At 46.0% G+C, this 72,089-nt stretch overlaps 1 protein-coding gene across 1 annotated transcript; it reads right to left on the bottom strand.

The window, feature by feature from the left end:
* Nucleotides 1–17,580: 17,580 nt before the first annotated feature.
* IFNGR1 (interferon gamma receptor 1) lies at nt 17,581–44,474 on the bottom strand. Its single transcript, XM_030556405.1, is given in 8 exon segments — nt 17,581–18,824; nt 21,751–21,871; nt 22,762–22,801; nt 22,804–22,933; nt 25,230–25,362; nt 27,784–27,957; nt 28,202–28,316; nt 44,332–44,474. Coding segments are annotated over 8 exon segments (1,326 nt in total). The 5' UTR covers nt 44,426–44,474; the 3' UTR covers nt 17,581–18,305.
* Between the last annotated feature and the right edge of the window lie 27,615 nt (nt 44,475–72,089).

The raw sequence follows: 72,089 nt of genomic DNA on the forward strand, positions 1-72,089 counted from the left end.
CTCCTTCTGGTGGCTCTCCCTGAGACACCGCAAACAGGAAGAGTGTGGGTCACTCTTAGGCATAAACTTTCCACAGTCCTCACAGAGCTTGAACCCTGGGGAGCGGGACATACCCCAGTACCAGGAGATCGTTGGTTGGAGGGGGAACCCCCAAAAGGAAACTTATGAACTACAGCTACTAACTAACTCACTCTACTAACTATGACAAACTATAAACATGAAGAGTGGACACTGCCCAAACTGCTCGCAAAGCAAGAGCAACAGTTCATTCCAGCTAGCCAGCGGTAAGAATGGACTGAAGGGGTGGCAGGTTGGCAGGGCCCTATGTTGGGCAGCATGAAGGGTGCACCCAGTTTGACCCTACGGATGCTGCTAAGGGAAAAATCTTGCAGCTGTAGTGAATGCGGCACGGGCACACCTGATTGGAATGGATATGAACAACGCAGCTCAAAGAACAACAGTTACGAGAAGGTAACTGTTCTTTTGGGCCTTACATAAAAATAACTTTTGATCTAACCAAGTTAATATCTTCATTGTTCTGAATTAAACAAGGCTACTTGTTCTTGACTTGGCAGCTGCGTCACTTCTAGGCTTGGAATAAAGCTTTATAATAAGCAGGCCTGGATTTTTGGGCACCGTGCACTATGAAAATTGCTCCCCCCCCACCTCAACTAGACAAAGTGACCCTGCCTCATACCAACCTCAGCATGCCCCTCCCACCTCACATATACCCCAACACAACTCTCCACTAGCCTCCATTTATCCTGATGTCCCCCCATACTGCAGTAGCTCTGAAATCCATGCCGCTATCTGCAGCCCAACACCTCAGCATCACAAGCCATTAGCCCTCAATGCTCCCCATTCACCCCACAGCCCACCAATAACTCATCCCCAGCCTCTCATACACTGCCCCCAGGACCTTCCTGGCCACTTAGCAGTGCCTCCCAGGCCAGTAATCCTGTCCCAGGCTAGGGCAGATCCCTGCCGCCCAGCTTCACTCAATCCATATTCTCACATCCCCACACTACTCAGGTTTGGCACAGCTGTCCTTCTGTCACAATGGAGGGTGGCCAAGCCCAACTTCAGTGAGTGGTGTAGGGACCCAACACCCCAGGGCGCAATGCTGCTCAAGTTTGGCCTGGCTGCTCCTCCATCCTAACTAGGCTAAAATTAAAAAAAAAAAAAAAACACAACAAAAAACAAAACCTGGGTGCCTAAAGTAAGCATCTTAAGACCACATGTAGGCACCTAAATAAAATGAGCTGATGGTCAGAAGTGCTGAGTACCTACAATGTTTTATATCTATTCTGAGGCCACCAAAAATGCCACATGTGTCTGTTTTGGGCTATCACTTGCTCTGCTGTGAAGAGGCTTTTGCTTCTTATTCTGCTTCACTGTTCACCCATCCAAAGTCAAAGAATATGATAAAACTGCTCTTCACAATGTACAACACTGCTATTTAAAGGTAATCTGGCTTGAAAACCTTGGTTTTGGGTCCAGAATGCTTTGAATTTCCAGGTCTATTTAACACATTCATTTTTGGAATGTAATTCTGGAGAGATGTGAGTGAAAATACAATTGCTTTATGTCTTTAAATAGCAGAAAAGTGCTAAGCACCCTAAACTCTCACTAACTTCTATACAAACTGCAGCTGTATGAACCTTTAGGAGAAAAAAAAAAGCAGTTAAGTCATAATGGCTTGATTTTTTTAAGTGCCATGCTGTACAGCAGCCTCGGAGTTCAGTCTCCAATATGCTTTACTGTGCTATCCAACCGTTTGTTGTACCAACTGCTGTGTTTATGAACTTATTTAAATGCACTTAATACATTGTTGTCCCCTCTTCTGACACCCCTGTGCCATTCAAACACCAGCATCACTCTGTGGCGAGGTAGCAGATATTGCGGCTTTGCAGTGGACTTCCCAGTGAAGGAGGAATCAGTGATATGGAATCTGGGTATATTCTAAGTGTAACATTTTATTTACTGATCTACCTCAGTCCTGAAATGAGATGCATGCAGCCAGTCCTTTCTTCCCAAAATATTAGCCCAACCCCAGTGTCCTGGTCCTAAAGCCAAAGCCTGCCTCAGGAACAGACTCTAATCAGAGACCAAGCTCTCCAGCTTCTTGCACAAATCCCTGTCTCTCCTGAAGCTGCCTATACACAGAATTAAAGACAATAGAGCATGTCTTTCCACAAGGCCCCCTTTGCTCACTCTTACCTCCCTCTCCCCGCCAAGACTAGTTACCAGCGTCACCTGGTGACGCCTCTCAAAAAGATATAACTAATGCACACCCACTACATACGTGCAGAAACATTAGCTTGGATGCAGTCTGTCCTGCAAGGACAAAGTCCTGGTCCAACTGAAATCAACAGCAAAATACTCACGAACTTCAAAGAGCACAGGGTCTGGCTGCAAATAATGGTTTTAATGAAAAATGAAAGAAAGAGTGGCCTATGTGAAGTTGTGACCATACTTTAATACACTAGTAACCTGTAAAAAAAGCCAGTGGCAGCTGCTTCCACATATGGGGCCCAATTCAGCTCCAGTGTACGTGGGGACATGTTCTACTTCCTTAGCGAAGTTGTACCAACGTACATCAGGGCTGAATTTGCATCGAAGATTGTTAAAAATTGAGATTTCTTTCTCTGACCTTCTTGTCAACTGTTTGAAGTGGGTCACTCTCATTGCCACTACAAAAGTGATTTTGCCACCTTTGGCATCCTACTGTTAATTAAATTGTCTCGTTAGAATGACCTCCTACTTGGTAAAGCAACTCCCATCTTTTCATGTGCTGTGTATTTATACCTGCTACTATATTTTCCATTCCATGCATCCGATGAAGTGGTCTCTAGCCCATGAAAGCGTATGCCTTTTGTACCAAGTCTTTTGTACCAAGGTACAGGTTCTCCTTTCTTCTGCAGAATAAAGCATTTTTCCTTATCCCTGTCAGGCTGTTATTGGCTCTCAGCTAGGCAGACCCGATATTTCGGTAACACAAATAAATTTGTTAGTCTCTAAGTTGTCACAAGGACACCTCATTGTTTTTGCTGATACAGACTAACACGGCTACCCCTCTGAAATCTGATTAATTAGTCAATCAGCCCATTTGGTGGGCCAGGAATTATAGGAATATGAGGATTGAAATCCAAAAAGAAAAGAAAAATCAGCAAGGGCAGAACATGATCCCAAACAGTACATGTGCCACTGACTGGGAAATTTTTCTTATCTCTTGATTTCCCCGACACACCTCTCAAACAACGATGACCTTTAAGCAGTTCCCCTCCCTAGAAATAACTGATTTCATAATATTTTATGAGCTCAAATTCAGGAATAAGGAACTTTTACACAGTCCAGTAACAAGACTGATGTAATCACTGAACTTTACAGCCATGCTCTCTTCAACACAGGCTGTGCTTGTAGACTTTGATCTGTACCAACACAACTTGATGATGATGTCTGCTTAGCTGTGGGGTGAGGTGTTTTAAAACCCTGTGGCTTTTCAATTATCACTTATTATTCTTCAGTTCCTCCCCCCAGTATAAAATATTTCAAAACCAGAATTTCAGAGAGGGTGAAATCCTGCTTCTATCGAAATTAATGGCAGAACTTCCATCGACTGCACCAGGGCCAGGATTTCACTCAAATGGCCTACGAAAGCCTTTTGTTCATATTCTAGTTCTATTAGAGAGAAGTTCCTATCCGAATGCACGAGTCACGGTGTTCTGATTAGTGCTATGGTTCAGGACAAGTTCTAGTTCACACTGAACTTTATTTGTAAAATGATCAGCAGCTATTATGTTGACCTGTTTAACTATTTCTGTTTATTGAAAAATCATATTAAAATGTGCATATTAAATTCCAGTACCACCCGAAGATCCCACTTTCCAGGGCTGGTGCCTGACTGTACTCACTGCTCTACAATGAGATATGTTCCCAAAAGATCACCATCTACCTCTAACCTGTATGAAATGTGTGTACATTTCATGCAACATCTAGGTCTTACGTTTGTCAAAAAAGTAACATGACAGTATTTAAGGAGTATGGCAATACTGTATATTTTAAATGAACATTTATAAATAGGAGAACCAACCTTTTAAGAAAATTGTGAAGTGTCACTGAAAACTAGAAATACTAATGTTTCCTGCAGGCTTTTACAGAAAGTGTTTTAAATATACTCATGTTAATTTAAAAGGAAGCATTAGTTGGATTTAAGATTTTGCTCCTCCCATTTTATTTCAAAGCACTTGACAAACAATGATTAAACAGCAGTATTGTGACAAATGTGCAGATACAGTAAAAAGACACCCTTATTTACTTAGTATGAGTGCACACATGGATTACTGGTCCTTAGAAGTACTTTTATTTGAGGCTAAATATAGACGTCAATGCTGGCATTACAGCATAACCCCTTTGTGAGACTTGGATAGAAACAAGGTTGCACACACGTAAGCAGCTGATTGGAGTTCCCCTTATGCATTAAGCCTTTGACACTACCAAAACAGACTTGCTGTAGAATAAAATGCATTTCCCAGCTGTAAGAGGAATTATTCACTATGGGTGAAATTCACCCCGGCAAGGATCTGTACCCACACTCTGCATTATTTAATTCCCCATTAAAGTCCTACTTTGAAACTTATGACACACAAGTCTGGAATTAACCCATTGCACATGGTTCAATTTAACTTTTGCTATGCACACACATTTGAAGGAAGTGGTGGAAGGGCAGAGCTGGAAATCAGATAATCTAGTTTACAATGAACATTTCTCGCAACTAGCACAGATTCCCTGCAAAGGCCACACAAGTATGAGACCCAGCTCCTTATCAAAAAAATACAAAGATAAGCAGTTTGATAGTATGTGGGTTATACGCCTTGGTACAGAACCTATGGAGTGCTGTTGAAAGAAGCAGTGGTGTGATCGATTGTTCTGTTCAATACAGAGGAGAATGTTTAACAGTTAGTATGTGAATGAATCTACTCTCTTTTCTTATTTTTCAAGCAACAGGGACTTTTTGCTTCTACCATTCTTTTGCCACGCCCCAGGGAGTAAGATGGGAGAGTACACTAGCTGTTTGGGGAAGAGGTATTGCACAACAAGATTTATTGCAGGCAAGTTTCCAGGAAAGCAAGTACTGAGCTACTTTGTAGAGCGAGCAAATCCACAGCTTCCCAGTCAGGGATGTGGGCCTTAACCTTCAAAACAAAAAAGACTGGGATCAAGCTTGTAAATTACAGCTCTAAATCTCAAATGCCAAAGGCAATAGACTATAGAGTGTGGGTTCTTGAAAAAGGTAAGGAGGTTGGAGCTGTGAAGGATGATATGTTAGAGGTTTATTATATATTAAATAAGTTACTTATTTTCATTTAAAATATTTATTTAGCATCATGTGAAACCTTAAATTATGCCAAAATACTAGAAAGCAACAAAAAAATCTGCATTATTTCATGTGAGATACCAAATTTGTTTCAGGGCGGAATTAAACTTCCTTTCGCTTTTTAAGGAGTGCCAGAGTGATTGTGGTGGAGAAGAGAGACCTCTATTTAGGCCTGGATAGGTACAACACAAGCAGTGGCCACACAAGCTTCCTATTACTGCTGCACCAAGTTATCTCAAATGTAAGGGGAAGGAGACTCCATGCCCATTCTGTCCTTCACAGACAGACTGCAACGAAGAATGGCAGACCTGAATGGTGGTGGATGGATCATTGTCACGGAGTCACCGGGCGATGCTCTGGAACTGCACCCCACCAAGCCAGTCAGGACTTTGGGGAACCTCCTCTCCCTTGGAGCAGACTTGTTCAGGGAAAGAAGCTCACACAGCTTCACCTCCTGGGTCTCTCCTTGGAGCATTCAGCATCCTCTGCCCCTCCGTGCGCTTCCCACAGCGAGTCCACCCCAGCGGGGTCCTGGGGAAGCCACCGGGTTCTGCACCCCCACTTTGCAGTCAGACGTGACTCTCAGCCAGCCAGTAAAACAGAGGTTTATTCGATGACAGGAACAGGGTCTAAAACAGAGCTTGTAGATACAGCGAACCGGACCCCTCGGCTGGGTCCATTCTGGGGGGCAGTGAGCCAGACCCCCATGTCTGCCCTCCACCCTTGACCCCAGCCGGCTCCAGACTAACAACCGCTCCCTCAGCCCCTCCTCTCTGCTCAGCCCCTTTCCCGGGCCAGGAGGTCACCTGATCCCTTTGTCTCCAACACCTTCAGCTGGCACCTTTGCAGGGGAGGGGCCCAGGCCATCAGTTGCTAGGAGACAGAGTGTCAGGCATTTAGGTGCACTGGCCATTGCTCTGCCAGATACTTAAGAACTGCCATGGGGACACTGAGGCACCAACACAGTCTTCAGAGAAAACATTAAGAACATTCCCAGTTCCTCACATCTCTCCCCCCTTCGAGACCGAACTGAGCGAGGTCACTCCAGCCAGTGACCTAGGGAAGTTTGAACCCACCAACTTTCCCATGGATGCCCCAGCATCTCTCCCATTCCTCGGTGTGAGTTACACCAGGACAGTCCAGTCTCACGCCCTCCCTTAGATCGGGCGTGCTTGATGGCACTTGCAGGCTGCATATGGGAAGGTTTATGCAGCCCACATCCTTTGCCACCCCAATACCCCTGGGGTTCAAGCTGGGATTGGGCTTTTTCCCAGCCCTCTGGTCTGTGATTTGGGCTCTCTTGGTTAAGAGCCCCCATCTTGGCCTTGGCCAGCTCTGGGCTTAGGCAGCTGCTTCCCACTTTGTGGCCCAGACACAACACCTCTGCCGTCCCCCCCTTGCACTTTCCAGCTTTTACCATCAGTCCCACCTCCTTGAGGCAGCCCAGCCCCCTCTTCACCTGGGACATCTGTTTCTCCCAGGTCTGGCTAAAGATGCACGTTATCAGTGTCTGCCAGGGCCAAGTTCTCCATCCCTCTCAGCTTGTCTAGAATCTCCCCAGGCCTAGGCATGGGGTCGGCCTCGGACACTGTGATGGCTTTAAGCTTCTGATAGCCCCCATAAAACCAGATCATCCTGTCTCGTTTGGGAATCAGCCCCACGGGTGAGGCCCATGGGCTGTAAAATGGCTGGATCCCATCTAAAGCCAGCATGTCCCTGACCTCTCTCTCCAGATTCTGGGCTGCTTTCCCAGTGACTCTGAATGGGGAACACCTGATGGGGAGATTTCCCTGAGGTGGGAGACAGAGATCCCCCCGGGGGTCTTCCCCCTTCTCCATCCAATCCTCCCCCTTCAGGTCCAGGGGTCCCCTCACTCTCCTCCCATCCAGCAGCTCAAATGGGAAGAACCTTGTGGATTCCTGGGGCACCACCAGCTGCCTCCCGATTCCCCCCAGTTCTACTTCCCCTTGGGGAGCCCATTCTCGGTACAGAAATCCCTTCTCCGGCAGGACTCTGTCCCTGCAGCCTTCCCCAAGGGGGTTTGCAGCGCTGTGGCCAGCAAGTTCTCTCAGCTTCTCCAAGGAGGGATCCTTCTGCAGCTCAGTCTGGGATTCAGCAGCTGGGGCAGGGTGTGGGACCTGCTCCCTCTCGCTGGCTGGGCCTGGGGTCACAGCCCCCCTGAGCCCTGTCCCTGGCAGCTCCCTCCCTGCTGTGTAATCACTTCCCAGCAGCACGTCTAGACCAGGCAAACCTGTTTGGCAGCTGACCTGCCCTGCCTGGGTGTCCCTGCACTCAGCTGGGGTCTCAGCTCCCCCCGTGCTCAGCGCTGCCCTTGCTGTCCCAGTGGGGGCAGGCAGCGAGCTCTCTGCTCTGGTCACAGCATCAGAGCCAGCGTGAGCCCTCTCTCCGGTGTGCAGGGGGGCGGGGAGCATCTCTCCCTCCCTCTCAGCCCCAGGGGGCTGGTTACAGGTAGGCAGGTATCCTGAGCCCAGCAGCCCCTCCCCCCTGCCAGCCAGGTTATTTGCATTTTCACTGACCATTTCCATCCTAGCCAATTGGTTCCCTGGATTTGAATTCAAACCCTCGGCCGTTACAGGAGCAGGGTCTGGATCCTGTCCCAGGGGGAGACAGTCACCCCCCAACAGGGCCTCCCAGCCGATATCCTGGAGAACCCCAACTACCAGCCAGCCCAACCCCTTCTGGGTCTGCTCAGGGATCTGGGCCATATGCAGGCCGAGGGGCCTCACCCCAGGGAACTTCACCCAGGTCCCACAGTCCCTCAGCATCTGGGGCTGCACCACCACAGTTCTCTCTGTCCCAGGGTCTCGCCCTCGCAGGCGTGTTTCCCCACTGACCCCTGGGCAGCCCCCTATGTCTCTCTGCTCCACCATCACCAGTCCACGCTGCTGCTGCTTCTTCTGCAGCTTTTCCTCGGGCTCTTCCTTTCTCTCATGGTCCTCTCGCTCTCTCGGGCTCTGCTCCCATCCCATCCGTCTCCAATCTCCTGATGGGGAACCCAATCGTGAAGACCCTCGTCTGATTGGGGACCAGACTCCCGGGGATGCCTGGCTGATGCTCCAGCTGCTCTCAGATCCTCTTGTAGCCCCATCTGGGCCAGGAATCTGCTCCTCAGAGCGGTGCTTCTCCTTCAACTGCATGATTAACTGTGCCTTGGTGAATTTCCTCATGCGTAACCCTCTCCTTGTGCACAGGATCACAATGTCCTTCTCAAGGAGATGGTGATAGGCCATCACTTCACCGTTCCCAAGTGGCTCTGGACTCACAGGCCTGTGTGCTCTTGGCTCCCCCATGGTTTCCAGGAAGAACCTCTGGTGTGCCAGCCCTTCTCGTGATCACCACCTCTTTGCCAGGGTCGAGCTGCAGACTCCTCCGCCCCGGGACTGCTCCTGCAATCCCCCGGGGAACCCTGCTACTGCAAAGATCCTTCTCTCTCCCAGGGTCGAGCGGCAAGCTCCTCCGCCCCGAGACTGCTCGCTGCAGTCCTCAGGGGGACCCTGTTACTCCCAACAGTCCTTCTCGCTGGTCACACACTCCCAGAGGTTAACTGCCCCCTGAAACCGTCCCTCTCTGAGCCTTCAGCACGCCTGGTCCTCATTATCCCTCCTTTGTTTTACTGCTCCCCAGTCACTTACTGCAAGCAGCGTCATTCACGGGGTGCAGTACATTCCGCCACTGCCACCAGTTGTCACGGAGTCACCGGGCGATGCTCTGGAACTGCTCCCCACCAAGCCAGTCAGGACTTTGGGGAACCTCCTCTCCCTTGGAGCAGACTTGTTCAGGGCAAGAAGCTCACACAGCTTCACCTCCTGGGTCTCTCCTTGGAGCATTCAGCATCCTCTGCCCCTCCGTGCGCTTCCCACAGCGAGTCCACCCCAGCGGGGTCCTGGGGAAGCCACCGGGTTCTGCACCCCCACTTTGCAGTCAGACGTGACTCTCAGCCAGCCAGTAAAACAGAGGTTTATTCGATGACAGGAACAGGGTCTAAAACAGAGCTTGTAGATACAGCGAACCGGACCCCTCGGCTGGGTCCATTCTGGGGGGCAGTGAGCCAGACCCCCATGTCTGCCCTCCACCCTTGACCCCAGCCGGCTCCAGACTAACAACCGCTCCCTCAGCCCCTCCTCTCTGCTCAGCCCCTTTCCCGGGCCAGGAGGTCACCTGATCCCTTTGTCTCCAACACCTTCAGCTGGCACCTTTGCAGGGGAGGGGCCCAGGCCATCAGTTGCTAGGAGACAGAGTGTCAGGCATTTAGGTGCACTGGCCATTGCTCTGCCAGATACTTAAGAACTGCCATGGGGACACTGAGGCACCAACACAGTCTTCAGAGAAAACATTAAGAACATTCCCAGTTCCTCACAATCATATTTCACCATCACTACAAACATGGCAGACCACCCATTGGGCATTTAACATCAGCCACTTGCACAACCATATGACAGTGACGATTCTTGATCAACTGAGCCATATTCAACAAGAGTTCTATAGCCCTTAGCCACTAACAAGTTGTGAATTTGCTAAATCACCCCTCCTCAATAAAATGGCCCCTTTGTCTCACTGTGCATCCTGAAAGTCAGAAGTTTATTAACTTACAGTATTGTCAAACTGAGTAATTGTTTAACTGCCCAAAATCTATGAATCATTTGGTTCAAACTAGGATGGGTTTGTAGAAGGAAGAATACTATACCGCTGCCTGATGGACGCAGAGACTTATTTGAAGGCCAGACTCTCCCTAGGTCAGGTATGAGGGCAGTACATTTTTCTTCTCCGTGACCTGTTTTATCTCCAAAGTTTGTGGGGACATGAACAAGGAACTGGATTCATCAATGAACTCCATTCCCTTCCTTCTCAAAAGCCCCCAGCAGCACATTCACAGCTCCTATGTAGTGTTTGGTCTGCCCCCGCTGGTCTTGTCCTCTTTGCTGCCACCCCCTCCCTTTTAAGTTATTCTCACAGCAGCACCTTCCTCTCCTCCCTTTGGAAAGAGGCCTTCAGAAGCCCTTGGTCTCCTCCCATGTGTCCAAGCCTGGGTAGAGGGCTCTTCCTCGCTGTTCTTCCTGTGAGCACAGCTGACAGAAAGGAAGCTGGACGGATTCTTCGATTTGGCTCGCCCTGCGGTCCACATCTGGCATTGTGTTTGCTTTTCTGCTGCTGAGCGGCTCTTTTGTGCCTTTCATCAACTGTTAAAAGCCCGCCGTATGGGAGTGCTGAGTCTGCTACACACAGCACTTTTGGGGTTGGGACTGGATCCTTATACTGCAGAATTGTACCAGGTTGTATCAGACCGGTTGCAAACAAAATATTGCACAGAGCCTTGCAGCAAAACTTCCACTCAGTAATGAGAGAGCAGACAAACATATACTTGAAGATGAAGCATGCATGAAGCAAGCATGCAAGCTAAGTAAATGCAGCTCTACTTAGACTGTAAGCTCCCAAGGACAGAGACCATCTTTTTGTTCTGCATTTGTACAATGACTAGCACAATGGGGTCCATGTCCATCACTGGGCTTCTAGGTGCTTAATACAAATTAAGTCAACCACCATTTGCAAACCTGCAAATTAAATCACAGTACGAGGTCCTTACAATTGTCCAGGGGAAAGGGGCAGGGATTGTGACTTGGCTTAAAAGTTCCTGTAGGCTGAAACTTGGGCTCAGCTGGAGTTTGTGTTCGTACACTCCTCCCCCAACATGCACAAACTGCATGCCTAGATCCTGGAACAACTCAGTATTACATAGTATGTGACTTGATTTTAATCTTCATTTAAGCAGAATACTGTGCTAATCTGAACAGTATGAGCCTGCAAAAACATTTCCTCAGTCATCTTAAACTGTTTCTAGGATAACTAGTTAATCAATTTGCTTTACATTTTAATACAGCTGTAAAATTGGTTAGTTTTGAGTTGGAGAATGGAAAGGATAAATATTTAACTGCAAACAGCTGCGAGAAAGATCTGTGCTTGGACATAACTGTTTTCTGAATTTAAGTTGCCCAACCTCTGAAACTTGCATAAGCACCGCTCTCCTGTAAGAATTCAAAACCTTAAGGCAATTGTATTACTCATCATACTGGAAGTGTGTCCACATATAGCTCATTCCATATTACCAGAAGTGGCAGCTTTGAAAGCAGAAGTTTTAAACTAGAGGTGTTAATCATGAGTAGACTATATCTTCATGGGAGGTGCAATGTAAGAGCTTTACATTACAGGTTTTGTTTTACACTAGATGTTGGATGGCCCCTCATTATCAAAATTCTATTACCATGTTCCAAGTTCTTCTGCGTAATAACCATCTAAACTGTGGAGAAGCAAAAAAAGAGCTTTGTGTAGGGTCAAAAGCTTGTCTCTTTCACCATCAGAAGTTGGTCTAATAAAAGATATTACCTCACCCACCTTGTCTCATTAAAACGACAGTAGAACTTCCAAGTTACGAACACCAGAGTTATGAACTGACCAGTCAACCGCACCCTTTTTGGAACTGGAAGTACACAATCAGGGAGCAGCAGAGACTAAAGCAAAAACACCCCGAATATAATACAGTACTGTGTTAAACGTAAACTAATAAAAAAAAAGGGAAAGCATTTTTCTTCTACGGAGTTAAGTTTCAAAGCTGTATTAAGTCAGTGTTCAGATGTAAACTTTTGAAAGAACAGCCATAATGTTTTGTTGAGTTAGGAACATTTCAGAGTTACGAACAACCTCTATTCCTGAGGTTTCATAACTCTGAGGTTCTACTGTACAGTAATTCTGCAAGCCAATGCAAGTTCCATGTTGTAATATACATGTCCCTAAGAAAAAGCATCAATGCTTTAAACTGGTAGTTTATTATTTATGTAATTTCAATCTTCACTCAACTTTACTGGCAACTTAAACCACTTTGTTTAAAGCTCATCCATAACAGGTAACTGGAAAGGTTGGCAGTTTCAAAGCAGCCCAGCATTCTTCGTATGCTGCAACAACTAATCCATTCACTGCAATGGGGCTACATAAGCGTCTTGATAATTTTCAAGAGAGAGCAGTGGCAAGGCACAGATTGTGGGTGTCCTTGGGCAAGTCACTTACTCTTTCTGTACTTCAATACTCCCACCATAACATGGTGATAATAGCACTCCCTTACCTCAAAGAAGTATTGTGATAAATACATTAAAGATTGTAAGGCCCTCAGATACTGTGCTGCTGGTGGCCATATTAGTACCCAAGACAGAACATAGCAGCTGTTTTCTCGAAGCTGGACTACAGCATACACTACACACATTGACCTGCACTGTAGCAGCTTGCTTCCACAGAGATGGGCCAAAACCAGGATCTCAGACCTGATCCCCTTTCCTTATTATTTTTTTTTTGAAAGTGGGGGTGGGGAAGGATGGCTGGACCTATAAAGGTTGCATTTAAAATTTGAATCTGCCTTTAATCTTCACCTGTTTATTTAACCTAAAGGTTTGTTTCTGGAAGAAATCTTATGAGAAGCTTTAAAATCCATCAGTAAAAAAAAGGTAGCATTGTTACATAGTATCACCTGAAAAGGTTAAAGAAAATCCAATAATCCTTAAACATATGAATTCTGCTTTTTAACTCAAACATTGTTTATTTATGATGGAGCTTTTACAAGAGACGCTTTATCCTCATGACAAGGAAACAAGCCTTTCAACTGAAACATTAGTTTACTACTACTTTTTTAAAGTATTAAAACATATGGCACAGAAAGTACACTCAAAGTTTGCGGACGATACCAAGCTGGGAAGGGTTGCAAGCGCTTTGGAGGATAGGATTAAAATTCAAAACGGTCTGGACAAACTGGAGAAATGGTCTGAAGTAAAAAGGATGAAATTCATAAGGACAAATACAAAGTATTCCACTTAGGAAGGAACAGTTGGTTGCACACATACAAAATGGGAAATGACTGCCTAGGAAGGAGTACTGCGGAAAGGGAGTGGTTGATCTGACCCAGCTCTGGACAGGGGAGGGAGAACTTAGTCTCCGTCCTACTGCTCCTCCTTCTGCCCACCCCCCTCAACTGGGACAAAATGTCCCTGGGCAGCCAGGGCATCCCCAGATCCCCACCCCCCCACGGTGACTTACACTCCCTGGCAGGCACTGGGAGCAGTCAGGTGTGAGGTGAGTGAGCACTGGTGAAGTTTCTCTTTGCTTCCCCACAGAAAAATGATTTCTGTGGGGTAGCAAAGAGAATCTATGAGGATACATGTTTCTGTGCATGCACAGTGGGGCACAATTCCCCCCAAGCATAGTATTTGCAGGGCCTGACTGCTATGAACAGAAATGGCTATGCGACCCATATTCATTTCATTTGAGACAAAGACTTTGTTTTGTAACAAGCTTAACATTTAAAAACAGGTTTATTATCCATCCAATTGATAAGAAGCCAGGCCCATGCAAAAGGAAAGTGCTAAGTAGTTTAGGAGAAAGTTAAAGTACAGCCATTGGTTGTGAGTTCAATCCTTGAGGGGGCCATTTAGGAATCTGGGGCAAAAATCTGTCTGGGGATTGGTCCTGCTTTGAGCAGAGGGTTGGACTAGATGACCTCCTGAGGTCCCTTCCAACCCTGATATTCTATGATTAAATGTAATGAATGGTTTAGAATGCAATTGGCATGGTATTTCTTATAAAGAATGAACAATCTTTGGACTCTTATTTCTAAGATATCTTTGGGGTCAGAGTGAGAGGAATATGAAGCAGCCATTAACTACCTTATAGAGAGAGTAAGAATTTCCTGAAGCAAAACTGAACGTGGAAACTTCAATCCAAATGGCACACAGAAGCTAATATCTTGCAAGCCTGTAGAAGGTATTTATATTAGAGTCAGAGTTTAAGGACAGAAGGGATCCCTAGATCTAGTCTGACCTTGTGTATATCACAAGCCAACACCACTACCCAGCACTCACACACTAAACTTAACTGAAATGAGCCCTAAGTGTTGCAGCCTACAAGAGGCTAGACTAAAATATAGACTAGACACTCAAATATAGAAGTGTTCTTACTCTGCTGATGGTAAAGGGAAAACACCAATATGAAGATTTTAAGGCTAGATTTTAAAACTTTAAGACTATTATTGATACCATAGTGAAGGGTGGCACAGAAGAACCTATAGATACCTAACCAAACTGCTTTCTTACAAGAAAAAAATTTAAGGCATAAATTTAAATGTTAAAAAAAATTCACCAATGAGATTCTAAATGTAACTGAATGTTTCCAAAGTACATGGCAGTTGATGGTACTACAGAACTGTAACAACAATACTACAGTTAGAAATTGAATCTAAACTAAATTTTACTTTTAGTTAAAACTCAACATTTACTGTCCAGACTAAAATTTTTCATACTGAGTGCAGCCCAAAATGGGGGGAGGAAAATGCAGTCTTAGACAGTTTCTAATAGTTCATAGTCTCTACTACAACTGCCAAAGAGGCAATGAAATATCATTTCTCTGGCAAAGAGGTGACAGAGTCCAAACCAAGAGAGCTTTTCAGAACGTAAGTCACTTAGGGTATGTCACATTTCAGTAAGAGATCTGTAGCCCAGCCATGGCTGACCCGGGTCAGCTGACTTGGGCTCGCTAGGCTACACAACTGCAGTGTAATGTTGAGGTTTACTAAGGTATGGCTACACTGCGATCAAAAACTTGCAGCACCAATTCTCAGAGCCCAGGTTCCAGCCTGAGCCAGAACGTCTTACACTGCAATTTTTAGCCCTGCAGCCTGAGCCCCATGAGCTTGAGTCTGCTGACCTGAGCTCTGAGACTTAGTGCCACAAGTTTTTTTTAACTGAAGTGTAGACATACTGTTTGTAAACCCACATTACTTCCACACAACCCCAGAAGGCAGCAAGTCTTGTTGCCAAGGGATTATCTTATTTCAAAGAGAATCAGAATTTCATTCACATGGACAACTGAAACTATAACCTCAAAAAACTCCCTTTTCAAGAATTTGGCCCATTCACATAAAGCAGGGGTGGGGAACCTACGGCCCGGATCCGGCCCACTGCTTAATTTCATCCGGCCCGTGGCAAATCTCTGCACTGTGGGCCGGAATCTAGGGTTCCCAGGCCACTAAAAGCAGCTAGCATGTTGCTGTGGGGCCTAGGCACAGGGGCAATCAGGGAAGCTCCATGTGAGGCTCCCCAACCCCAGTGCCGGCTCCGCAGCTCCCATTGGCTGAGAACCACACACCCTCTGCTTAGGGGCCAGACATGCTGGCAGCTTCCATGAGCAGCATGGAGCCAGGATAGGCAGGGAGCCGGCCTTAGCCTTGCTGCACTTCTGGTCTTAGCCCCTGCCCCAGGTCAAAACCTCCTCCCACACCCTAACTCCCTCTCAGACCCCATACCCCCACCTCCTGCCCCAGCCCAGACCCCCTCCTACACCCCAAACCCTTTATCCCCAGCTCCACCCCAGAACCCACATCCCAGTCAGAGCCCTGACCTCATCCCACATCCCAACCTCCTGCTCCAGCCCAGAGCTCCCTCCTGCACCTCTCATTTCTGGCCCCACCCCAGAGCCTCAGGGAAGCCCCAAAGCTATGTGCCCCACCACAGGGTTGTGTGTGGCCCATGACTGATTTTTTTTCTGTGGGTCAATGGCCCTGACAGAAAAAAGGTTTCCCATCCCTGACAGAAGAGTTTTTTTTAGAGATAGGCACCAATCAGAACCACCTATGACTTATTCCTGCCTTACCTACATAGTAAAAGGAGTAGCAAATTCTTGGGACACGAGCTAAAGGGAAAGGGAAATCTGCTAGCCATAGTCTGACCGATTCCAGAGAAACCACTGCTTGACACTAATGATTTGGCAAACTAATCCTTAGTGGCCAACTTTTTCTAAGCAAACTAAAAGACAATCTAAGCACTCTATCGTCAGCTCCTGCCCATTTCTATCTAAAATTGGTCAGGAGATTGCTCCCCGACCTGTCAGTCTCACTAAGAGATCTAAACATTTATGAAATCCAGGCGTGAGGATTACAATTCATATTTTAGGTATAACCACCCCCAAATGTCACTTGGTACAACATGCAGCAGTCCAAATGCTTAGCAACACAGACTGCCATGAGTACATCATGCTTCACTGTGTTCCACTCCATTCACTGGCTTCCTACTGAAGCCAGTCCAATTCAAAATTTCTGTCCTGATAATCAAAGCCATCAATATCAGTAGCACAAAAAACTTGAGAATGCCTCTCCCTCTACAACCAGGTCACCTATCTTCTATTGGAACTTGAGGGATGCACTGAACAGAACTTTCTTGGGCTTAGACCTAGAATATGGAATTCACACTTGCAAGAGCTGAAAGTCAACAGAAGTCTCATTTCATGTAGAATTAAGAGCCAGATCCAAAAGCCAAGCATGCAAATGGAAATCTTTTTATTGATTTAGCTAGTCTCTGGATTAGTCCTAATTGCAAAATTCACATCTGGCTTGGCTTTTCCTCAGATTTTACACAAACACATAAGTGAACTAATCAACTGTTTGTCCTGTAGGCTGAGAAGGGGAAAAAAGAGCAAGATACAGATGCTATGGTACTTGAGACCAGATAAATACCCTTTTTCCCTTGAGGAGATTGAGTGGGGGCAAGGGGTGTTAATCCAGTGATTGCTGTGGAAATTAACAGCGGATTTCCTTGCTTGTGAGTGTTCATGTCAGTGAAAGATTTGTCTTTACATTTATTGTTCTTTGGAGAAGTTCATTAATGGTTCCCCATTAAAACATTCAGTTTGCTCCAAAGTGCAACTATTTTGGCAAGAATTAAGCATTTTCAAACACATGAAATACCTCTACACAATGCACCCATTAAATAAAGATGAATGTTACTATGTACCTGAAAAATTATACATTTCCTGTCTTTTTCCTGTATTGTTTCCTAGCTTCATTTGGATCCATTTTAAAACACTTCTGGCAACACAATAAAATCCTGTCTCCACATCGTGTAATGAAGAATTGAGATATAAAATCCAAACCTTTTATCTTCAGTTTGATAGCTTCATGCTTCAGAGTTCCATCAGGGGATCTAATTAACTACACCAAATTACCAAAATATATTCTGTTGTCTCAAGAAGATGAAAAAATGCTATTAAATATTCATTTTCAGTTTGCTAGTAAAACAGTTATTATTTCCATAAAGTGCAATGGAATTATTAGCAATCCACATATATCTTAAAGAATTAGGAAAAAAATGCTTTAGAGGAAAAGTGCTAAACATTTTTAATAACTGCTGCTTAATAGTCTTGCTTCTTTAGAAATAGTGCAGCTAAGAGTACAATAGTCTTTTGAAGTTAGGGTCAGATAGCATGCTAACATACAGGTTTTCAGAGCATAAGATGTGACTGCACAATATGACTTCTGTATACAAAACATGGATAAAGCTACAAGCACAAGAGATAGCTGTGTCAATAAGTGTAAATGTACAATGTGGGCATTCTGAAGGGTTGGCACACTGTCTTGCAATTAGTGCAGATGTACAGATTTATGACCCGCCATGCAGCACTTCTAACTCCAGAACAGGTTCCAATATAATCTGTTCCTGGCCATGGAATCAGGAATTCCCAAACAGATATGGTGTATAGATGATTCTTCAGTTGACTTTATTTAGAAGATACTGCAGAATCTTTCCTTTTGTATAAAGATAGTTCTTTAATAGCCTAAAGGAAAATGTCAAAGGCAAACCACCTAGTGGCTTAATGCGAGACATACACCTTCACAGCAGAACCAATATGTTGCAGTCACTTGCTCCTTTTCTGCACTGTCAGAGACAACACTAGTTGCAGTTTCCATCTGAGTTCCCTTCAATTTTAAGAGTCTGCTCTAAGAAGTTACACTGATAAGCCCATTAGGACTAAGATGTTCATAAACTTCTAAATGTCTATGTTGTGCACACAAAAAGGGACTCCTTGTAGTCTTCAATGATTCTCTTCATGACTCATGCACTTCATCAGTATGCCTATATGCAATCACAGACTCCTCTTCACCGACATCTATGAGGAGATCCATTGGTACATGAGGTTTGTCATAACCAGAAATCTTGTTGCAGCTCTTTAGGATAAGGGACTCTTGAACCTCTGTGTTGGAAGGCTCTGGGTTTGAAGGAATACAATTTAACTCTGTTTGGCTACTACTAGAATGAAAATAATTCTCTTTCACTCTGGGGCTTTCTTCATCATCAGGGGTCATTTCAGCAATGCTTTCATGGATAGACATCTCTTCTGTTTTGTTTGATATCTCCTGGGAGCTGACAGTGTCTGTTTCTTCACTGCAGTCTTCAGGATTAGGGGTCCCTATTTCTTTAACTTGGTCTACTTGGTCTATCAAGTTTACCTCGTCACTCACTGAAAACATTGGCTTGGGTGATGATGAGGTTATGACAGAGATATATTTTGCTTCCGGTTTTGTTTCTAAAACGTTGCGCGAGTTCAGATTTCGTATCACAGTGACCTTAAAAGAGGAGGTACTTTTAGTTATACATAAATTACATGTTTTAGTTTACTGTTTACCATCTCTATAAATCAAAATTTAGAGGCAAGACAAAATAATGCTTTAAAAGGGATACATATGATAATTTAACTACATTTTCCTTTCAGGAAATCTGAATTCAAATAGGAATTAAATGGAAATCAGAGGTTGACATGAGTATATGGCTTTGACACCAACAGACTTGCTGGACTTTTTAAATGAGATGTCACAAATTCCACAACCACCTAGCAGGGAGCTAAAAAAGAGGTTTCATCAGCCATTAGACTAGAAGAGGTAGTGGAATGTAAACGAGAAGAAAAGAGGAGGAAAAAGCAGAAAATATTCCTCCTACTCCTGTTATTTAAGCAATCTTACAAGCCTCAGCTACAAGGAAGTCAAATCCTGAAACTAGCGATTTTCTTCACCAACTTCCAGCCCAGCAACTTCACTGGCAGAAAGCTGGGCTCTTTAGGTTATTTAGGCTGTGTCTACACCACCACTTTTATCAGTAAAACTTTTGTTGGTCAGGATGGGAAACCTGCCCTCCGGACCAAGGTAAGTTTCACTGGCAAAAGTGCTGGTGTGGACAGCGCTAGGCCTCTCCTGCCGACAACAACGCTCACTGAGGGTGGTTTAATTATGCCAGCAGGAGAGCTCTCTTCTGCAAGCACAGAGTGGCTACATGGTAGACCTCACAGCGGCACAGCTATGCTGCTGTAAGGTCCGTAGCGTAGACATAGTCTTACAACAACATTAGAGCCCTAAAACATTCCTTTTATAATCATTAGGTATAGTAAAAAAGTGATATTTCTCCTTGAAAATTAATCCACACGAGCACCTGAAGTGCTTTGGCTGATTTTAACTTGCTGAAAAAAGAGGAGTTGAGGGGTGCTTTAGGGTTCTCAATCTCTTGGGACTAGAAACTAAGGAATATGGGATGGGAAAACAATGTAATTTTAAACTGTCATGAGCCCTGACACCTTTTTGGTAGCTGTGTCTCTCTAAACATTTGTCACTTCTTTCTGTTCTAATGGAGACAAATATTCAGGATCTATTTTTTGCACATGCCACTTTCAGATCATTTTGAGCATGCTACTGGTAAAAAGCTGCTAAAGGACAGTCACAGAAAATATAGGAGTGTTCATGTATCTCCAAGTTGTTATGAACTGCTGCAATTAATCCATAACTTTTTGTACCAGAGTGGGAGGGTGATGAAGAGAATCTTACATTGCTACTTCTAGGTAGACACAAAATAGGTAGAAGTCCAAGAGGTTAAAAGTATCTTGGTCCTGGAATGAACATAAAGTTCAAATCTCAACTTCTGGAACCAAATTACAGTTAACTCCCTCTCAGGTACTGGGAAACTGGATGTTAAGATCTAGATACACACTAGATAGAAGTAGGAATTGAGCTGTGTGTAAACAAATCTCCTCTCTTCACTCTTAAAATATTTTATGCTCTGACATTCATTTAGTTCCTTGGAGCAGCTTACAAAGCCGACTCCAATATCTCTTATAATTGGAGGGTAAAGAGAGAATTCCGTATTTTAAGCCTGAATATGAACCACGGAATTAAACTGAAATTAATTCTGTAAAAGCTATTAGCAACAATGAGAACAATTGTGCATCTGTGATAATGGGTAAAACATCTGCATCCTGGCTACCCTACAGTTTCCAACATTTTAGCACCAGCGTCAAAGATCTCTACAATTTTTCTAATAGTAGACTATGCCTATGAGTGAGCAAGGGAGCCTTAATCTTGATGTTGTTCTTAACAGATATTCAGGATAGACCACTGTCATCATCAATCATCATCTAATCTTGACTTCTTTTGAGTTTGCAGTGTTATGTTATAGGATAGTTCTTACACTGCCTCTACATTACACAGTCATGTCAGCAATGGAAAACTATGGTGACAGAGGCTTTCTTTATAAATGCTGAGAGGTTCTTGCAGCTAAGGCTTTTGTAATTGACAGTGAAATACTTAGTCCTCCGCAGTTAGTTTTGAACAAAGCAAGCCCTGGTGTACACACATGGTATATCCACACTGCAATTAGATACCTCGGACTGGCCTGTGCCAGCTGACATGGGCTTGGGGTGCAGACCGAGCTCTATGACTCTCCCAAACTCGTATGGTGCTAGAGCCCAGGCTCCTGACTATCTACACCATACTTAAACAGCCCCTTACCTGAGTCACCTGGCATGGGCCAATCACGTGTCTAACTGCAGTGTAGATATACCCATAGAACCTACCTATTTCTCTTGCCATAAAACAAGTACGTAGAAGGGTAAATAACACCTCTCCTAATCTAGAGATTTACTAATATCATCAGATAGATTTACTGAAGATAGGTCTAAAGGTTCCTTATAAAATATGATTCAGTGACTTCAAAAAGAATTTAGCAATTCAAGGAGTCCAACTCCCATAACAAACTTAAGCACCACTCCTCCCATCACAAGGGCAACCTCCAGTAACCTAAGAATAAGTGCAATTAAGACACAAGTTAATTATTTTATGAAAACAAAGTACTTGAACCTGGCCTACTGGAGTAAACTCATTAGTAAGGAGAAAGTCTAGTATTAAAGGAAATACAAAGCATCTAGTTGAAGTAAAAAGCAAGTAAAAAGATTCAGACACATATGAGATCATGTGGAAGGATTTGAAACAAGTGCAAAGGATTTAATTTAAGAAACCCATACAGATATTGTGACAAAGGCTATTTAGTTAGTTAATACTATGGCTATACAGTATGCAGTTTTGTTTACTGATGTTTGTTTTCTCCTACATTTGCCCACTAGGTATTTCAATAAAAATACAAGCTGTAAGACTAAGCTTGTTAGATATTAAAATGTGCTATACAATTACAGACTTACACCAAGTGTACTACTGAACAGTACTGTAGACTTACCAAAGACTTGGGCAGTTCAATTTTTCTCTTCTTTAGTTGCTTGCAAAGACAATACATGGCCAAAATCAGTCCAAGGCCAATGAAAACAGCAACACCTATTATAATATTTTTTAAGTCTAGAAAGTAAGAGAAAAATAGAGTGAGAGGTTTGGAAAACAGGACATTGCTCTGATGTTCACAAAAATCTTAAAACAGAAATGGATCTTTAGAGTGACTTAATCCACAAATTAGGGTTTTCACAATTGAGTGTATAGTTGGAATTAAAAAATTCTCTTGGCCCAAACCACACATTTAAGAACAGCTTTTAGGGTTGTTTTTTTTTAAATATGAAGAGTCAAGAAATGCATGAGCAAATTGCAGCTTTTTCTGCTCTTTAGAGAGATTCGATGTGGATAAATAACGTGATATTTTTACAAATACCAAGTGCTCCGAAACACAAGAATTGTAAAAACTACTGATTACGGACATAGGGGTACAACAATGGGAGTTGGTCCTTAAATAGAATTGGGCCCAGCTCTCCTGTTCCAGTACAGGTGTGCCCTAGTTGGTATAATGACGAGGATGGGGCTGCCCCAGGAGTTATAAATGAGAGAATCCCAAAGGCCGGAGAATTCAGAACCCAGAGCTGAGAAAACACTAAGGAAGATTAGCCCATCCTCCCTCATTTTTTCATTAAACCAAGCAAGTTCAGGAAGGGAAAAAAAGACACTTGCTTATATTTTAATCACAAGCTTACGGTTGGTTACCTTAAGCCCAGGAAATCTTACACAATTTTATTGGTCATAAATTCAAATGAATATCAGTTGTGCAATTCCAATGTGTGTCTTCCAACAACTAATTTAATGATCCATTTTTTATCAGTAAATTACACAACTGTAGCTGCAACTGAAACAAATTCTGGTACCAATCAAGTAGAAAATGACAGCCATCTGACTGCTGGACCAATGTTAATACACTACAGTTAAGTCTTCAGAAACTATGGATCAGTTTTTTATATATTACTTTACTAGTGGCTGTTCTAAAGGAACACCGAATGCAACTTTATTGGATCGGAAAATCCTCGATCTGAAACAATCGATGAACGTCCTCGAGCAGAAACACAGTAGGTGGAAACAGTAGAAAAAAATGGAATGTCTATGCTACATAAATGCTTCTTACATGGCCATGCTTCATGCTCTTCAATCTGAAAGAAAAGTAAAACTTAGATTCAGGCCCTTAATTATTTTGAACCTTACAATATTGACTCAATATGTAAAGACAGTATTGTCACCTTACAGTTCCAGAACTTTTAAGTGCTGGATGAAAGACCTGCATCTTGTGCACTGCAAAAGCTGTACATCTCAGCTAACAGCTATTTGCAAGGCAACAGCTCTAACTTCTAGCATTATTAAGAACTCATATTAGACCATGGGTTTAAATTTTCAAGAGCATCTAAATAACTTAGGCTCTTAGATCCCATTGATGTTCAACACACCATTTACGCTCCTAACTCACTTTTGAAAATGGGACTTAGGTGCTTATGAAATGTTAGCCTATGATGAAACAGGCCTGTTTCCTGATCTCCCTCCCAGGGACTCACCCACCATCCTCATTGAGCAAAAGAGAGAGTGCAATATCTTGGAAATCACTCCTTCAACATTAAAGCATGTTTCAAGGAGTAAAGTGGACACATATAAAGTTACCAATATTTTGAACACAATTTTTGAAATCCCTTGAGGACTTACAGAAATCCAATTTTGAATTAAGCCAGTTTGCAAAATATGAAGTAATTACAGATGGGATAGAATAGCTAATATTGCTTAAACATTTCCATTCTAAGGCTCTTTCAGTTGCTTATAAACTGAGAAACATTCCCTGTCAGACTGAACTGGTTTCCCCTAGAAATAAACATCTTTAAAAAAAAAAAAAAAAATCTGAGCATAATGGCTTAGCATTTTTTGAGAGGAAAGCTCTCATTTTACTATTAAAAAGCGTTGCAAGATTTTTTTTTTGTATTGCTTTAGTACAGGTGTGGGCCAACTTTTGGCATGAGGGCCACATCTGGGTACAGCAATTGTATGCCGGGCCATGACGCTCACAAAATTTGGGTTTGGGATGCAGGATGGTATGAAGGCTCTGGCTGTGAGTGGGTGGGGGGAGGGCACTGGAGTCAGGCTGAGTAGTTGGGGGTGCAGGATGGGTGCTCCGGGCTGGGACTGTGGGGTTCGGAGGGAGGGAGGGGGAAATCAGGGCTGGGGCAGGGAGTTGGGGCATGAGAGGGAGTTAGGGGGACAGGCTCAGGCAGCTCCCAGAAACAGCAGCATGTCCCCCCTCCAGCTCCTACACAGAGGTGCGGCCAGGCGTCTGCACGCTGCCCTGTCTACAAGAGCCACCCCTGCCAGCTCCCATTGGCTGCGGTCCCAACCAACGGGAGCTGCAGGGACAGCACTTGGGGGGTGGGGGTAGCGTGCGTAGCCCCTGGCTGCCCCTCTGGGTTACGAACCAGATGGGGGAGACATTGCCCCACTCTGCACGGCTCCCTGAAAGCAGTGGCAAGACCCGACCCCACTACCCGGCTAGAGGGAGCAGGGAACTCGAGGATCAGTATTAAGTTTCTGAAGGGGTGTCATTTGCCCACCTCTGCTTTAGTGGCTTAGTTGATAAGGATATACATTTTAAATCTTTCACAGAGGTGGTCCGTTAGACTGGATATGTGCCTTTAAACTGTCCGGTGAGCACTGATTTTGAAATTAAGGATGTAGATGTTACATAGAATACAGTAATTTTTAGGTCATTTAAAACACTAATCTCCTAATTTGCATTGGCACAGATTTTTCGATCATACAAAACATTTCCCCTGAGGGCCGCTGCTTCATTCAGCATGCAGAGCAGACTGGAGGGTGTTCAGTGAATGAGGTAGCTCAATGTATGGAAGAACATTTGAGTCTTGCCTTATATGGGGTCAAATTCTGTGTATCATTATCATGCAGTAAATTCATACAAATTAATGGATGTACTTTGAATCCACAGTGGTGACTGATTATTTGGACAAGATAAGTGGGATACAGTGAACAAGTTAGTGGACAAACACATTTAACTATGAGGATAAAAGCCAATACTGAACAGCTCCCTCCATTCAATATAAGGTTCTCAATCATCATAATGAGGGATGTGAAAAAAAAACCCGAAATGGCTTAGGTGTCCAAAAAGGTACATTTAATACAGAAATAATGGCATGTGACCCATGATTAAAGATTATTGCAATGGATGCTCAAAGGACAGGGCTATGGCTAAGGTTCCACGCTCAACATTTCAGGGATTCCCTTTTGCATCATTAGTAGTTTTTAAAGTGTTTAAAGAAATTACACACACATCCTAGAGAAATTAAGGTAATAAAAACCTATTATTTATCCAATATATGCTCTTTCTAAACAAAGTGTTTTTGTACAAAAAAAAAAAAAAGGCCAAATACAATCTGAAACTTTCAATTTAAAACATACCAGCTCTTCACTGGACCAAAGAAACACCTTGTATGTGAAGTCCTTATATTTTCGAACAGCGCGTGGGGGGTGAATCTCAACCCTAATTTGGTCTCTCTCAATTGAGACATTCAGAGTCGGTGGTCCTATTTTTTCCTGAAACAAAGGTATACCTTCACTATTGGGTTGAAGGATTTTGATACAGAATTCAAGACAAATATAGAGCTAACAGATATGGCATTTATCGCTTCATTTTCAAGAGGAAAAACTGTTTCCAAAGACATGCCAGACTAACGAGAGTGATTACACACCTGATAGGAGGGAGTGCCTGCAGAGGAATAGAGTCCTGGTTAAGGGAATATATGGTTTTGGATGGCATAAAATCTAGCAAGAATGGGCAGTACCAGTGAGGATACTGGGCAGAAATGTCTGCCAGATAGCATATAAAACTTTACATTTTTTCTATGGTAACATATGGATGAGAGCGGTGGGGGGGGGGGGCGGTTAGAAAAAAAAGTTGTCAAATGGTCTAAAAATGGGCAAAGGTTAAGCAATGAACAGAAAAAAAGGATATGGCAAACTGGACAGACAGTGATGCTTGTTTACAAGTGCTTACACATTCTTATTTTGGTTAAAGGGTATCTCCATCCACCCCCCACCAAGTGTAGCTACATCACTTAGGATGAGATACAAGCTAAACTGGAACAAGCCACTTTAAACCAAAAAACAAACAAAACAAACAAAAAACTTACACCGAGTTTGCACTGGTACAAAAACGACTGGGATAGACTCAGACCTCCCGGACTGGAAGGGACCTCGAGAGGTCATCGAGTCCAGTCCCCTGCCCCGATGGGCAATTTAAACATAGCCAAAGGCCACAAAATCCACAAACTCTTTGACAAGCCTTTTAATTATGAAAAAAAAAAAAAAAAAAAAGAGGCTTCAGGATACAGCAGAAGACAAAGCTGTTGTGGTCAAGGAAGAAGCAGTCCTTGCTGTCCTGACGCAGCTCGCCTGGCTGCTGCTGTGAGAACATGTGCCAGAGCAGCAAGTCCTCCACTGATACTGCCATGCGGGGCTGTGTCAACTACACCTGCCTGCCCACATTCAGCTCCATGATTTTCAGGAAGGCAGCAAGCCTACTAAAATTGGAGAGCTGCTGCCTCCACCAGGTGCCAGGGAACAACCTCCTCTAGGCAGTGGGAAAGAGGCCTCGCCCCTTTGGCCGTCCTCTGGCTCCATGCTAGCAGAGCTTCTTGCCCCTTTCCTCACTCTGGACACGGGAAGAGCTGCCTCCTCAGGCTCAGATTTAGGGGGGGCATGGGTATTAACATAGCTGACTCAGGCCCTCCTATGGTTACATCCCTGGTTAGCAGGCCAAATAAAACAAATCAGAGGGCCAGATGTGGCCCAGGGCTGCCAATCGCCCATCCCTGATTTTAGTGTAACTTTCCCCACACATATAAGGCCTTAAAATTCATCTTCTTGACAGCAATTAGAAAAGCAAAACAAATCATGTATACGTGAGACTAAAGCACAAAATAAGGTACTACTGACGAATGAAATCTCATCAGAGTATCACGCAGAATCTACCATATTAAAACAAAGATTATTCAATTTGAAAAATAATCTCAGGAATTACCAGGACAACAGGCTAGAAAGTTGCTCATAAAAAGGCAGCATCAATTTATGTAAGCAATTAGGCACTGGAAATGGATGTGATGAAAATACCCTAATGGGCTACAGGTTTAAGAACTCAAGACACCTAAGTTTAAGGCAAGGATTGGGCACTAAAAGAATTTAGGGAAAGGTTTATATAAAGTTTAACATTTATATAAGCCAAGGGCCCTGCAGATGCATCCTTTTTTGTGTAAATCTAAATGAAATGCTATTGATTCTGAATGCGCCCAAAACATTTTATAAATGAAAACTACATATGCAGTACATCCTTAGTTATCCAACTATAAAAAGTACATTAAATGTATCTGGATAATCCAAAAAGAGATAGTTATATGCCTAAGTACTGCAATGCATAACTTTCAACACAGGACATTATGGTCTGCAGTCATACTACAGGGGACTTCCGCTTCAAGGTAACAGTTTTGGTTGATCAGAAGATGGATAACTGAAGCCACATTGAATAGGGATCACTTCACCCAGCATTGTAATACAGCAACTTCAAGGATGTCTAAGGTGGCAGGACTTTCCAAGCACAACAGTGGTCTCCCTACCCCACATTGCGGCATTGGGATAGTAGCAAAATAGGGAAAGCATGCCATTCAGTGCATCACCAGAACCACTTCTCTTTTTAAAATATTTGGAAAGGTGCTCAGACATTAGTGAGGGGGCCATACAAGCAACTACCTATAAAGAGTGTTCCTAAGCAACTGTTATGCTCATCTTTCAACCGGAACCCCAAGTTACTACTGTGATATTCCTAACCAAACATACAACAAACATTGCACCAGAAATATATTTATATTAATCTTTAAATTTAACAGAAATACTATGAATTCATCTAAGTGATCTCAAATCAGTTTTCTAGATGTAAAATTTAGGTTTACATTTAAACTTACCATCCCGTCGCAGAACAAATTCTTTGGTCTCAACATACTCAGACTCTTCTAACCCAATGAAAGCTTTAACTCTAGCCCAGTGAGACTGAATCGGATCTTCTATTTCCTTAGAGAGGTCACAATAATGTTTAGTTGTGTTCATGCAGATGCTGACTGGCTTATATTTTCCTAGCCTGTAAAACAGATTAAAGAGTAATTAATGTAATTTTTACAGCCAACATATTATGCAATACAGATGTCAGAATAGAGACAAATTCCGCCTTCATTTACACTCATACTGAATTCCATAGGGACGGCACAATTTCACAGTGTAGAAATAAAACTTTCCTGGACATATGGCAAAATCAAAGGACTTACTACATGAATGCCTTTTAAAGAAAATAAGGTACAGGTATAATGCAAGACATGGAAACTTACTCATAAGGTTGGATTTCCACAATAAAGTGAGGGGGTTCAGGCATGCGTATGTAATCCCAGCGCAATACAGTCTTGAAGTTCAAGGATTCTATTACAACATTTGTTGGCAGAGGCACTAAAAAAAAGAAATCAAACAGAACAATCAGTACCTTGATGGAGTAGATTTTTGTGATGTATGAGAACAGCCATCAATATTCCTGAAGTAGTCTGAAGACAATGCATTTACTGTAAGTTACTTCAGAAGTCATTACGCTTTCTGCCTATACAAACAGGGCAGAGCCTGGCAGACTGATTTGCTGTTCTTCTTACACAAAAAGTTAATCCTTTTTGTCCAAGAGTGAGCGGAATGTCTCAGAGTTTCTCTTTCTTCTCTCTTTTCCAATATTACGTTCACTCACCTCCAGAATATATTCTGTCTCTTCTTCCACTGCCTCCACTCAAGAGGCACTCACTCTCTCCATGCTGGATTTCATTATCCAGACACCACACACACACACACTGCTGCCAATCATCCACTCACACAGAGGGAAATATCAAGCTCCTGAATCCCAAGAAGTAGTAAGATTAATAACTAAAGGCAAATATGAAAGATGAAACCCTCAACCTCACTGGCTGGGGTAATGGCCCTGGCCCTAGGGATACGCTATCTCTTACGCCTCCAGATGCTGGCAAGGGGATGATGCTGTTAGGGCCAGCTCTGGCTTTTTTGCCGCCCCAAGCAAAAACAAAAAGGGGGGGGGAAGCAGTAAAGCAGGGGGGGAACAAAAACAAAAATATGGTGCTGTCGGAGCATCAAAGAGGGTGGAGAGGGAACAAAACAAGAACACTGCCGCAGCTGGAGCGGCAAAGTGGGGGAGGGGATGAAGACAAAAAACGGCATGTCTGAAGCAGGAAAGCCGGAGTGTGTGTGTGGGGGGGAACACGGCGTGGCTGGAGCGGCAAAGCGGGGGTGGGAAACAAAACAAAAACGGCGCAGCCAGCAAAGTGAGAGGAGGGAACAACAGCGCGGCCAGCAAAGCGGGGTAAAACAACAAAACAAAACTCTACAGGGCGGTCGGAGTCAGGGTGCAGGGGGACTCTCTGTGCTGCAGAGTGTGTGCCCAGTCTAGTGGAGGAGAGGAGGGGGTGGGGGAGGGAGCAGGGAGGAGAGAGAGAAGGGGGGGGCCAGTGCTTCAGCGGGGCACTCACCCCGCAGCCCCAACTGCCATGCTGCACTGCCTGCTGGTCGGCGGAGAGGGAAGGATGCGGGCTGCCCTGCCGAGTTTGCTGCAGGGCGCTCCCTCCTCCACCCTCTAAAGGGTGGCCAGAGCAACGAACAAAAAAAAAAAAAAAAAAAAAGGGCCATGCTCCCCTAGGTTTGGGCGGAATGCCGCCCCGTAGAATCTGCCACCCTAAGCACGAGCTTGCTACCGGCTGGTGCCTGGAGCTGGCCCTGGATGCTGTTCCTGGACCCACCTTCAAAGGCTGCCTATGAGACATGAAGAGGAGCATTTACTGTTTCTTTCTCTAATCAGACACCAGCTCCTGGTGTAGATGACCGTATAATCCCCATTATTCTATGCCTTTCAGCCTCTTGGCTGCCGCAAGGGGTTTGTGTCTTCACTATTCTATCTTCTGGCCTCCATTTTTGGGTCCCCAGCTAAGTGAATGGCTTCAGTTTCTAGCTCTGAGCTCATAATTCCTAAAAGCAGTGAAACTAACATGATTCTTTTCAAGGTTACTACTGTCTACAGGGCTCTGAACAGTAGCAGTGAAAACTGACAAGACTTTCATTGTGTCAAAGTTAGAATCAGGACTCACAATTTGTCAGACCACTCTGTTTTATTAGCGCAGCGCTCCGCCAATAACACCCAGATAATGTGAGCACCATGCAAGACACAAACTATCTTATTTATACAGATAAAAGGGCGAGCACTTAACAAGATAACAAAGAAAGCAGAATCTGGTAAATTTACCTGGGCTAGGCATGCATATTTTATTTCCTTACTAACTATTACCGATCTTCTGTTAATGTTTTGCCATTAGCACCCTTGTTTATGCCTAATGTTTCTTTTCCTGGCACCTGTATTTCAACATTTCTTATTTCTGCTTAAAGGTACATACAACATTTCTTTAATCCATTCTTATTTTTACAATTTAATTCATTCTACTTTCACAACTGTTAGTCTGCTACAGTTTTTAACAGCTTTGTGCAGTAGCAACACTGGAGTTATAAGTAGACTAGGTCTTATTTACACACAGAAGTTGCACCATTTTAACTGAGTTTTAAAGCAATTTAGTACAACTGTGTGTACAAAACCCTATATTAGCAAGTTTAAATTGACTTAATTTGTTAGTAAATTTACAGGAGCAAGTTATCAGTAGAAGACAGGTTTAAAATTGATTTAAAATGTCCACACAAAGTTGCACTGATTTAACTACATCAGCATTAAAAAAAACCTCCACACTATTAGTTAAAACAGTGCGAGAGCTGCTTAGACCAGGCATAAATGGGCTAAAACAAAATAATCACACCTTAATTTAAATAGTGCACCTTTCCTCACATAGACAAGCCTACAGAAAGGTTACACTGCATTGTTTCCCATGGGGTTCAGGTTTGAGAGTTACCTTTTTTCAAAAAGAAAAAACCCCAAACAACTTAAATTCTGCAGAAGTTGATGACACCTGTTTAGGAAAACTTCCTCCTAAGTAGATTTTCAGGCTCTGTCCATGCTTAGACACTTAAAACGATTACAAGACAGAGGATGTAAAGAGTTTCTCTTAGAAGTATCGCTGCTCACCTGAAACAGATAGCCAGAACATAAGCAAAGAAAGAAACACACCTGACCTGTCCAAAAGCATGCTGGCCCCAAGTGATCAAAAAATTATATGCTTTTTGATCCTCCTCCCTTACCTCTAAAGAGGGACATCAACCTGAGGGGGGGGGGGGAATTCACATCTGTTTGAAGTGTTTATAGCATCTGTGGGTTGAGAAGTAATGCCTATCATTACTACAACTGAAAAATTGATAAAGTGCCTCTCCTTCAGTTTATTTACATTAAGCATGAAAATCCACCCAAATTCAGCAGAGTGAAATTGAAAAATGTTATTTGCACATTTGTCTTTAACAAACTCAGTGGAGTTTGTTAAAGACTGACTTCTAAAATCTCCAAAGTTTAATCTCCAGCATAGTCCTGCCAATAAGGATCCCTACATCACAGCAAAAGCACTGGACATGCTCCCTGAATAGGGTGATAAATCCTAAATTAAGGGAGCCTTGCTTTTCACCCATTTTATTATTAAAGGTAATGAGGATTCTGTCATTTCAGGCAGAACTAGGACCAGAATACGTGTCTCGTACCATTTCCACTTAGTCACACTGCTTTTCAGAATATGCAAACTTTATGTAGTTAGCTGTGCTGTCTATAATCACAAGCCTATATTCCCCCCCAGAGTTAAGAGTACAACCCAGGATTTCTCATTTCCAACATATTTCTGCAATCTGGAAAGTAGTCATGTAAGCTCTGACAAACTACGTGTACCACCACCCTTTAGTTGTAGCTGGTTCATATAAGATAACAGCATACTGCTGATACCAGGTATTGCTTTAGCTCAAGAGGTGGAGGTCTCTGCTGGAGACCTAGAAGTCCTGGAAAGTGTTCAGCAAGTGAATCAGGGCTGTGCAGTGAATGCAGCTGTCTGTAGGACACTGTAGAATTACAAGGTGTGGAGAGAGTGACGATGGAGTTAGGGGACTACAGAAAGAGAAAGGACTGCCTTCAAAGGTAACTGAATGCCACCAAAGAGAACTGGGTTCCATCCACACGTTTGCCATAGACTGCATATGTGATAGTGGGTAAGTCACTTAAATGAAGATTTTCACATTGTATTCCTCATTTTATGGGTACCCAACTTGAGACATGGGACCTTGTTTTCAGAGTTGCTGAGCACTCAACTATAAGTAAAGTCAATGGGAACTGCAGCTGCTCAGCACCTCTAGCAGCAAGATGTGGAGTTGGGAAGTCCTGGGCTCCAGTACTGATTATACCACTGACTCACTCTGTGGCTTTGCACATGTCACTATCTGTTTTAATGTCCTTGTGTTTAAAAATGGGTATAATATTTACCCATCTACTTCATACTGTTGGCAGTGGTTGGTTAGTGTCTGTACACTGCTTTGAACATATACAATTATTAAAAATGCAAAATACTCTACAAATGGATCCCTAGTTCTCAAGTTAGGTATCCAATCATGGAAGCAGCCATAATTAGTGGACATTTCTTCAAATTGTAGCCTAGGCTCCTTATCTGTAAAATGAGGATAACTTATCTCAGCGGAGTTGTGAAGACATATTCATAAGACACTCATACTATTATCATTAATATTACAGAAAAGTAATAATTAGGCGTTAGACATTAATAATTCTGTATCCAGCATAGCATTTGGATGGTGTTCAATAAAAACAGCATGAGTTATAAGCTCAGGAGTAACGCTGGATAGTTTCTTCAAACTAACCACCACCCATCCTGTGCAGTGATTAAGGTAAGGGTCATACGGTAAAAAAAACAAAAAATGTTTGTGATCATGTAGTTAGAAATTGTCATAATACATATATACAATGAGGCCAAATTAAGGTTTAATAGGAAATTTTACTTCTGGTATTTTCTAACTTAAATGTTTGACTTTGCAATCTTATTTTAAGGTAGGTTTTTGTATATAAAACTGATGTCATAATAGACCATAACTCAAAACTTACTTCTGCCAGATTATGTTTTTGTTTACAAAATACAGCAGATAGACTTGATGCTGTATGTTAGAGAGCCTAGACTTTGCTTCATGTTATACTAATAAGGAAAAGTAAAAAACATTTCCCTCATCTTAGAATGAGACCACAAAGATTCAACATGTGCAATGTGCAAGGTTTGAAAGTGGTTTAGTCATTTTCTAACACACGCAAGGTGTCATTCCAGTTATTGGAAACAGCAGCAGATTCTCAACCACAAGAAAAAAAAGTGTCAAAGTATTTATCTATTCTAAAATGCCTAACAGTAAATACAATACTTGCTGCAATAAACCATGCAGAATACAAATGCAAATTAACATACTATTACAGAAATAAAACTACATTGAAGATATTAAAGTTGCAAAATCAAGCAATGAAAAGTTAGGAAATGCCAGAATTATGGCTGCCTGTGGGACCTTAATTCAGCCCCCTTACACATGTAGTCTTTAATTACATGATCACATACTATTTTTTCCACAAGCCCCCTGCCTCATTAAGTGCACAGGAGGGATGGTGGTATTCACTTAATAAGCAACTATTCAATGTGTTGTTTTCTCCTCATTCTTCAATGTGCTCCCCTGGGCCTTGTTTACATCCATTGTTCAAATTCTGTTCTGAAGACAGAAATTTTAGTTCCCTCATAGGCTTTCTATTGGGCTTGTCACTATGGTATCTGGTTGTTTCATTAAACATAAGAATCAGTTTAGCACCCCTGTGAATGAAGGGATATTATCCTATTTTGCAGATAGGGAATTGGAGACACAAAGATTAAGATTCAAAGTATCCATTAATTTTAGCTGTCCAAATTGAGACATCTAGAACAGATTTTCTGAATGCTTTGGATTATATAGCATTTTATATGTTCAACGCACTACTCTGATTGCTACAATTGCAGTTACTGAATGCTCGGCACGTCAGGACCCCAGGGCCTCAGGTCAAGCATCCAGAAATGAGGTACACACAATTATGACCACCTGTGCAAAGTTTGGTTTAGGTGACTTGCCCAGCATCATACAAGAATTCTGAGGCAGAGTCAGGGATAGAATCCAGTTCTTAAGGGGAACATTCAATTGGCTTAACCATGAGACCATCCTTTCTCTACCTGCAGTTCCCTACGTCATTCACTACACACCACCTTCCAACTCCTGAAACAAATGAAGAAGGGGTCCTACAGTCACCTTCACTAAAGAACATGTACATCTCCAGAGTGTGTCTATCTTGTTGTGCATTGAATGAGGCAGGGATCCTGCGGGAAAAAATAGTCTTCAATTATATAATCACATATTATATGCACAAGGGAGGGTGAATTAAGATTAATTATGCAGGTAACCTTAATTCTGGCATTTCCTCACATTTGAGTGCAGACTTTACACTGACACCTGCATGGGAGACATCAGCAAGGGTAGAACATATAGGTCCATTGTAGAGACTTCTGTTGCTTCAACTAATGGAGTACCTGATAGCAGTACTAGGCTGTTCACTTCTATGGGGACCAGCACTAGAGGGGAATGAGACACTTCACTATCTGTGAAACCTGCTATTTGCTGACAACAGCAGAGGAATAGCGAGACTCAGGAATCATGGATTCCTTTCCAGGCTCTCAAGGAGAGTGTACTGCAGTGGGCATAGACCAGGAGTGGGCAAACTATGGGCCAGAGGCCGCATCTGGCCTTTCAGACATTTTAATATGGCCCTTGAGCTCCCACCAGGGAGCGAAGTCCGGGGCTTGCCCCCCCTCCATCACTCCAGCCGTGGAGCAGGGTTCGGGGCTTGCCCTGCTCAGCTCCCAGAAGCAGAAGCATGTCCCTCCCTCTGGCTCCTACACGTAGGGGCAGACAGGGGGCTCCGCATGCTGCCCCTGCCCTAAGTGCTGCCCCCCCACAGCTCCCATTGGCCAGGAACTCTGGCCAATAGGAGCTGCAGGGGTGATGCCTGCTGATGGGGCAGCGTGCAGAGCTGCCTGGCCACATCGCTGTGTAGGAGCCGGAGGAGGGACATGCCGCAGCTTCTGGGAGCTGCTTGAAGTAAGCGCTGCAAGGAGCCTGCACCCCTGACCCTCTGCTGTGCCCCAAACCCGTGCCCCAGCCCAGATCCCCCTCCTGCCCTCCGAACCCCTCGGTCCCAGCCTGGAGTACCCTCCTGCACCCCCAACCCCTTATCCTCAGCCCCACCTGGAGCCCTCCCCCCGCATCTCAATCCCTAGCCCCCTCCCACACCCTGAACTCCTCATCTCTGCCCCACTCCACAGCCCACACCCCCAGCCAGAGCCCCCAAACCCCAATTTCATGAGCATTCATGGCCTGCCATACGATTTCCATACCTAGGTAATACATAATTAAACATTTCTTTGTTCTACAATATCTCATCCTGCTCTGCTGGCCTAGTCACAATTCTGGGACACCAATAAATATTGGTTACAGACAGAGTGATCAAACATAAAAGTCTCCTAATAATACCTTAAATCTAAATAAAATGCACACAAAGTGCAACAACATTTGTGATGCAAAAATCATGTTTAACCATGAGAAGTTAAGCATGAAGTCAGGAAATTCAGCAGTATACTGGGGCATACTGCATATCCTGTGTAAATATACAACATGACCCACTTTACCACTGAGTTTCTTGACTTCTCATAACTATTTTCTTTGCTTTAATGTTAACCATTCAAATGCTTACAAATAGGATTTCAGAGCTGTGGAAGTGCCTCTCTCATCCCTGGCCAATTCTCTCTCCTTCTTCCAGTCTCACATCTTTTATAATGTCAAGTAAAAGTAAAACTTATCTAACTGAAGGACAGATGAATAAAAAAATGCCAATGACTTCTTTAAAAAAATTTTTAAATCAATTTTTTTAATTTAAATCTGATTTTTTTGATAAAATGCTTTTTGAGGAAAAAAGCAGTCTAAAGATGGTTTTAATTAAGATACATTATAGCTCAGATATTTCATCATGGAATAGGAATTATAAATTCTAATTCTATAGTATGAGACAGTATATTCGTGTAATGTTTAAGGAAAGTTTTGTAAATGAGTTCCAATAGAGTTCATGGATTAGGGACCCAATTTATAGGGTTCCAGGGGCTTCTGTACAGATTATTTAGGTTAATTTTTCTATCTACTCAATGGGACTCAGTGCTCAGTCTAGAAGATACCATCAGATGTTTAGTTTTGCAGTTCTCAAACTGTGGATTTGTGTCTCCAGAGATAACATGCTTGTTAACAGCAAAATGTTTTAAAATAAATATATAGAAGGTGAGAAATAACAGACCTCAACCCTACTTGTCCCTCTACAAATTTGTGTACACAGAGTCAATCCCTTACCTCTCTATAAAAGAGCAAAGTTTCAAGAAGTTCAATGAATAGAAGATTGTTGGGGGCGAAACAGATCTGGACAAGGAGAAGAAGCCTGGAGATAAATGTGAGAAGGGAGGGACAGGCAGTAGAAACAAAAGTTAAACTGTTTGAGCAGCATATTCCAGAAATCTTGAGGTGTAGCCTTCATTGATTTGAGATCTAGTACAGCATTTTCTCACTAGAAGGGAAAACCTATAATGGCAGCAGGCCATAAAAGAGACTCAGTTTGGGAATATTTTAATGAGTTTCTCTACCTGGGAGTAAGACAGGCATGCATGCAAAATGCAAACAGTGCAACAAAGAAATGTAAGACCTAGTTCCCTGAATTAAATGTCGTAAGAAGTGTTCCTTCTCAGAAGGAAGCTGCGTTGAAGATGAAATGAACGTGTCTGAACATGCAGGATCTTCACAGATTCGAGGACTGGAAGGGACCTCGAGAGGTCATCAAGTCCAGTCCCCTGCCCTCATGACAGGACCAAATACTGTCTAGACCATCCCTATTTCATACTTCTTTCTTAAGGACTGCCTGTCTTCCTTCTGTGCTATTCTTGAATTCTCATGTTTGAGCAAAAAATATAGTTGTTACTTTATGGTACTATCGTTTTAGATGCAGTTGTGATAAAAAAAATAAATAGCTGAAATAAGTAGATCTTCCTTTTACAATTTTACCTTTAAAGTAGTACTAAGTGTCGATGAATGCAATGAGTAATACTAAATTAGCAGTATGGTAGTAATAATTAAATAACTGCATTGATTTATTTGTTTAGGAGAATCCATCCTCAACATACAGGATTCTGAAGACTATCCACCTTCAAGATCACCATCATTTTCTATAGTTTCAGAGTTATTTGCCAATGATAGTGTTTCAATCACATCATGTATGTCACATAGCCACAGTATATCACCCGTAGCAAAAAGAAAAAAGATCTCCATCATCCAGAAACAACCATAGATAAGTTTGTCATAGGAACCAGCAGATTACAAAAAGGGGTAATTGATGAAAAAAATTGCCTGTTTATGCAACAAACTCTTCTTTCCATATGATTGAGAACCCACACTTCATTAACAAGGTTCAGGCATTAAGACCAGGATACAGTCCAACCAACAGAGAAGATGTCACAGGCAAATTACTGGATAAAGTGTATGAAAGAGAAATTGAGCAGTGTGCAAAACGTCTAGAGGGTGAAATTGTTAACCTGAGTCTTCATGGGTGGAGCAATGTCCACGATGATCCTGTTGTATGTGCTTGTGTGACAACAGAAGAAGGGAATGTCTTCCTTGCAGAAACAACTGATACATCAGGAAATGCACACACAGAACACTTACAAGAAATAGCAGTAAAGCTGTAACAAACTGTGGGGAAAAAAATGCATGTCATAGACAATGCTGCAAATGAATCCAAGATGAGAAGAAATTATTTAGAAGTGAAGAAAGTCCCAAGCTAATAACATACGGTTGCAGTGATCATTTAATGCACCTCCTAGCCAAAGACTTCAGTGTTCCAGAAATAAAGGCTAATGATGTTGAAATTGCAAAATACTTCTGTTACAACCACTTTGCAGCAGCTGCTCTGAAAAAAAGTGGGAGGAACCAAGCTAACTCTCCCACAAGATGTGCAATGGAACTCAGTAGTGGACTGTTTTAGGCACTATATCAATAACTGGCCTGATCTGATGACAGTTTGTGAACAAAATCGTGAAAAAGTAGATGGCACTGTCATAGCCAAAGTTCTCAACATTGGGCTTAAGAGAAATGTTGAACACGTGCTGAGTACCCTGAAGCCTATTTCTGTAGCCTTGAACAAAATCCAGGGAACTAGTGTTTTATTGCTGACGCTGTTGAAATTTGGAAGGAACTGAGTGAGATCTTAGAAGAGAAATATGCAATGATAGAGTTAAATTACAAGCATTAATAAAATGAATGGGATAGGCAATTATCATCAATACTCAATACCAGCGTCAAACCTTAACTTCTGAAGAAGAGGAGTTGGCTATGACATGGACATCCAGCAATCATCCCTCCATAAACGCTAACTATAACAAACCGCAGAGCTAAGGGTGAGCCATTCAAGAAGGAGATGTTTGCTGATAATGTTTTAAAGAAAGTCACACCAGTGAACTGGAGGAAGTCACTTAAGCACTTGGATTCAGAGACTGTTGAAGTGATAATCTCACTTTTAACAGCAGTAGCTTCTTCTGCTGGTGTAGAAAGTCCAAGGAAGAAAATATTCTAATTAATTACAAATTGAGAAATTGTTTTGGACCTGAAAAAGCCAGAAAAGCTTGTTTTCTTTTCCAGATTATGAACAAACAGGAAATGAAGGTGAAGACGACTGAGTTAGCCGCAGAAGCCAATATTTTAATTTTTCTCATATTTACCTGACTGACATAATCAATTTAATTTTTTCTCTTTAACTATTTCATTTACCTATTTTAGTTAAAAAAAACAAAAACAAACCTGATTTTAAAGAAATTGAATGTTTAAACTAAATTCAAAATTCATGCTTGTTTTGTTAAAATATTGTGTTGAAGAAAAAAATCCGAATATATACATTCAAAACCAGACTTAAATATGGGTGGGGACGGTCTTTAATGACTAGAGAAAAGGAGAAGCAAGGGGATCTGTCCCTTATCTCTAACACTGTTAAGAGAGAAGACATTTGGAAGGATATATCAAAAACATCCAAAGTTAGGAATTCAGGTTTTCTGTCCCAAAATCCTTAGAGGCAAAGCAACAGCTAAACAGTTTGTCTGCCTACTGTAACAAGCCACTGTGATCTTTCTGGATGCCAACATAATTTTAAGAATTTTGTTTGAAGACAAAACGGAGTAGCAAGAGACGAAACTAACTTAGTTTAAACACAATTCAGTAAAGGGTTCAAATCTACATACTGAATGTTCAATTGTGTTTAAAAAAAATAAGTTAGTGAAGTCCCTGTGCTACTAGGTGTCTTGTAAGTTTCTTCAGCCTGTACATCTGAGGGGTGAATGGAAGAGATTTGTTCTCTCTCCTGCTTCTTATCCTATCAAAACAGGCAGAGCAGTGTTTTTCAACCTGTGGGTCAGGGCCCAAAATTGGGTCACCAGAATGCTTCAAAGGGTTATGTGGCAGCTCCTGAGGCTACTGTACAAACAGGGCTGGCTGGGCTCACCTCCTGCTCTAGGCACTGTAACTTCTGGAGTCCCAATGCCACTCCAGTTTGGTCCAGCCATCACTATGACAGGAGTCCGGGTAGGCCAAATTTGATACTGCCTCTGAAAGCAACCATGTGCTTAACATCAGGTGAGTGTAATTTGAAAGAGAAATTCCACATTTAGAAAGTGGACATTTCTAACAGAATGATTATTTTTAATGTCTTTTAAGAAACTCAGAAGTTTAGAATGTTAGAAGCAGTTTAGGAAATAGATTAGTGGGCTGAAGGTAGGTGGAGTACACCTCTACCCTGATATAACGCGACCCGATATAACACAAATTCAGATACAATGCGCTAAAGCATTGCTCCGGGGGGGCAGGGCTGCGTACTCCAGTGGATCAAAGCAAGTTCCATATAACGCTGTTTCACCTAAAACATGGTAAGATTGTTTGGCTTCCGGGGACAGCGTTATATCCGGGTAGAGGTGTAGTTAAAAAGTATGTGGTAGTTAGATGCAACTGATTAAATACTTCTATCACTTGGAATTATATAAATCCCATCTTGCCTTTCTGAACCAGCCTTGAAAAAGCTGCCATTTAGCATACATACATGCCCATTAAATCATCTTAAATATGTTTAATCGAAGTATTAATATTGAAAAGTTTGAAAATACCTGTTTTTACACACACACATTTACAAGCAGAAAGGAACAAAATGAAAATAGGCAGAAATATTTCAAGAGTAAAACCTGGATGCCACTCTGTAACTATTGCTTCATTACTGTCATTTATTTGTTCTTTGGCTTTATTTACATAATAGTAGATGTATAGGTTGCTACAAAGAAGTTTGTGTCTGAACCGCAACCATGTATGAAAGACTGGGAGAAGGAAGAAATACAACTCTCTGCATTGATTCTGTGGCTCTGTAAACAGTGCATCTCTGTTTCAAAGAATTCTTTTCCATGTATGTTAAGGACAAATGCAAATTAGACTTGACTATAGCACATGTTCTCAAATACTACAGAACTTTGTCCTTCAATCTTAAAAGTGTACATAAAATATTCCTACTTCAACTGGAGTTGGGTTTTATTGTTTACAGTGTGTTTTATATGCACTTAGAATACTGTACAGGAAGGTAACCTTGACCTACTTTTGACCAAATTTTGAGCAGAAAGGATAATTTTTCAGTGAAGTGTGTTCTTGGAGTACTCAGAAGTAACATAGTATACCTTAATATTCCATATATATTCCACATAATATAGTGCTACCCCAACAAACGCTGTAACCAATAGCAATGAGTCTAAATCAAACTTACTAAATTATGCTGAAAATCCAATAGAATTTTAAGTGTCACCTTTCCCTGTTTCAGCAAAACCATTCAAAAGTACAGTTTTTCTACTCACTACCCTTTCTAAACCCAATGCAAGTATTTAACTAAGTGCAGCTGAAAGTATTTAATTAATGTTTCCTAGATTGAGTGATCAAGAGCTCAACAAAATAAGTGTTGATGCACTGATCCAAAATGAGACATTTAAGAAAATTAGTGCAGGAACTTTAAAAAGGATTATTAACTTCTTTATTTTTAAAATATGATTTAATTTTCATATTAAACATTAGAAATAAAAGGAAATCAGGATAATGTAGTGCATTTCCTTTTTATAAGATTACAGTGTATGCTCAATATTTTCTATAATTTCACCTTCTCTAGTCAGCATTTTTATTGTATGTACTGCACAAGTCACATTAAAGGGATTCTAAATTGACTGACAATCGAGAGACTAATTTGGTGTTGAGGGCACACACACAAAAAAACCTGTAACTAGATTACATCTTAGGGTATGTCTACATCTACAATTTTGCAGCGCTGGTTGTTACAGCTGTATTAGTACAGCTGTATAGGGCCAGCGCTGCAGAGTGGCCACACTTACAGCAACCAGCGCTGCAAGTGGTGTTAGATGTGGCCACACTGCAGCACTGTTGGGCGGCTTCAAGGGGAGTTCGGGGAACGCGAGAGCAAACCGCGGCGAAGCTGGTCTCCTTCCCCGGTTTGCTCCAGTGTTCCCCGAACCCCCGTGCAAGCAGGTCTCCTTCCCCGCGGTTTGCTGTCGCGTTCCCCAACCCCCGTGCAAGTAGGTCTCCTTCCCCGCGGTTTGCTCTCGCGTTCCCCGAACCCCCCTGCAAACCGCGGGGAAGGAGACCTGCTTGCACGGGGGTTCGGGGAACGCGAGAGCACACCGTGGGAAGGAGACCTGCTTGCACGGAGGGGGTTCGGGGAACGCAAGAGCAAACCGCTGGGAAGGAGACCTGCTTGCACGGGAGTTCGGGGAAACACTGGAGCAAACCGGGGAAGGAGACCTGCTTCCCCGCGGTTTGCTCTCGCGTTCCCCGAACCCCCCTGCAAACCGCGGGGAAGGAGACCCGCTTGGGGGGGGGGATTCAGAGAACACCGGAGCAAACCGCGGGGAAGGAGACCTGCTTGATTACCAGAGAGGCTTCCTCAGGTATGCTGGGATACCTGCTTATTCCACGGAGGTCAAGAAAAACGCTGGTAAGTGTCTACACTTGATTACCAGCGCTGGATCACCAGCGCTGGATCCTCTACACCCGAGACAAAACGGGAGTACGGCCAGCGCTGCAAACAGGGAGTTGCAGCGCTGGTGATGCCCTGCAGATGTGTACACCTCCTAAGTTGCAGCGCTGTAACCCCCTCACCAGCGCTGCAACTTTGTGATGTAGACAAGACTTTAGAATCATTTGTTCCAGAAGGCAATTCTAGTGGATCACCTACTCCAGTCCAGCATCATGGCAAGTTTGATTTATATGTCCCTAAACTTCTTGCAACTGAAGCCCATTACAACTCATTCTGTGCTGACTGGAAATTAGTTTGGCTGTTTGCATTGATGACTTAGGTCTCTGATGTCCTGCCTATGCACAGCTGATATGTTACTGCAAAATATATATTTAGATCAGCAGAGTCAGTGTATATTTTCAAACCTCATTTTGGGAAAGCAGATCAATATCTACACCAACGGTCGGCAACCTTTCAGAAGTGGTGTGCCAAGTCTTCATTTATTCACTCTAATTTAAGGTTTCGCGTGCCAGTAATACATTTTAACATTTTTAAAAGGTCTCTTTCTATAAGTCTATAATATATAACTACTATTGTTGTACGTAAAGTAAAGAAGGTTTTTTAAATTTTAAGAAGCTTCATTTAAAAATTAAATTAAAACGCAGGGCCCCCCGAACCGGTGACCAGGACCTAGGCAATGTGAGTACCACCGAAAATCAGCTCCCGTGTCGCCTTTGGCACACGTGCCATAGGTTGCCTAACCCGATCTACACAATGGACTATTATTAGGTAGGTGGGCAGAGTCTGGAAGAGTGTCACTACCTTTCCCCCCTCCAAATCACACCCCCGCATATATGCCTCAGTGTTTAGACCCTTTCATGGGAAGGATAATATACAAGGCTTGATCTAACTATTCTTTAATATTAGGTGCAACTGCAATGATTTAAACATCGTTTAAGCAGGTAAGACTAGACAGGTTTCAAAACCACTTCAACAAGATTTTCTACCAGATCTGAACACACTTGCATGAACCATTTTTAAAGAAAAGTGTTTTTTGATCTCTACTAGCACATATCAATCATTCTTAAAACCTGTTAAAATGTTGATTATACAGTGTTCTCACGATGACAAGTCTCAACCAGGCAATTTTTTGGGGCTTCCAGCAACACCCAGTCAGGACCATCCCTAGGGGAGTGCGAGCCTCGAGACAACCCCTCACCCTCCAGCCCAGGGCCTACCCCCACTCCACCCCTTCCCAAGCTCCACTCTGCCTCTTTCTGGCTTCCACCCCCCTCTCCCAGCAATGCCAGGAGTGGAGCGGGGGGGAAGGGGGGGGAGGTTCGTCGTGACTGCCGGCACAAGGCCCCCTGCTAACCCTCCAAGCCAACCTGGACCCCGCGTCCTGAAGCGCTGCGCCCCCCAAAGCGCAGAGTGCCCTGGTCCTTCCTATGGACAGGACGGCTCCGCTCACAGTTGCTGCTGTTCCCCACTGTACTGCACCCAGATGTTCTTCCTAAAAAGGAAGCCATTTGGAGGCGAGTTATTTTTAAAAAAATCCTGAAGCTCAGTGCTATGAGGCTATCCAAGATACTCTTCCTAGGCAGGAAATCCAAACAAAACCAGAACAATCATGAAGGGGATGAGGAATAGGAATGAAGAGTGGGAACAAAAGGCGGAAACAAACATGCTATACCCTCCACATCCTCGAACTCAGATAGGCACGCACATAAGACCATGCCCTCTGTGACCTAACGTACCCACCACGGGCAAAACCTTGTCTTCACTACATCTGCAACACAGAGCCTTTCATCCTGTCCTAAAACCCACCATGACCACTCAGTCCTCTCTTACCCACGATCCTACCTCAGCCACAGCCCCGCTGCCAAAACACATCCCTCTCCTGCCCAACCACCCCAGCATAGCTCCCCTTCCCCTATTCCCTTGCTACTATTTCCCCTTCCCCCACAGCCTCCGCCCCCCATGTCAACAACCTTCCTCACAACACCGCACTGCTGTTGCTTAAAGCCCCAGATTCTGGAGTTCAGGGATTACATGAGACTCCAATGACCCCTTTCCAGAGCCAAGTGTGCATTTCTAGCAGCGTGTGGCTCGGGAAGAAGAGATTGAAATCAGAGCCCAGTGCCCCCTTCAGGCTCAGAATCCAGGGGGCAGAAGCAGACCCGCCATCTGATTTTTTTTAAATACCACGGTTTTCTAACCCATCGTTTTGGGGGAAGGGGAGAAGAAGAGCCCGATGTGACATCTGAACTCTTCAGGCTGGCCAGTTACTGCTCCCACCTCCCCCCCCCGTACCTGTTTCCGGGAGTTCCCCGGAGCTGGCCGCGCTCCGGGGCAGCAGCACGGAGAGGAGGCAGAGAAGCGCAGCCGCGGCCGGCACAGGCCGCATCCTCGCTCGGGGGTCGCTGGCCGCGCCAGCGGAAGGCGCGAGGGGCAGCCGGGCTGGAGCGCAGCAGCCACGGCCGAGCCGCACCGCCGAGTCCGGGCCGAGAGTGGCGAGGAAGGTGGAGGGCGCCGCGCCCGGTCCTGGTCACGTGACTGCGCGGAGGCGGGAGGGCGGCGAGGCCCGCCTGTCTGGCTCCGCGCCGCGCTGTCGTATCGTATTGCGGGGCAGGCTCTGCGCCGGCCCGGCCGCCCCCCGCCCGCTTAACCCTCTGCTGCCTGCACGTGCCCCGGGGGCGCTCCGCCAACGCCCACACACCAGGAATAACCGCTCTCGCGGCAGCCCCAATCGTGCACATTTCATGTGTCTGCCTCACCCGCCCATCGACTCAGAAACGGACGGTTAGGCTTGAGGAGACCTCAGCAGGTCCGTCCTCTAGTTGAGGGGTGGGGAAATATGGCCCGCAAGCGGGATGCAGCCCGTCTAACATTTCTGTGGGGCCCACCAGGCTCTTCGCTCTCCGGGCCGCTAAAGGTCCTGTGGTGCAAGGACACAGGCAGGCTGCCTGCTGTGGCCCCCTGGTGCTCCCAGAAGTGGCCGGCTGCTGCTAGCATGTCTCTGCATCCCCCCGGGGGAGAAGAGGGGAGGCAGCTCTGTACACGGCCTTTGTCCCCAGCGCTGTCATCACAGCTCCCATTGGCTGGTTTCTGGGGTGGTGCAGGCAGCACACAGAGACCCCGCTGCACACCCCCCAAAGGGGCATGCAGAGTTGTGCCAGCTACAGCTGCAGGGCCGGCGCTTCCATTTAGGCGGCCTAGGCAATCGCCTAGGGTGCTAGGATTATTGGTGGGCAGCATTTTGCTGGGGGAAGGGGGGGGGCGGCAGGCGGCTCCGGTGGACCTGCTGCAGTTGTGCCTGTGGAGCATCCGCTGGTCCACGGCTCCGGTGGAGCTGCCGCAGTCGTGCCTGCGGACGGTGGGCTGCTCATGCGGCTCCGGTGGACCGCCCGCAGGGACGACTGCGGCAGCTCCACCGGAGCCCCGTGACCAGTGCACGGGTTGGCGAAATTATGGTGCACCTAGGGCGCTAAAACCCCTAGTGCCGGTCCTGTACAGCTGCTTCCAGGAGCAGCATGGGACCATGGCTTGCAGGCAGCCTGCCTGAGTCCGCCTGTGGAAAGCGCCTCCCAGCCAGAGCTTGCACCCCCTCCTGCACCCTAGCCCTCTGCCCCAAGTCAGACCCCTTCCTGCACCCAAACTCCCTCCCAGACCCCACACCCCCTCCATTAATATAGTAGAAATGTGCAGCTGGTGATGACTTACAAAATTAATGGAGTGGCCACCCCTGTGAATATTGTTGCCCAGCCCATATCTAGTCCAACCGCCTGCTCAACACCAACTAAATCCTACCAGCCAGGGCTTTGTCAATCTGGGCCTTAAAAGCCTCTAAGGATGGAGATTCCAATACTTCTCTAGGAACCCATTCCAGTACTTCACCACCCTCCTACTGAAACAGTTTTTCCTAATATCCAACCTAGATCCCCGATCCCCACCCCACAGCAACTTGAGACCATTGCTTCTTGTTCTGTCATCTGTCACCCCTGAGAACAGCCTAGCATCACCCTCTTTGGAACCCCCCCTTCAGGTATTTGAAGGCTGCTATCAAATCCCCCCTCACTCTTTTCTGCAGACTAAAGACACCTACTTCCCTCAGCCTCATGTGCCCCAAACCCCTAATAATTTTTGTTGCCCTCCACTAGACTCTCTCCAATTTGTCCACATCCTTTTTATAGTGGGGGGCCCAAAACTGGATGCAGTACTCCAGATGTGGCCTCACCAGTGTCAAATAGGGCCTGCAAAATCATGCTTTCTCTTTCAATTAAGTCATGCTTTTTGTTCTCTTTTCTTCTGATTTAACTCCCCCCTTCCCATCCTCACTATCTGTGATAAATACAGTGCTGGGGGCTCTCACAAATCTGTAACAAGTAATTTAAAGTGACATTTTAGGCCCTGCTGCAGAAGCTCTTGCCAGAAGACCCAACTGATATAAAATTACACGAATGTATATGAAATGCTGCCTGACAGTGCAAAGCTTCCAGCATCTACCAACCTGTCAATACCAGTTAATTCTGTGCCCTCCCAGCCCCACATGAGTTCTACACCCCCATATCTGCCCCAAACCTGCATTCATCAACTCAGCGCATCCAGCCATACATCCGACTATGGAGGTGGTTCTTCCTCCCCAAATGCAGGCCATGTGAGGCGGGGCAGGTCCAGGAGCTCTTTGACTACCACCTATCTCCTAGACCAAGGTGGGATGGAGCAGCTGCAGGGGCTCTTGGAGATCCTGATCACCACATGGCTCCAGCTGCTCTTTACCCACACAACTCTTCCCTAACCTGATATTGCAGGTACAGTTACCAATTTTGTGTGGATGTATTCCTGGAGGTTTCATCACAAGACAGTCTTTAATTAAAGATTAATCTTTAATTCCTGGCAACTCCAGGACAATCCTGGAGAGTTGGTAACTAGTTGCCGGAATACAGACTGGGATATGTATAGAAATTAGCCAGGGCTTGTCTCTCTCTGGTTCCCCACCACCTCACTAAATTTGGGAAGAGGTCTTGTGGGGAATTAGTCTGGCCAAGGAAGTCTTCCTCTGCGGCCTTTGTGAGGGTAGAAATAAACTGAGGGTATGTCTATATCTACAATTTTGCAGCGCTGGTTGTTACAGCTGTATTAGTACAGCTGTATAGGGCCAGCGCTGCAGAGTGGCCACACTTACAGCAACCAGCGCTGCAAGTCGTGTTAGATGTGGCCACACTGCAGCACTGTTGGGCAGCTTCAAGGGGGGTTCGGGGAACGCGAGAGCAAACCGGGGAAGTAGACCAGCTTCGCCGCGGTTTGCTCTCGCGTTCCCCGAACCCCCCTGCAAACCGCAGGGAAGGAGACCTGCTTGCACGGGGGTTCGGGGAACGAGAGAGCAAACCGGGAAAGGAGACGAGCTTCGCCGCGGTTTGCTCTCGCGTTCCCCGAACCCCCCTGCAAACCGCAGGGAAGGAGACCTGCTTGCACGGAGGTTCGGGGAACGCGAGAGCAAACCGGGGAAGGAGACCAGCTTCGCCGCGGTTTGCTCTCGCGTTCCCCGAACCCCCCTGCAAACCGCAGGGAAGGAGACCTGCTTGCACGGAGGTTTGGGGAACGCGAGAGCAAACCGGGAAAGGAGACCAGCTTCGCCGCGGTTTGCTCTTGCATTCCCTGAACCCCCCTGCAAACCGGGGAAGGAGACCTGCTTGATTACCAGACGCTTCCTCAGGTATGCTGGGATACCTGCTTATTCCACGGAGGTCAAGAAAAGCGCTGGTAAGTGTCTACACTTGATTACCAGCGCTGGATCACCAGCGCTGGATCCTCTACACCCGAGACAAAACGGGAGTACGGCCAGCGCTGCAAACAGGGAGTTGCAGCGCTGGTGATGCCCTGCAGATGTGTACACCTCCTAAGTTGCAGCGCTGTTACCCCCTCACCAGCGCTGCAACTTTGTGATGTAGACAAGCCCACAGTAAACCCAGGCCCTAGGTCAGGGCAGGGCAATGGCGAGTCAGGCACTCAGGCCATGTCTACATCTAAAATTTTGCAGCGCTGATTGTTACAGCTGTATTAGTACAGCTGTATAGGGCCAGCGCTGCAGAGTGGCCACACTTACAGCAACCAGCGCTGCAAGTGGTGTTAGATGTGGCCACACTGCAGCGCTGTTGGGCGGCTTCAAGGGGGGTTCGGGGAACGCGAGAGCAAACCGGGAAAGGAGACCAGCTTCGCCGCGGTTTGCTCTCGCGTTCCCCGAACCACCCTGCAAACCGCAGGGAAGGAGACCTGCTTGCTCGGGGGTTCGGGGAACGCGAGAGCAAACCGGGAAAGGAGACCAGCTTCGCCGCGGTTTGCTCTCGCGTTCCCCGAACCACCCTGCAAACCGCAGGGAAGGAGACCTGCTTGCTCGGGGGTTCGGGGAACGCGAGAGCAAACCGGGAAAGGAGACCAGCTTCGCCGCGGTTTGCTCTCGCGTTCCCGGAACCACCCAGCAAACCTCAGGGAAGGAGACCTGCTTGCTCGGGGTTCGGGGAACGCGAGAGCAAGCTGGGGAAGGAGACCAGTTTGATTACCAGAGGCTTCCTCGGTGATGCTGGGATACCTGCTTATTCCACGGAGGTCAAGAAAAGCGCTGGTAAGTGTCTATACTTGATTACCAGCGCTGGATCACCAGCGCTGGATCCTCTACACCCGAGACAAAACGGGAGTACGGCCAGCGCTGCAAACAGGGAGTTGCAGCGCTGGTGGTGCCCTGCAGATGTGTACACCTCCTAAGTTGCAGCGCTGTAACTCTCTCACCAGCGCTGCAACTTTCTGATGTAGACAAGCCCTCAGGCAGAGGCTGAGCAACAACAGTATCTAATCATAGGCCCAGGCCCTTGGCTCCAAAGGGCCTGGGAGAGTGGGAGACTGCCACCCCGAGTTGGGTAACGGGGATGCCAGCCCTCCCACTCCACTGCATCCCAGCCCGGAGCTCGGTTGCAGACGTCTGGCCTCTCTGGCAGCCGGGGCTTGACTGAGCGCTGCCGGTGAGCTTTTATGCTTCCGGGTCTGCGCCGTGACCTCTGAGAGGCGGGCGCAGGACCCGGTGACTCCGCCCACACTGGTGTTAGGGGAAGTTTGTCCCTCAGTGGGGCTGTGGGGGATCCCACCGCCTCGCTATACACCCCCCCCACAAGGCTGGCTTTTGATCATCGGAGCCAGATCCGTCTAACTCTCCCAGACGGGACAAGAAGTCCGTGTTGGCGTGGTCCTTACCGGCCCTATGGTGTACAGTAAAAGCATAGGGCTGTAGTGCCAGGTACCACCTTGTTAGCCACATATTATTATTTCTCATTCGGGCCAACCAGCGAAGCGCGGCGTGGTCGGTGACTAGAATGAAGGGGGCGCCCAGGATATAATAGCGCAGGGCGTCACAGGCCTATTTTACTGCCAAGGCCTCCTTCTCGATTACAGCGTAGTGCCGCTCTTGTGGAAATAATTTCCTACTGAGGTATATAACTGGGTGTTCCTCCCCATCCACCTCCTGAGACAGGACCACTCCTAGTCCTACCTGTGAGGGCATCCGTTTGGAGAATTAACCCTCGGGTAAAGTCAGGGCTGTACAGGATGGGTTCACGGCAGAGGCAGTCTTTGAGGGTCCGGAAGGCACGGTCACACTCCAGGGTCCACTCCACCCATCTGGGACTAGTCTTAGTCAAGAGCCCCGTTAAAGGGGCTGCAATGGAGGCGAAGTTGGGGATGAATCTCCGATAGTAGCCCGCAAGTCCGAGGAACTGGCGGACATGACGCTTCGTAGTGAGGGTTGGGCATGCCGCTAGGGCTTGAACCTTTCCCACAAGCGGTCCTACTTGTCCCCTTCCAATAGTATACCCGAGGTAAGTGGTCTCCTGCCACCCGATATGGCATTTCTTCAGATTGGCAGTTAGTCCTGCGGCTCATAGGGACCTCAGGACAGCCGCTACCCGCTCCAGGTGGTTCTCCCAACGGTCGCTATAAATGATGACATCGTCCAGGTACGTGGCCGCGTACCCTTGATGAGGATGAAGGAGGTGATCCATGAGCCACTGGAATGTTGCGGGGGCACCATGGAGACCGAAGGGCATCCGGGTAAACTGATAGAGGCCCATGGCAGTGGCAAATGCGGTCTTCTCCTGTGAAGCGAGGTCGAGGGGAATCTGCCAGTACGCTTTGCTTAGATTGAGGGTTGCAAGGAAGCGAGTCTTATCTAAACGGTCCAGTAGCTCATCGACCCGAGGCATCGGGTACACGTCAAACTTCGAGATGGAGTTGACACGGCGGAAATCGATGCAAAAGTGCTGGGTGCTATCCGGTTTGGGAACCAGGACTACTGGGCTGCGCCACTTGCTTTGTGATGGTTCAATAACGCCCAGCTCTAGCATCGCCTGGACTTCCTCAACTACCTGCCGCATACGATAGAGTAGGAGCCAAGTTGACTCTTGGATTACCACCCCCGGCTCTGACTGAATAGTATGGTATACGAAGGTCGTATAGCCTGGCTGGGCGGTGAATGTCTGATGGAATGCCTGCAGGAGGCACCCGGTCTGTTTGCATTGCTCCTCAGTTAGTGACTCTCTGAGCTGTGGCATCATGGTGTCTTTGGGCGGGGTGACCCGGGGCCCTAACTCAGCCTCTGGTGGACAGGGGTTAATTAGGAGGTCTTCCCTTTCTCGCCAGGTCTTCACGAGGTTGACATGATACCACTGGGTTTGCTTCCGGTGGTCTGGTTGATTAATCTCATAGGTGACTGGCCCGACCTTCCGAATCAGCTCATATGGCCCCTGCCAGCGGGCCAATAGTTTTGACTCGCTGGAGGGCAAGAGAAGCAGAACCTGGTCGCCGGGTTGGAATTCGTGAACTCGGGCCTCCCGGTTATAGGTGCGGGCCTGAGCTTCCTGTGCCACCTTCAAATTCTCTCGAGCGAGACTTCTGGCCTGGGTGAGACACCCTTGTAGTTGGAGGACGTACTGCAAAAGACCCTGAGTCAGTGAGGGGGTCTGCTCCCAGGTCTCCCTCATAAGGTCCAGAAGCCCTCACGGACGACGGCCATACAATAGTTCAAAGGGGGAGAATTTGGTGGAGGCTTGGGGTACTTCCTGGACAGCCAGGAGCAAAGAAGGGAATCAACTGGTCCCATCAATGCAGGTCCTCTGGGGAGAACTTGCACAGCATGCCTTTCAAGGTGCGGTTGAACCGCTCTACCAGACCATCGGTTTGCGGGTGGTACACGGAGGTGCATAGCTGCTTAATCCTGAGGAGTCGACACATCTTCTGCAGTAACCAGGAGATAAAGTTGGTGCCCTGGTCAGTGAGGATCTCCCGAGGCAGGCCCATGTGGGCAAAGACCTTGACGAGTTCATCCGCAATGGTCTTGGCGGTGATGCTCCGGAGCGGGACAGCCTTGGGGAAGCGGGTAGCGTAGTCCACAATGACCAGGATGTATAGAAAGCCAGCGCGGCTTCTCGGGAGGGTTCCCTCCAAATCCATTGCCACCCGCTCAAATGGTGTTTCCATAATAGGCATGGGGATTAGGGGGACCGGAGCTGCCCGTGAGGGAGCGGCCAGCTGGCACTCCGAACAGGAGCTACAGTAGTTCCGCACCTCCTGGTGCACCCCAGGCCAGAAAAACCAGGACAGAATCTGGACGAGGATCTTTTCCTGGCCCAAGTGCCCGGCCGCTGGGATGTCGTGGGCGAGCCTCATCACTGCTCGTTGGTGGCACCGAGGCACCAGCAGTTGTGTCTGGACCTCCCTGGTGCGGGAATCTCGATCAGCCCCATAGAGGCGGTTGTGTCGTAGCTCAAAATGGGGCCAAACCTTGGCCCGGGCCGGATCAATCAGAGCGCCGTCTACCGCTGCCAGCTGCTCATATGCCCGACCCAGGGTGGGGTCCTCCCTCCGGTCCCGGCAGAAGTCCATGTCGATTTTGGGGACATCGGCAGACGTTAGTGGGGGGTCTTCCGATGCACCTTCCTGGCTCTCAGACCCCACCTCTTCGGCCCCCTCTGCGGGGTCCCCATGGCGGTCCCCTTCCAATGCTGGGGTGGCCTCGGGGCTCCCCTGCACATACAACCTCAGGACGCCCGGAAACTCTGGCCAGTCAAGTCCCAAGATCACAGGGTAGGCAAGTCGCGGGGCCAGGCCGACCACCATGGTTCGGGTGACTCCATCCACAGTAAGCAGGACTCGGGCACTGGCGTAAGATTGCACGTTGCCATGTATGCACTGCAGCTGGATGGTTCCCAGCTGAGAGTCTTCTGGGAAGCCCAGGTTTTGGCGGACTACAGTCTGCCCACAGCCCGAGTCGACCAGGGCCCGCGTCTGACAGTCCCCGACAACTACGGGCACGGTGACTTTGGCAGCCTGCGGCGGTCGGGCATGGTTTTCTCCGGCGCAAACGTGCCCAAAGCTGCAGTCCATCTCGGTGCATTCTCGTCAGAGGTGCCCATGCTTCCCACAGGAGAAATAGGGCCCAATTTCGGGTTGTCCGGGCCGGACCAAACCTCCCCTCTGGCTCGTAGGGGGACTCCGCGGGGCGCGGCCAGTCCCGGGCTCGGGGCCCGTCGGGGTTTGCCGAGTGGGACCCTCGAGACGTCTGTACTGGGGCTCCTGACTCCACGGTGACGTGCATGTTTTGAACCAGGTGCTCGCCCGTCTTTCAGGGTTGGGGCGCTCGAGCCCTGGAGGGTGGCCCCATGTAAGTGGCCCAATCGGGGTCTCCGCTGCCAGGAAGCCCTCCATGAGGGTGACGACAGCCGCTACCGTTGGGGGCCGGTGACGGAGGACCCAAGCCCTTCCCTGCGACGGGAGAATGTGGAGGAACTGCTCCAAGATGATACGCTCAGTGAGCTCATTGGGGTTCAGCCTGTCGGGCTGTAGCCACCGCTGACACAGGTCTCTCAGCTCCTGAGCCACCAATCGGGGGCGGGTGCCCACGTTGTAAGTCAGACTCCGGAACCGCTGCCGGAAGGTTTCCGGGCTGACGTCTAAGGCATCCAAAATCACCGCCTTCACCCCAGTACAGTCCTTGGCCTCCTCCGCGGACAAACCCCGGTACACAGTTTGGGCTGTCTCCATCAGTTATGGGGCTAGGAGGGTGGCCCACTGGTCGGGCGCCCAGCCGGCAACGTGCGCCACTCTTTCAAAAGTCACCAGAAAGGCTTCGGGGTCATCCAGCGGACCCATCTTGGTCAGCCTTACTGGTGGGGTGAGTAGGGACACCCCGTCCATTCCCCCCGGCTGGGGCCGTGTGGGGCGGGGCAGCGCCGACGCCAGTTGCTGCAAACATTGTTGCTGGAACTCCTGGTGCTGCACTATCAGGTCCTGGATCAGCTGCTGCCGCTGGGCTCCCAGCTGCTCGACCAGCTGTTGTTGTTGCTCGCACTAGGCAGCCTGCAGCTGCTGCTGCTGTTGCAAATGGGCCACCTGCTGTCGCTCCTGGCTCTCCGTCAGGAGGGTGAAGAGCATCGTCAAATCCATGGCTCCTGTGGGGCATCGCTCTCCCCCAGACCCTTTCTCGCAGGAGTTGAGGGCTCATACCCACATTCTGGGCAGAGTCCCTACTTCTGGTACCACGTGTGGTGCGGCTCGGCCACGGTTTGTCCCTCAGTGGGGCTGTGGGGGATCCCACCACCTCGCTACCAATAGTCTCCCGCCAAGCCCTCGGTCAGGGCGGGGCAACAAACACAGCGTCAGTCTGCTCAGGCCCTCAGGCAGGGCTGAGCAGCACAGCCCTAGGTCAGGGCAGGGCAACAAGCACAGGGTTAGTATGCTCAGGCCCTCGGGCAGGGCTGAGCAGCAATAGTCTTATCCCCAGCCCTAGGTCAGGACGGGGCAGCAAACACACAGTTAGTACGCTCAGGCCCTCGGGCAGGGCTGAGCAGCAATAGTCTTATCCCCAGCCCTAGATCAGGACGGGGCAGCAAACACAGTTAGTATGCTCAGGCCCTCAGGCAGGGCTGAGCAGCAATAGTCTTACCCCCAGCCGTAGGTCAGGGCGGGGCAGCAAACACAGAGTTAGTACGCTCAGGTCCTCAGGCAGGGCTGAGCAGCTATAGTCTTATCCCCAGCCCTAGATCAGGACGGGGCAGCAAACACAGAGTTAGTATGCTCAGGTCCTCAGGCAGGGCTGAGCAACAATAGCAAATTTCGGCCTCCTCATGCCAGGGAAAGGGGGAGTCTGCCACCCTTGGAAGGGTGGCAGGGGGGACGCAGGCCTTCCCACTCCACTGCGTTCCAGCCCGGGGCCCTAGCAGCGGCAGAAACTCGCTGCTGTCGGTGGGGATCCTGGCCGCAACACACTGACGTTGGTTCTGGCAGTGCAGCAGCCAGTCTGGGGTCGGCTGCCCCCGGGCTACTTCCACTCTCCCCCTCGTCGGGTACCTGAGTCGTCGAGGCGTCACTAGTGGTCTCCAAAACCATCGGCCCCTCTGGGTAAGTGTTCGCGGGTGGGCTCAGTGGCTCCTCAGGGTAGCTCACCACAGGCAGGCTAGGCTCTTCCTCGGGGTAGCTGGCACAGGGCAGGTTCAGCCAGTCCTCCTTGGGGTAGCAGGCAAGCGGTAGGCTCGGCTCCTCCTCAGGGTAGCTGGAGCAGGGTAGTCTTGGCCAGTCCCCCTTGGAGTAACGGGCAAGCGGCAGGCTCGGCTCCTCCTCGGGGTAGTGAGTGTAGGGTAGGCTTGGCCAGCCTGGTGCGGTATCAGGCCGGTCGCGGCCTTCTGCTGTCTCCCCATAGGGAGCTCAGTCGCAGATGTCTGCCCTCTCTGGCGGCTGGGGCTCAACTGAGCGCTGCCGGTGAGCTTTTATACTTCCAGCTCTGCGCCGTGACTTCTGAGGGGCGGGCGCAGGACCTGGTGACTCTGGCCACACTGGTGTTAGGGGAGGTTTGTCCCTCAGCGGGGCTGTGGGGGATCCCACCGCCTCGCTACACAAGGCTATTGCTGAGAGACTGGGGCCACTGAACTATGACACTGCCATTGCATGGCTGGCCCGTGTTTGATAAATGTACCCCTCTGCTGATGACATGGACTTAGTCCAGTTGGCTCAGTTATGCGCCTCTCCTTGTGATGCAGATGCTCTAGACATAGGTATAGGTTCTTGGAAGTGGACTGCCACTGGACTCCATTAATGGATGATAAGTTCTCTTAAAATATTACTGCCTGCATCCTACCTTAAGAAACTTTATATAATGGAAGAGCAGAAACTAGGAGAGGCCCCAGAAGCTTACCTAATTCGAAAGAAAATGCTGGTAGCTCTCTCTGATTCATTATGCCAGACAGAAGAGAATGGGATTATCACTTTCCTGTATCAGGGACACTAATTAGTTCAAAGCACTTATGCAGGACTAAATTCTCAGACAAAATTGACCATGGGGACTGTGGATTTAGAACACTTAACCTGGGATGAACTAGTGGCAAAAGTCAAACAGGCAGGAGATTTGCTGGGAGAGACTGGTGTCTTAAAAAGACAAGTCAGCAAAAAGACTACCTTAGAGCCCATGCAGGCTATCACGTTTTTACAAATAATGGTCCTCACTCTGCCAGTTGCCCTCCCAATCCTAATTCCTCTACCTCCCAGAACCCTGGACAGCACTGACCCAAGGAGACCCTTAGCAACATGATTTTGGAAGGAGCTGGTGAATTTAGGGGAGGATATGGGAAAATATGATAGCCAGCAACTCAGCATCCTGATTAATGCTTTGTCTCAGATCATGCAGAGAACGGAGTTAATGTAGGGTGGTTCCCCACAACCCACTGTCTCTGTACGGAGTGCATCCCCCAAGACCACTGCCTGTCAAAGCCAGATCCTTGCTCCCTCTTCGGAGTATAGGCTCTCAAGGGAGTCTGATGATAAGTAGGGGTGCCCAGTTCCCCATAGGCCTCCCCAGCTGATCACAAGACTTCAGTGTGACATATGGGGGAGACCCACTGTGAGGGCGACAGGGGGAAACCCAGAGATATCAGTTCAATTGCTAGCGGACACCAGAGCATCAGTAAACAGAAATCCCAGTGGATCCCCAGAGGCAGACCCAGCACTAAACAGTTCAGCTCAGTGGGTATGAGGGAGGAACTGTCTCCAATGGTTTGTCTCTTGGGAGTGGCAATTTGCCTGTTAAGGAAGTCATCTCACTCTCCCAGTGTTTCTGTGAACAACCATGTGATCTGTGACAAGGGGGAGGGAAGTTCAAACTGTTTGTCTAGTCAGAAAAGCAATTTCACTGCTGAGGGAGAAAATGTCTCCAGTGTTTTGTCTGTGGAGCAGGCAGAAAGTACCTCTCAGTTTTATGCTGACTGAGGATTTGTTAGTTGTGTCAGATGTGGTTTTGGACTCAACTAAAACCCAGGAAGGAAGTGTTCCTAAGTCTGCATCTGTTGGGGGTAATGGCTTGCCCATGGAGGGAGCTTTCCCAATCTCCAAACGCCTGTCTGGGAACAAAGGGGAGGAAATTCTAAACTTTGTGAATGTTAAGAATGGCAGTTTATCTGCTGGGGGAGAGTTTGTCTCCAATCTTCTGTCTGAGGAGCAGACAGAATGTGCATCTCAGCTTATGTTGATTAAGGATATGTCAGTTGTCTCCGAAGTCGTTCTGGACTCAACTGAAACCAGGGCCAGATGAAGACTTTTAGAGGCCTTAAGCACTGAAAAGATTATGGTGCCCACCATATATAATTCAAAATAAAAACAATACTATACTGTAAAATAAAATTTTATTTTTCGAAATGACACAAAACTTACATGTATACTGAAATTAAAATAGCTTCTTTCTAGATTTTCTCATTGCAAAATTCTGGATAAGTTCATTGAAGCTGACTCGATGAAGCATGTCCATTTCCATACACAATAGAGAAAGTGAATCAAGTTTGTCCTGACACGTTCTTGTTCTCTCAGGGTTTTTCATTCTTTTCAGCTGAGAAAAAGACCATTCTGCGGAGCAGCTAGTAATCATCAGTGTTACAAAAATACGTAGTACGATCAGTACATTTGGAAATACACATTGTATTTAGTCTTTCAATATTGTGTCATGAAGATCAATGTGACTGAATTTCATTTTTCCGGTTTCATTAAACTTTGTGCACATATAACAGTGGAACTGCCGTACTTCTCCACAGAGATTCATGTTCAAGTCAACAGAGTATGAGTCAACTAGCTTTTGGGAACCTTGTGAATATTGTTCATCAGATAAGTCCATATCGTTTAGAAAAGAAAATCTACTTGATACTTCTTTGTACACGTCACCTCTCCTCTTCATATGAGCTTCAAGTGTATCAATTATAGCATAGTAAGTAGATATGCAAAATTTGTCTCTAGGATTCAATGCTGTTTCTGTTGCACTGCTATCATTTGCTTGTTTTTTCCTGATTCACTTGTGGGACTTCTTTGTAGTTAGTATCAGGCAAGATAACTTTTGATATGTCTTCAAATCTTTCGAAATCATTCCTCAAAGTGTCTAATTGGTCTGCTAATGATTGACAGAGGTCTGCACATGTTTTCAAATCCAATTTTTTTTCTTGGAGAGCTTGACTTGTGCTAAAAGTGTTGTAAAATTTCATTCCACATGGTCAACATGAATACAAACTCTAGTTCTTGCATCTTGTTTGCAATGTTTTCTGCCTCTCGTATACTTTCTCCCTTTTGTGATTGGTCTTCAGCTATACTTTCTAATGCATCCACAATCTTTGAGTAGGACTCCAGAATTGCACTTGTTGCCACTGCATGTGCCTCCCAGTGAGTATTAGAAAGAGATTTCAACACATGATCATTGCCCAAATATGTTTTAACAACTGCCCATTTGTCATTTCTTCACCAATGTGGCTTTTCAAATTGAGGAATGTTATAAATTGTTCAACTGGTTTTCCATCTGTGGGAGACACATATCTTAGTACAATACTCGATCAATAGGTGAAAGCAGGGGCGGCTCTAGCCATTTTGCCCCCCCAAGCACGGTGGCACACCGCAGGGGGCGCTTTGCCGGTCGCTGGTCCCGTGGCTCCGGTGGATCTCCCGCAGACGTGCCTATGGATGGTCCGCTGGTCCCGCGGCTCTGGTGGACCTCCCACAGGTGTGCCTGCGGATGCTCCACCAAAGCCGCGGGACGAGCGGACCCTCCACAGGGATGCCTGCTGGAGGTCCATCGGAGCTGTGGAATCAGTGGACCCTCCACAGGGACACCTGCGGGAGGTCCACCGGAGCTGCCTGCTGCCCTCCCGGTGACCGGCAGAGCGCCCCCCGCGGCATGCTGCCCCAAGCACACACTTGGCGTGCTGAGGTCTGGAGCCGCCCCTGTGTGAAAGATCAGGTGTAGAGTTGACAGATAAACTGAAGTAGCCAGCAGTACTTATTTCATCCACAATAGCTGAATGAACTTTGTCACTCATTAGACCAATGAGTTCATCACATATTGTCTTAGGTAAGTATGATGGGTTACCTTCGCCAGCATTCCCATATTTTGAGATATGGCCTGCTAAAAATGGGTCAAACTGAGCCACAAGCTCACAAAGAAATTTCCTTTCTGCAATGATCCAAATGTGTCATTTGATCACCAGAAAGGCAGACTGCATTTAGCTAATGTTTGAAGAACAGCTATAACAAGCTGCAAGACATGTTACCAGTATTCACGCTCTCCTTTAATTTGTTCTTCCAATTTTTTTGTCAATCCAAAGCCCTGTCTTCGATTTAAATAAGTCAACATTGAATCTCTGTGAGTAGTGCTATTTTCGTGTTGTTCACTTAAAACAATATTCTGCTAGCCGCTGCAGCAAACTGGAATATTGAAGGTTTATATGCAAAAAGTTTGCAAACAAAACCGTACACAGACCCTGTTGATGGTGAATTCAGTAGCCATTTTCGAATGTATTTCTCACCATTCGCTTTCATGCCGAAAAATATTTTTTGTGGACAATATCTTGTTTGTTTGCTATCAGTAAAAGTCCAACATGATTTCTCAAATGACCCAGTTTGGTATTGACAGTCATTTGGTGCACGATCTATCCAGTAATCCACATCATTAGTACTGAAATCAACCCACATACCAGGATCTTTTCTCCTATTATTTACAGCATGAGCAGGTTCAGTCTCTGCCACATCCACACCTTCTAGAACAATGTCTGTTTTACCACCAGGAGTAGGATGATCAGTTACAGTCTCTGATTTCCTCGCATTATTTTGATCTACATTAGTAGGACGCTCCCCTGGATTAGGTGGGGGTAAGTAATAAAAAGAGAACAGAAAAATGGGGGACGAGTGTGTAGTGGAGTGTAAGGAAATCTAACAAAGTTCTGATTTTTCCCATGAGGACTACTTGGATGCTTTTTTTGAAATATCAAATATCAACTTCTTAAAAAAATCTTTTTTTTTTTTTTGGTTCCCCCTGCTTTGCTGGTGCCCTGAGCATGCGCTTAGTCTGCTTATTGGGTAATCCAGCCCTGACTGAAACCCAGAAAGATGCTCTGAAAGATGTTTCTGTAGAGCAACCCCTAGCTGAAAAGGGAAAGGATAAAATTTCTGGGGAAAATGGATTGTTGCCTAAAAGCTCCTGAAGGAATAAAATCTCATGGTAACTTTTGCAAGCAGTTTGCTGCAACTGAAGGTGTGGAAGTGAATTACCTGAGTTAGCTCAGGATGAATCCTTGCCTATAGAAAGCAACAATTTAGGTGCTGAGAAATTTGGTTCAGTTTCTAGCTGCCAAAGTTTCTCAACTGTGTATGAATCCACTGACTTTGTTTTAGAAAGATCGAGGGTGGAAGCCATCCTTACTAAAACTAACACTGCCTCTGTCACTGCTAAGCAGCTTTTTACACAAACCTAGGATGGTCACTGCTCTATTGTGAACTGGGCCAGCCCCAGTGTTTGTCAGGTAGAAATCCCAAATGGAAAAAATTGGAAACCCTAGTGGAAATTATTTCATTCTTCGCAACTCAAAGAACGGAAAGATAAACCACCTGACCCTCCAGGAATGTTATAATTGTCTTCTCCATCCTGTTGGCCACCCTTTTTGGCCAGCAAGAAGGAACGTCTTTGGGCCGTTGGAAAATATGCATCGAGTGGGCTGGTCAGTGCCTACCCTGATGTTGAGACAGAAAAAGTCCAGAAAAGTCCTTGACTTATGGTCACCCTCACGTAGGTCACTGCTTCATGTTCATTCTGTAATATTGGTCCCAGATTCTCCCAGTATATATGGGGGAAGGATCGGAATTTGATCTCTCTTCTCTGCCCCCTCACAGGTCCCAAACACGAGCCATGACATCCCACTGGTGCACCAGATCCCTGCTGTTCATAAGTGTCTGGAGTCTGATGCTGTCCAGGCTCTATGCTGACCCTGTGATTCCCCTGAACCTCTGGAGGTGCTTGCTAGCTGGAGCCCAGAAAATAAAATTGCTGTGCCACATGCATGTATTCTATGGGTGGTGGAAGGTGCAGGGTAGCCCCGGTTTCCTCCGCTGTTTGGGGAACAACCATGCCTCTAAGTGTCGTCATTGTCATTGGAACTCAGACACATCCATTACCCGGAGATGAACCGTAGCTATCTCTGATCACACCAGCAGGCAAGAATATCACACGACTCCTCATGAACTGGGAACCGCTGAACTGGACTTTAGCTGGATATGACCTGACTCAGCAAGGTCCCCCAGACTGGGTAATTCCATTAAATGGCACATATTGCGACAAGCTCCTGCCAGCAATTTGGTTTAAATTTTGTGGGAATATTGCCATTTCCAAAGGATTTCATGAGCCCAGTTTGTACAGAATGGAATTGGGCCAACAATAAAAAGCAGTTTTAAATTTCGACCCTCTGATCACAAACCTTGCTTCCCTCTGATGTTTAAGAGCCCCAGTTTCAGGACCCCATGTGTTGAAAGTGCTGCTTGGCCCAGTCTATTGAGCCCAGGGGCATATAAGGGTGGCAGCTTGAAAGTGCTGCTTGACCTGATCAACTCAGACATATTGTTAATGTGTGTGTGTGTGTGTGTGTGTGTGTGTGTGTGTGTGTGTGTGTGTGTGTGTGTGTGTGTGTTCGTCCAGTTTTGGGGCTGAAGGAACCCAGCCCTGGGGAACCTAGGTCCTGCAGGATAGTTCCATTGGGAGGGGACTTGCAGAGGGAGAAGTAGAGCTCCATATGAGAACACAAGTGACACAAGCAGTACATTGATAGAAGTACAGAACCCCAGTGGTACTTAGGTGCCACAAGTACTCCTGTTCTTTTCACAATATTTGGTGACTTGCTTAAACCCAAGATTCACTTCCTGGAGTCAAGTGATTGCAAGAATTTCAGATTGTAATTAAAACAAACAACCAAAAAACTTCCTAGCTCTCGTGGCTGCACAGAAAAGCTTTAAAAAGGACAATCTGAAAAGCTAAACCCCAGAAAACAAATAGCAAGAACCTAACACTTTTAAAGAAAAAAATTCATGATTTCTGTGTGAACTGACTCATGATTTTTGGATGCCTGAGTCCAGCAACCCTGCTGTTGTGGAATCTTGAATATGGAGGTCTTCAGCCTGGATCAGTGGCACGTTTTCCTATCTTAACATAACCTAGAGATTGAATTGCACTGCCTGTTTCCTGCTTGATTGAGTTGTGTGTGCTTCAGAGTGCCATCTGAAGAATTCCAAACCATGTCTTATGCTGCATTGTGTGCTACATCATACATGTTTGAGAAAAGAAAATAAGCTGCGTAGCTCAGGTACTTTAGATCCTAAGTTATGTAGAGGTGGTGGCAAGGGACTGTGAGATGAAGTTGGTAGATCTGCTGGTAGATTTGTTGAAACTAGGGGATGGTCTATACTATGGGGGGAAATCGATCTAAGATACGCAACTTCAGCTACGTGAATAATGTAGCTGAAGTCAAAGTATCTTAGATCAAATTACCTACTGTCCTCACGGCGCGGGATCGATGTCCGCGGCTCCCCATGTCATGTCTGCTACCGCCGTTCGGGTTGGTGGAGTTCCGGGATCAATAGGAGATCGTTCGGGGATCGATATATCCTGTCTAGATGAGACACAATATATCGATCACTGAGAAATCAATTGCTACCTGCCGATACGGCGGGTAGTGAAGATGTAGCCTCAAATACCCTGGTTCCAACAGAGTCGTTCCACTGAGCTGGTAAACTATTTCATACAACTGTGTGCTAAAGCATAAAAGAGGAAGGGTATAGAAAAGAGAGAAAAATGTTTAAGTCTATTGCATAAAGGTATCTTATGAAAGTCTGGTAAAACATAACTTGATTACTAATAAGCTGAGGCTTTTTTTAAAGTAACTTCTTGCTGAGAATATTTTCTTTGGAAGTATTTTTCTTTGCATAGCAAATCATCATAAAAAATCCTTCATCTGTTTTTGAGTTATGGTAAGGTGAAGAAAAATACATTTTCCTCTAAGTGAAAAATTCTGCCTACATCTTTTTTAAGTTAGGCTATTGATGAGTATCTGACATTTGAAACTTGATATGAATATAGTTGTGTATTTGCTTGATTGGGTAAAAGCTGGAATTCACAAATGAGACTAATACATTTTATACTGAGCACACACAATAGAAAATTTTCTAAATGTACAGACACGCACAGAGGACCTCATCTAGGTTTCATTGACAAAAGGTGTCATTAACACTGGTGTTTTGGTTGAGGCCTTTAAACATGCATGAAGTTAAGTATCCAGGTACTGTACACTGTGTAGACTAACTGGATCAAGGACCTGACACAACTTGATTGAACAACTCCAGCTCAGGAAAAACTGAGTGCTATGCCCAAGTCTCTGTGGCTAGGTGCTAAAAGTAGCAGAATGGATGTTGCAGCTCAGGCTCTCAAGCCTAAGGGATTGGGGGTGGGCTTCAGAGCCTGAGCTGCAGTCCAAATTGCAACATCCACACAGCTATTTTTAGCATGCTAGCTTGAGCCCAGCAAGTATGAATCTGTCCATCTGGGCTGGGAAGCTCGCTGCTCCCACCTGCAGTGTAGACATAAGCATGAGACAAGCTTAGGAATGTATGGGAATGAGATAGCATGCTAATGAATGAGTCTCACTCCCATATGAGTGAGACTTGACATATCTGCAGGCTAGCGGGGCCCCCTCAGAGTAAATACATAACAATGCTCTTCCCATGCCAGCCTAGACTGCAGGGGCCTAGAGGCCTTTTACTTTGCACCTCTTCCTCTGCTTCATGGCCAGTCAGAGGAGCCAACTTCCCTCCTGCAGCTCTCCCTCAGCTGAACTTTCAGCCCTTTAGGGAACACCTGACCCCTTCCATGTCTGATAAGTGAACAGAGTTGGCTGGCCCCAGGTCCTTTAAGGGGCAGGCTGCATACTTTTACACTGGACTTCTTGGTTACACATCCTCTCCCCAGAACCTCCCTCAGCCACAGGGCTGCTGGTCTCTGCACATATGTGCTCCAGCTCCTCTCCAAGCTCACAGACCATCAAGAGTAGGCAGCACGTCTCCTTCAGTGTTTCTATCATTTGTTCCCAGGCATACTGATGTTATATTCCATTTCCCTTGAGATGCCATCTGGGTTCCCACCGTACACGGATCAGTCTCAGATCTGAACTTCTGCTCCTTAGCACTCATATCTGCCTGGGGCAGAGCCAACTCCTGCTCCTGCAAGCATTTTGCAATTCAAGTCTATGGGTTGCAAGGTTGGACTACAACCTCTACTCTGGTCTTGTCAGCCCAGCACTCCACCTACCTGGGTGTATTGGTTTTTGAGTCCAGTCCCTCTCCCTGGGCCAGAATGAAACCCTTCTTCCCGACTTCAAAGGGCACCCCTTTAATATGTATCCCACCATCCCACATCCAAAGCAAACCTCAGAGTCCTTCCTCTATGGTTAGCTGATACGCCACTCATACTGTTTATAGGATTAACTCTTAGGAAGGAATCCCAGTCTTTCCCCTTGGCTAAAATAGTTCCCCATGTAGCTGCACTCCATTAACAGGAATACTCTTAATGTGCCCAGGTTTTTTGCATTGGTAATCTACTACCAGGACTTTCTGGCCATTTCCCAGGGGAAATTCCACTAGGTTTGGGGAATGGTAGTTCTTCTGAAACACTCCATCTAGGGCTACCCAGAATTCTGTCCCCTTGAGTCCCGCCTCAATCTTCCCAGGTCAGGGCATTTTCTCCTCTTGCTTTTCCTAGTAGAACACTCTTGGTCTGGCATGCCGTTCAACTCCCCTGGCCTCCAAGTAGGCCTCCATTCTCTCTTGCACCTCATACATGGAAGATGGCTAAAAATGCCTTTCCCAGCTTTGGGCTGCCAGAGGCAGGATCCACAAGAATTGTTTCAGAGCTACCAGATGCATGATTCTCTCAACAGAGTTACCCTCTGGTTATAACCAATGGGTAGCAAGATCCTGCAACAACTGGCTGAGCTTATACACACAGGAACACTCCAAGTGGAAATGGCTCAACCCAGAATCGGTGACAATATGCCTCTGGAGTCAGTCCTATTTGGCTAAGGGGCAGCTTTTACTTCAGGCTAGGAGCCAGGCTGCTCATTGCTGAAGACTTGGTATGCTCTTGGGCCTGTTCTATCAGACATGGTGCCACACTAGGACTAGCTGGCAGCACTGGGCACGCACTCAGAAGTGTGGAGGAAGGCTCTAACTTCACCACCCCAGGCCAGGCCTGCCTGAACTCTTCCCAGAACTAGCAAGACTCCCTGTAGCAAGTTGCTTCAGGAACAGCTCCTGTTGCGGATGTTGGGCCTCCTGTCACTGCTGTTGAACAGCAAACTCTGCCTCCTGTTGCTGGTTTTGGCTCTCCAGTAGTTGCAAAAGGACTGCTGGGATCTGTTTCTGCTGTTCCTCTTGTTGCTGCTGGGCCACTGCCACCAAGTTTAGAATGTCCACCATCTCTTCCCCTAAAAAAACCACCCATACCAGGGGAGGCATCTGACAAACTATGCCCACTATTACTTCCACTCCATCTCTTCTGTGGCTGTTTTTGTTGTCTCTTCTGTTTCCTCAATTTCCTCTAAGGGGCTGACCCCATGCCTGCATTCACTACCAGATGCAGGCTGGTGGACTCCCTCACCAGCCCAGGAAAAACTAGCACATCATGTTTCTTTCAGGCTCTTCCAGGGACATGGTTTGTTAACTTCTACTTGCAAAGCACCACTAAACACTGACTAACAGCAGCTGCATAGGCCTTTCACCCTGCAGCAATGGCTCTCCAGCTGAGCCCTCTCAGCCCTTCATAGAAACATCTGAGACCTTCTGATAATCAAACTGTGTTGGCTGGCCCCAGATCCCCTGATCCTTAAAGGGGTAGGCCACTCTGTTACCCTGGACTCCTTTGTTTCAGCTGGAATAAAAGAGGTTGTTGTTGTTGTGTTGCAGAAATGAGGAACTGATAGAAATGTCATGGGAAAAACTGTTTCCTTAATTTATAACCCTTCCTTTTCTGTATTTCTACAGTTTCATGAGACAAGTTTTTCTTCTAGGTCTGGTCTACACTTAGATATTTTACCACCATAGCCTTATTAATAAGGTATGTGGCTTTTGTTTTTTGTTTTAACTGAGATGGCACTAGTGAAGACAAGGCTTGGCATTGTGGATCATAGACTGGAGCCAGGTAGCTCCAATATTAGAAAGAAAAACACATGGGGAGGAAGCTGCAGAGCTATATAAATAGAAGAAAAAAAGTATGTAGGGTGAGATGTCAACACACTTAGTGGTTGTTTTATTAGTTGTATTGTTCACTTCAGTGGCAACAGGATTAGGTCATTGCTGACACTTTTGAAAAATCCTACCCACAAGTTGCTATGCTTCCCTCATCTAGCAAAAGGTATCGTTTTATTACAGTAGCACCTGGAGGCCTCAGCTAGAATCAAGGCTTCATACATAGTGACATTCCATTCCCTGACAAGCTTATCTAAATAAATAAGACTGATTTGGGAAATGGGGAGTGGTGTTGTCCAGAGAGGTGGGGAGAGAGAGCAGCTTCAGGGATAAAGGTAACTTATTCTAACAAAGTTTTTTGTTTTGTTCAGAGCTAGAAGAAATCAATTGTCAGTGCTTCTTTACCATTGTCATATTGCTTCCTCCCATATTGCATTTTGGAGTAAGTACCACATGTTTCTAATTTGCTTTATGTAGCATGAGATTCCACTGGTTGTACAGAGCCAGAGCAGGTAGCAAAGTAGCAAGCCTGATGCACAAATCCTTCAGCTCTTCTGCTGTTCAGTGATGTTTATAAAGAAAGTGAGATAGGAGTTTTAAGTGCACTTTGTCAACTTTTCCAGTAGGCAGCAAGTAATTAATTTCCTGTTTCCAAACTAAGCATTCAGCTGCCAAAATGATTTGTCTAGACCTCACAGACTGAAGAACTGCTAAGTCTCAAGGGCCTAAAAAGCAAGTCCAGTTTTGGGGGAAAACTTCTAATTAGATGTTCCATTATTGAAATAAAACAGTCTTGTATTGCAAAATAGCAGTGGCAAGTACAATGTTGTCCTTAATGCATCTACCATGCCACGTTCCAATTCACTATGCTTCCATAAACAAGTCAGAGTTTCAGGGCTTTTTGGTGGTTAAGGATTTTTTTAATTAATTTTTTTACCAGTCTTTTTCAGTGTGAGTATTCCAGTGAATACAGGATTCACATTACTTTAGTCAAGTATCAGAGGGTAGCCGTGTTAGTCTGGATCTGTAAAAGCAGCAAAGAATCCTGTGGCACCTTATAGACTAACAGACGTTTTGGAGCATGAGCTTTCGTGGGTGAATACCCACTTCCTCAGATGCATGTCATTTAGTCAGTAAAGGGAAAACTTTCAAGTATTTACTAATTTTGGTTGCCTCGGGCTTTGGGTCTGAGAAACCTTGAAACTGAATATCACAGGTACCGAACTCTTGCAACTCCTAAGAAACTAGAGGCACTCAAACCAATGGACACACTTCACATTTTTGGCATGAGTGGCTTGCCTATAAGTTGACTGTCTGTTACAGTAAAATTTGTTGTAGATCCAGCCTCCTTTAGTAACCAAAACTTGTTCTTATTGGATAAGTCTTTCTACATAAATGGTTAGTGGTCTTCTTTCCAGTTCCTAATGAACACTAAGTCTTTCAGAATTGGTATCCTCAATGGCATTCCCAGCAGAGAACCCAAAGGTGGAATAGGGGTGGAAACAACTGAGATGCTTGTACCTTTTGGAAAACCCGCCCACTGCTAAAGGATCCCCCCCTCAGCCTAAGGATCTACAGGACCTCAAAACCCAACTGAGTTTGGGGGACAACTAATAAAAGAACAGGGACAGGTGTGTGGTCAGAGGATCATAAGAAGGGAGCCTGACGGGGACACCGAGCAGAGAACCCCAGACAGCACCCACTGCTCCTCGAAGGCGTCAAGGGAGCCAGCAGACGCTGCCCAGCTGAGATGCTTGTACCTATTGGGTTTCTGGGAACCGGACGGGCAGAAGCCCGCCCACTGCTAAGGGATCCACCCCCCCCAGCCTAAGGGGAGGATCTACAGGACCTCAGAACCCTACTGATTCCGGGGACAACTAATAAAAGAACAGGGACAGGAGTGAGGTCAAAGGGTCATAAGAAGGGAGCCTGACGGGGACACCGAGCAGAGAACCCCAGACAGCGCTCACTGCTCCTCGGAGGCATCAAGGGAGCCAGTGGATGCCATCCAGCTGAGATGCTTGTAGCAGGGTGGTCCCCTGCTCCTGCCCTGAAGGGGTAAAAACAGCCCTGGGAGGGGGTTATGGCTGGAGAAAACAGCTTTAGGCTGGGCAAGGTAAAACCCTGTCTGATCGGGGGAAGTGACTGCAGCTGGGGACACGCCACAAACAGACTCAGCTGACCCTATAAAGGCAGAGAAGCCAGGGGCAGACAGAAGTCTTCCTCTGCCTGTAGAGGGAGAAGGGCCTGGCTGCAGGGAGCTAGACCTAAGGTACCTGGGTGAAGCAGGGCTGGGGAAAGGCAGAGGAGCTGGGAAGCTCCAGCCTGGAAAGCCCCAGGCTGCTGCCTAGCATTGGGCTAACAGGTACTGAGGGTTGCAGAGGGCAGCCCAGGGGTAAACCAAGACAGCAGGTCCAAACCCAACCTTGCCAGTGATGAGTAGGCTGATATTGCAGTCCGCCCCAGGGCGTGGGGCTTGACAATGACTGGCAGTAGCCATGTACTGAGGCAAGGTGGGGATAGAGGGTGGGGGTTTCCCAGGGAGAGGAGACCCTGAGAGAAAGGGGTTACTGCCAGGTGGCAGCACCCCATGTAAAGGGGCACTGGGTCCAGGGAGAGTCATGGGGGCCAAAGGACAGGCAGATCACTGGCCTGCAGAGGGTGCTCCAGAGCTGAAAACCAAGCTAATTCCCCAAGAGACCAGCAGGAGGCGCCGCAGGGGTGAGCCCGCTCATCTACAATGCTCAACCCTAGGTTCATGTCTCGTCTGGGTCATGGAATCTGGACCCCGAAAACTTGTACTACTGCTATCTTGTTTTTGAGTGCCTCTGTTTTTGAGGGTTTAGAAAGCACCTTTCACAAACATGCCAAACTTCAACAGACACAAAGTGATAACTTACAAGATTGCCAAGTATAGTTCATATTTTCTCTTTTCAGAGTTCAATGGTATAATAGGGAGGATAGGAAGGAAGATTAAATGCTCCATTGTTCCTCTTTTAATAAAGCAAAGCAATAAAAAGTTGAGCTGAATGTCAGGGGAAACCTCTTGACCTAAAAATGACCAGAAATAAACTTCCTCTCATAAAAGGATCCCTCTTTGCCAGTGAAAACACATCTGGCCACAGCAGGAGCTCCAAGCTGCAAGTGTATTAGTGATCATAGGTGAGGAAGCAGGACTCCTAGAACTGTACCTAATATTTAGAGGTCTGTGCTTCATCTTCAGGAAGCATAGTACAACAGGTTCAGCCTATGTGGCTTTATGCCAACCTTGTGCCCTCCAGATTCTGGGCTACTTGAGAGGCCAAAACAGCTTCTGGCTGCTCTGCCTTATGGCTTCTGCTGAGCTGACTTGCAGTCCAAAACTCATGCAGCACCATGTGTTGTAGGCCTGCTCTCTCACCAGGGATGTGGTGAGGGTTAGTGCCCTCACAGTGGAAATATTGCAGATGCTGATGTATGTTTCTGCCCCCATCCCTGATGTTTTCCAACTCTCCAATATTTCATGGATAGTGGGATCCAACATATTTCCATGATGCATGGGATTGGGCTGGCCACCAGGGAGCAGTAAGTAACATTTCTCATTTCCCTGTCTTTTTTTTCCACTTAGCCAGTCAAAGGGGCCATGCTGGCCAGGGTTAGTGTGTGGGGACCATGTAGGGTGACAGTGTATGTCCCCAGCCAGCAGCTCAATGCCACCTTCCAGCCACTGTAGGTCCTGGTGAAGACACCTGGACTACAGAAGGGAAAACACAGGGCATGGGGCACCAGCCACCCAGGAACTGCCATAGGAGAAGCATTAAAAACTGCTGGGATATCTCTTTCCTGCCTGGAGCCATGTCCCCCAACCCCTGTTGAACTCAGTAATGTCCTTTGCTCCCCTCCCATTCCCTTCACCCCCTCAGTTACACAGCTTCCATGCTTCCCTACCTCAGTCTGCTGTCAGCATGCCATCCTAGGGTTGTGAAGGGGTATCACAGGGCCTCTTGTAGTGTCCTTATGTTGTACTTTCATTAGGGATCGGTTATGGTACATTACCAGCCCTTATAAGCCATACACAGCAGTGTATAGGGGTCTGAATGGGGGACAGAATCTCTCCCATTACATATAAAAGCATGGACTTGATTCCCAAAAGACTGGACTTGTTGCAAAAGTCTGAACCAAGCTGACCAAGTGAAAACCATTTTTTCCCCTAGGAAGACTATATAGACAGAAATGATGGACAGGGAAATGTCTTGCTTAAGCTATAACAAGTTTGCTGCTATTCTGAAAGCTAAGTCTGGCCCTATTTTGCCAGACTTTTTGAGAATCTAGTCTAGGCTTTTATTATCCAAAGAATGGGCTTGTTGTAAAAGACACTTCTATATATTGAGCTTGCTCATGAGAGAACTGGAATGCGTATTGCCATCCTGGTGTAAAACACTCTATCTAAAATACAGGGCAAATCTTAAAAAGCTCCTGGGCTTAAATGAAAGATTGCAAGAATGGTGCTGGTACTGTGAGTCCGTGAGGTCAGTTGTAATATTCAAAGATGGACATTAGTAGAGTTGAAATGTTCAGAACATACAGGGTTTGGAGAGTGTCTGAGAATTTGAAGAGGAGAAGAAATGATATATTCTCTAGGGATGTCCTTTTTCTGTTATAATGTGCATCACTAAGGGCATGATTTGCAAACCAAATTTCTCTCTCTCTATATATATATGCATGCAATCTGGGTGAAACAAACACTTGTTTACAGGGGAGGCGAGAAAAACTAACCGTGGAGACAACATTAATCATATTTTTGGATATCAGTATCTGTTTTAATGTTTCTCTCTTTAATGGCTACTATGCTAACCTTTATATGGTAAGTTCTTTGAGACTGATACTTACTTTTTACTATTAAATGTACATCAGAATGGACCTATGATCTCCGATGAGATTTATAGACTCTACTGTAATACAGATAAACAATAATTATACAAGTGAAGCAATGTTTGCATAAGGCAAAGACTTTCCTGCAAATCATTTGTATGTGATGTGAAATACCTTTTGAAGTAGCATGCCAATGGGATGATGCAGCAGTGTAAAAGACCATTTCCCCAAGGAGGAATTTTTGCTGTTGTGGTGTTTATTTACATTTATAACATGTATCGTGTACATGATCAGTGATATGTGCAGTTATACCTAAATACAGTTTTACAACAGTATAAAGGGTGATGGACTCAAACTCTCACCAGCTTAATTGGCTGGATAAGTGTTCTCACGATTGAGAACAATGTATCAGTTCCTCAAAACAAGGACTTAAACCCTCACGAAAATCCCAACTTCTTAGCCATGTGTTCTGACTGCAAATCTAGGTTTGTCTGAGATTGTGGCATGCACATAGTATCTTTTGTTGTTCTGCTTGTCCTTGTTGGCATATGTTAGGATAGTCTTGAAATAGATAAGAATCATGTGACTTAAGAATTATATTGGCAGGGTAACTTGGTGGTTCTTCCTATCTGCACATTAACATCCACAGACCAAAATAAACCTTGTAGTTCTGACTTCTAGATTTATCAACTTCCCTTCAAATTTACTTGCATATGCTATACTGAAAGTCAAAATCAAACTTTAGTACAGGAGTAGATGAGATGAGTCTGCTTACAAATATCTGCATGGCGGATATTTGAGAAACCTAAAAGCACTGATTATTCTCTTATTCCAGGCATTCACTAGGATTATTATCTAATCTAGGCATTTATAACCTTTCCAGCAGAATAGTAACTGAGTGCCCTTATGTGGCTAAGATTATAGGCAAAAACATTTTTCAAAGATATAAGAAACAAGCTTAAAAAATGGACTTGCTCTCCTGTGACACCATAACTTAAAGGACAGCACATTTGCAAGGAAGGTGCACAGTGTATTATCTAAGCAATACCAGCATGTATTTTCTTTTTTGCTGCAAATCAAGGACAGCTGATTGATTTGATACAAAGTTGTATGTAGTTTTTTGTGTAAACAAGGGACTAAGTAAGAAAGGCCCTTAGTGGAGTGTAAGCGAGACTCGCCGGGGCTCGACCCTCCCGGATGAGGAGAGGAGCCACACTAGCCTTGACTTGTCGTTTGAGGGTCTCGGTTCTCGGAACTGTCGCCCACCACCTGGGTAGCTCGGTCCCTGTGGATAGGACCGGGCAGTGGCACAGTCAAAGGGGGCCCAGCCCTTGGTTCGGGCAGGCACCAAATACACAGTTCTCTCAGCTCCGGCCCTTTGGTTCAGGGGCGGGCTGGCAGGAGTGCGGGTTGCTCAGGCCCGTTGGGACAGGACCAAGAAGTGGCACAGTCAAAGGGGGCCCAGCCCTTGGTTCGGGTGGGCACCAAATACACAGTTCTCTCAGTTTAGCTGGCCTCTTCAGGCCGGGGGAGAGGGGATTCTGCCACCTGTGGACAGGTGGCAGGGGGAACGCAGGCCCACCCAACTCCACTGCGTTCCAGCC

This window comes from Gopherus evgoodei, chromosome 3 (genome assembly GCF_007399415.2).
Source record: "Gopherus evgoodei ecotype Sinaloan lineage chromosome 3, rGopEvg1_v1.p, whole genome shotgun sequence".
Lineage (NCBI taxonomy): Eukaryota > Metazoa > Chordata > Testudines > Testudinidae > Gopherus > Gopherus evgoodei.